The sequence below is a fragment of the Dermacentor silvarum genome, chromosome 10, assembly GCF_013339745.2.
Source record: "Dermacentor silvarum isolate Dsil-2018 chromosome 10, BIME_Dsil_1.4, whole genome shotgun sequence".
In the NCBI taxonomy this organism is placed as follows: domain Eukaryota; kingdom Metazoa; phylum Arthropoda; class Arachnida; order Ixodida; family Ixodidae; genus Dermacentor; species Dermacentor silvarum.
The window spans coordinates 42,986,164-43,058,252 of record NC_051163.1 but is presented as its reverse complement, the minus strand read 5'-3'; the positions used below and the strand labels follow the sequence as shown (position 1 = coordinate 43,058,252).

General features: G+C 47.5%; 2 protein-coding genes across 2 annotated transcripts; one reads left to right on the top strand and one right to left on the bottom strand.

The window, feature by feature from the left end:
- The first annotated feature begins 24,019 nt into the window (after positions 1 to 24,019).
- On the top strand, positions 24,020 to 25,738 carry LOC119431487 (solute carrier family 22 member 6). Its single transcript, XM_037698967.1, has one exon. It carries the CDS (start codon positions 24,020 to 24,022, stop codon positions 25,736 to 25,738), a length of 1,719 nt encoding a protein of 572 aa, XP_037554895.1.
- Positions 25,739 to 30,761: 5,023 nt separating this feature from the next.
- On the bottom strand, positions 30,762 to 54,914 carry LOC125941007 (uncharacterized). The gene is made up of 9 exons (XM_049657882.1): positions 54,787 to 54,914; positions 53,921 to 54,015; positions 50,424 to 50,576; positions 48,054 to 48,301; positions 45,343 to 45,470; positions 40,870 to 40,987; positions 35,514 to 35,681; positions 32,024 to 32,161; positions 30,762 to 31,127 (listed from the first exon to the last, which is right to left on the bottom strand). The coding sequence occupies exons 1-9, from the start codon at positions 54,912 to 54,914 to the stop codon at positions 30,969 to 30,971; spliced, it is 1,335 nt and encodes a 444-aa protein (XP_049513839.1). The 3' UTR covers positions 30,762 to 30,968.
- Positions 54,915 to 72,089: the final 17,175 nt, after the last annotated feature.

The window sequence follows — 72,089 nt, the reverse complement described above, 5'->3', positions numbered from 1 at the left end:
CTCACAAAAGTCTCACCTCAGGCACCTGTCATAACGAGCTAATAAAATATCACTGAGGGCTAGGGCCAAACACGATGCACTTCACAAGCCCTTATTTTCAATCAGCCACTTGTCCTTCGTCAAGATGAACGTCGACTGTCAAGCACTGTCATGTTTCCAAATTAGAGTGCAATGTCATGAAATCGTAGGCTAAAGGCAAAAACCCAGTTTGCAGGTGATATTTTAGCGTGACCATTACATGTACTTACAGAACGTTTGATGTAAAGTCCATGGCCACACCATATTTACGAACTGATCATGGCGTCTTCGATGAAACTGCACTCGATAAAACGACATTCCATGAAACGTCATGGACGCCACTGGTCCATGACGCTTTTCAGCATATCTCCTTTTCAAAAATGCCAAATGCCCATGTACCCTGTATTCAGCGCAAAAGCAACAAATTATACCGAGAAGCACCACTTTCGTTCACCCCAGACAGACCTGTAGAAAAAGAAACTGTTTCATGCGAGATCACGAGAATCACGTCGTCTCTTCAGCGCTCTTGTTGATTAGGCCTTCTAGTAGTTTCATAGTACTTTGGTCATCACAACTGTCACATTCTTCTATTTATGTGTTTTCTTTTGTTTGAAAATCTCAATACTCCGTATGAGCGGGTAAATTGAAGATGGTTTGCTGTAAATTCCTCTGGATCAAAACAACACTGCTTTACGCAGCGAGGCTGAGAGAACTTAAGATAATTTTTCACTGAGGCCGTTATGCCATGAAGGTTCTGGCGTTAACGACAGCGGAAGGGCCTTACCAATACAATGCCGTAATACGCGTATGCGCTACTCGGGAAAAAAAAACGCGAATAGGCCGCAAGAGAGAACATGTCACCGGCCCAGGGCAAAGATGGCTGTGCCAAAAAGAAAGATTTTTGCCTACTTTTTGTGCTTCTGCCTATTATCTAAGAGGTAGGGAGAACATGTCCTTTTTTTTGCTGGTTACTAATCCGGATATTACCAGTACGCGGATGTGAAAGCTAGCCTTCAAACAAGTTTCCATATTAGTTTGAAGATATTTCACGGCTGCGCCAGGCGTTGGGTACAGTGCAGGATGGGTTAGGGCAAAATAGCAAGCTGCCGTCCACGGAATGGGCACCCAGCTCGCCATTTACATGCACAGGCTCAGCAATGGTGCAGTCATTATAGGCAGGGTCTCTATAGTTTGGTCGCCTGGCTGCGATAATCAGACCGCAGCTGCATTTCGTGTCAATAACCAGTAGGAATAATGACGTCTTCGAATTACAGGAAACCTGGCTCAGACATAGCACAGGCCAACAAAGGGTCAAAGAAGTTCCATGCTCACCCCCAAGTGCCTTCTATTGTACGAGAATGTTTAAGAGCCTCTAAGCGGTGGCAGCATTGTGTGCTGCCACACACAAATAGCCCTTGATAGCAGGGAGACAGCTCAACCTTGACTACAGGGATCCCTACATGTTATGATAAATTACAACCTTCTGCCGCCGTTCCCACTGAAGTTCTTGGCACTACATGGTTTGTTCGTTATGTTGTTCTTAACGTACGCGTAGATCAGTGTCCTCCACCCTCGAAGGGGGTTAAAGGGGAGAATAAGCCTTGGCATGGTGTATGGTAGCTAATGTCACACTACAGAAACAAGAAAGAAGTTAAACTGCGGCCAATTCAGTGCGCCTGGTTTGCTAAGGCAGCCGCAACTATCGAAATTATCTCTCTGGGATTCCAAGGAGGGGGAGTAAGGACTGGCGACAGGAGTACTTTGAGCGTTGAACAATTGATCGTTGACAGCTGGGTGAGTTGGTATGGGCTTATCTTTTTAACAAAAATGCGTGTTTCGACGGGACACGAGGAAAGAAGTGTGCGTGTCTGTGCTCGTCTGTCTCACCTGTTTCCTCATGTCCCGACCTACCGCGCAGATTTGTTAAAAAAGCAAGCCGAGTTCTAGAAATCTGCGTTTCGTGAAGAGTCGAAATGAAAACTGGCAGTGAAGAGAATTCATCCATGTATTTCCGGGAAGTCAATAAAGCAGGGCAGGAGCATAGCATATGCTTCAGAAGTTACAAAAATATTTAAAGAACAAATAAAGGAAGGGCAAACTGGGTATGATAGCAAAGAAGACAAGACTTGTGAGAAAATACAAAGAAATATACACGTAAATAAAAATTAAGTGTCGCGGTTTAGAATAGCCCTGGCCCAACGAGGTCTAAAACCGCAAAAATGTAATACCAAAAAGTAAGAACAATATAACAAAACACAGGCGCTATGAGCCACTACCACTAGCCAAAGCGATAACTAAATTTCTGTGATTAGTTAAGCGAACGCATTCGCTATGGTAATACATAAATATACATTTAGAATATCGTTTTTTTTTTCAACGATGAAATTAAAATTTTGCATGTGACAGTCAAACTTTAGGTCTCCAGCAGATATCAAAATGCAGAAAGTCGTATCTCCCCCACAAGTCTAGTACACTCCAACCAACAGGTAGACATGCTTATAGGGGAGCTCTTGATTGTATTCGCTATACTAATCATACAAATATAACCAGTAGCCCTGGTTAATATAAACGTCTGATCTTTTGATGGGCACACACAAATTACCTTGAGATAAGTGTAAAAATGAACCATGCGTATAGTTCTACTACATGGAAGAATATGTCGCATCTTGGTGCGGTCGTTTCCACCGACGTTGATGCAGCCACGTGGTTTGTTCGTGCACCAGCGACGCCCCTGGGGTTTGTACGATGTGCCCAGGGTACATTTTACGAACTAAACGACTCATTTTTATATTTCAGACAGATATCTATCCGATAGATAGCGTATGTCCGTCTACTTCTTTCCTGGTGTTTGCGTCTTAAAGGCTGGGTTCCATCGTTTCTACAAGGTGTATAGACATAGATCAAAGCTTCTGGGTCAACCACAGCCTTATAAATTAATAATCAATTACGGATCCAAGCACTTCACAGAGTCATGAGATTCAACAGGCTCGTACAATGCACCTTTCTGCACTGCAGGAAGTAGACAATAGGCAATGAGCTAAAGCTCACTGCCGAGAACTATTTTCTTTATTCGAGTTCTCGAAATAACTATACCTTGCCAACTTTTTCAAAAGTAGGTGCTAATTACCGAGAATAGAAACACTCTCAGGAAGTGGTCGAAAGAAACAGGTACGCTGGAAATCGGGTGTGATTCTGAGCAAGGCCTCACGATTGTGCTCTCTTTTATAAACAGCCCAATTGAACACAAAACGTAGAATCCATCAAAACCATTCTTTTGTAATGAATACGAATAACTGAAAGTTATTAAAAAGACAAGCGCTGCAGCCGGTATAAGGTAGAAATTCAACCATGAGATCATTCCTGTGATAATCGAAGACGTCAGGCGTACTTAAAATGCAGTACTGAAGAGAAGGCTTAGTCCGTGAGTTTCGAGATGAGCACGCGGCATCAATTTTGTTACTGTTGAAATTGGGAAGCACCCAAGCATGCACACTTTCTATAGCTGTGGCGCTTCTTGATGGCAACAGAAGATCAGTTATTATATGACGAACACATTGTTTGAATTTCCAAATCTCGCTCGTCGATTGGGATAGCCACATGGGATATTTTTTTATGTAGGCAGCTGGTCAAAGCCCAAGCGAAGTGAAAGCAACAGGTGGTGATGTGTAACACAAGCCTGTGCTGACTTTTTTTAACGACATGAAACCTCAATGCCCATTTCCGACTTTCTTACAGGAATGCCAGCTGCTTGCAGCGTTTCCTTTTCTTTGTATTTACTCATTTAGTATAGTCTTATTGAAATAAATATGGTGCACTTAGAGAGAGTGAATAAGCAACAATTGAAAAGGGCGCAATGTCAACAGCTCCAAAATAAACAGACCAAATCATAAAGTGTTATGTCAAAGTTTCTGTGCTAAATGACAGACAATGCGCCCCAACTAATGTGTTTAAATGTTAACCAAGCCATTCAAAATCATGACTGCCGATTTTTCTTTACTAACTTCAAACCTAAGCTATCTCCCTCTTTACCACAGATGTCCATTAATCACTGCAAGTCCTCCTTGCTGTCAGCCATAAGTAGAATATCAACCGCATACATCAGTCCTGCTAATGACTGTTCAATACATTCTCCTTGCTTGAAAAAGGATAGGTTGAAGCCAAGACAGCTCCTCTCAATTTTTTTCTCTAATCCTTGTAAATGCAGCATGAACAACAAAGGTGACAGAGGGCACCCCTGCCTAAGCCCCTGCTGTGGGAGCAATCTGAGGGAGCATGGCTCAACGCCACCTTTCTGCAAACATTCAACAACTTTCAGCATGTTTCTCTTCACCCTCTCCCCGCTGGCTTTCACCACTTTTGTTAATCCTCCATTTACACACTCAGACACATGACCATTTTTGAACCACCCATCGCACGCTGTGACAGCTAAACAATGACAACGCCTGAATGCCTCATCCATCATTCCTCCTCTGCTCCCTCTTACTTGCGCTCCCAAGGTGGTTACAGAGAAAACCTTGCAGGCATAAAAGCTACCCCGACCATGTCGAAAGTAGTTCCACCACCCTGAGGTCCAAGAGATCAACTCCATTCGCTACGCTCAAATCTCGTTGGTATACCTCTTAATCACTCTGAATCGCACCGCATCTCTTCGGAGCCAAGTAGCAGCCTCTGACCTGCCGAGACCAGAGAGTGAAAGGCATCGCAACCACATCGACGTTCAACCATAAGCCTTGTCATGGTACCATCAAAGTCAACGCGCCACCATGACAAGGTCGTCCTTGAAAGTGAAAACAAGCCCGCGACTTCAGAAGGCGACGTCTCCCCGAGCCACGACCAGGCTACACACGGCGACGTGGTCCTCCCAGGTAAAAGCCTAGAGATAACAGAAGAACTGGCGTCTCGAGGTGCATCGATGAACAGTTCTGCACGATGCGCCGAAAAGAAAATTGCTGGGGACAACGACGACAACCGTCGCGCAATCGAACCTTGGCAGCCTTTCAAGCTTCGCTACCCCCGCAACCCGTATCCCTGCCCGATCACATATGTCCTGAGAGGATTCGAGTCCCCGTTCCTGGACATGCGACGCATCTCCTTCGTGGAGCCTCTGCCGACCACTCGCGTCTGCGTCATATGCTGGGCCCTTCCTGCAATGATCATGCCGCTTCCTTGCTGCCACGCCGTGTGCTTCGTGTGCAGGTACGACGCCTACGCCGACCACCCACAGCGCCACGACAAGGACCACAAAGCGCTAACCATGTTTCGCAGCGGCGTGTGCCCCAAGGATGGCGTCCCGTTCGGCGATCCCCACCTGGAGGTTGTGACCTGCTTGAAGGGCGTCTACAGCAGTCTGGTATTCTGCGTTAACGGAGTACTCGGCTGCCGGTCCAAGGTCGAGCTCGGACACCTGGAAGCGCACTGCTTTAACGAATGTCTCTTCAACCCCACGACTTGTCGTCGCTGCGGAAGCAGCGACATCCCGGCGTGCAAGATCGAACACCATTCTCTGCTCTGCGCTGGGCCGTCAACTGGTTCATCGGACAGAAGACGGGCACAGCGACGGCGGCTGCAGCTACTCGGAGTCTTTTCGGCTGCCGCCAACGCCTCTGCAGCGGCTTTGCGAGTCCTTGCATCAAGTCGTCAGTAAAGGAACAGGTTCTTTTCCATTTACTCGGCTTGAGTTATGATTGCCCGCATGTTCCGGTCGCCGGCGACTGCTTGCACTCGTGTATGACGTGAGGTTGCGGCGTTTATCGGAATTATATATTGCAATGAACAATCCGCGTCGTGTGTTTTTCACACTGTGAAGAGAGTATATTTAAATTATGAAATTTTGTCTTCGAACTGAAGTTGAGAAAACGCGGAAATAGTGCTACAAGTAAACAGGCTGCTTGATGGGAGATTGGGAACGAAGGATGGCCAAAGGAGGGAAGGGTGGACGTAACAACAGCTTCCATTGACCTGTCAGTTTTATTATTTTTTACCACCTCGATATTCGCTACCATCACGTTTATCTAGATATTTATTTCTTTTTCTTTGATTGCCAACACTCGGCTTTATTAGCGAGTAAATTTAATGCGCCTCATCGAAAAAACTTGTTCATCAATACAATGCTGTCTTACGTACGCAGCCATCGCATAGACTTGTGATAAGTTTTGTGCGAGGATGTTAGGCTTCAAACATTATGCCAGTAACGACATCATTAATCCTTTGCCGAACAACTGGGGCATATACTCTAAAATGGAAAGAACGAAAATGTGACCGGTCAGAAAGTGGCATCGCCAGACAGCAAACCTTGCTATTCATATAAAACTTAACCCGACGCTGCAACTTTGGATAGTTTGCGCCAATCTACTGAATATTCACACGTTTGGAGCGCATCGCGTCTTTCTTTCCTTTCTGGTTACTTATCACGTAATTTAAGGGATATCAGGAAAAATCCTGTATTTTTTCCATATGCAACACCATGGGCCAGGATTTCGCTCCTCCAATTGCGACTACCATTATTAGAAATATGAAATTCAACTTAAGGTAAGCAAGGGAGCCCTTGAATATCCAAGATGGTAAAGCTCCGCCGTTTATTTAGCAACTGCTTAAATTACTCCGTGGGCTTGTATTACCACGTTGTTGTCGGGATGACTGATAAGCCTAATGGTAAAGAAGCCGAAATAATTTAAATCAACTGTTTAGAGACAGTTTGTCTAGGTACGTCTTATATTCATGTCACAAAGTCCCTCCTGGTGGCAGTGGCCAGCTAGCTATCTTCCGTTTGGTTGTTTTTTTTGTGCTAACCAAAAAGAAATATCATAAGAAAAAAGGAATTGACGCCGAGCAAGAAGTTTTCTTAATAATATTAGGCGTTAATGAGTGCAAACGCTGTGTAAAGAATAGCAGGTGCTACCTGCGTTGCGTATCTTTATGTCGCTGAAAACAGGCATTTCGAAAATCGTCTAAGGTAGCATGCTTGCAGAATCAAAATGCAGAATACCGCTTGTAATGGAATTGCGACAAAATTGTTTTGTCCAGTCGAGGTAGTATTCACTTGTACAAGGCTTTCGAGATCGCAAAAAAAATATTTCCATGCCGTATCTAATGTTCTCTCTATCCAGAGTATGGAAATTGCAATATGTACCGTATTGTGGGCAACTGTGTGGGCGTAGGTCAGCCAGACGCACAAGAAGGCACCCAGAGACACAAAGAGACGTCTTTATGACACGAAACGGCACATGGGACGAATACGGGAACAGATAAACTGGGGTAACTGTCACGCTCGAGCACTCACAATGCTAATCAGGAGTCCGGCCTCGTGGCGACGGCTCGGCGGACTTGGCTCTGACGGCGGTGAGTACGGGCGGTGGTTGGAGTTCAGGGTAGCACCAGGACGTAGCCCGGTTCCGGAGCGTTAGCTCTGGGTCGTAGCCCGAGCTCGGCAACACAGCGCTGGGTTACAAGCCAGGACGAAGCCCAGCACAGCAGTGGGGGGAAAGCCGGGACGACGCCCGGTTTGGAGAACAGGACCAGGGCTCTGGGACGTAGCCCGAGCACGGCAGCGGTCGTGCGAGCGGGGACGAGGCCCAGCTCAGCAGGACCCACGACGATGGTAGAAGCCGGGGCGGCGCCCGGTTTGCAGTACAGGACCGGGATGCCGGGACGTGGGCCGGCGTTCGGTACGCTCCATATCGCTGCACTGCCCGTTCTGTCAGCCTGGATGCCCCGTCGTTCCAGATCGTATCTCCCGGCACGCGCACCAGCCACGCTCACTGCCGCGCTTCTCGGCCCCGCACGCCGAACACAAGCACTAAAAAGCCCGCGCATTTCACCTCTCGGCCCCGCACACCGAGCAGAAACATTAAATTGCCGTCCTCCTACCACGGTATGGATTGAGAACATACTCAATTGTACTAGTAACGAAGAATCTTTATTTTATTCTTTGGCGTGAATTCTTTTCTGCCTAACGATTCCAGTATGAGAGGCCATACAGTCCTTCTGTTGAGAGCTCCCGTGCAACGATAGAGACGCACCTTATTCAGATATTGCCTACAATGTGTTTGGCAGCGAAGCGTTTATTTCTGTTGAATGTTTGTCAAGGGGTTGTCAAACTCGTTATGTTTTGCAGCAGCGGAATACGAGTGCGGCGTCGAATAAGAATGGGACAAAGTGGGGATTTCTCGGGCGTAAGCAAAAAGTATTCAAATATTAGTGTTCTGCACATTTCAACATCACGTAAAACAGCGACTTTGGAGGCTTACGAGGTTCCCAAGCAATGTGCTTTGATGCGTTGTTCTGGTCAGGAAACAGCGGAAGACTGTCACCGACCACATACTGAAGGGATATAGTCGGTGACGAATAGTACAGGTAAAATGCCATAGGGAATCGTTTTACAAAAAAAAAATATGAGTTATCTTTTAAATACTGAGGAATACACAGAAAACGAACACATTTGACAGGGACGACAGAGACGACTCACCGAATGCGAGAGGCCTAAGTGTCGGAATTTATGGCAGTGGCAATGCCCAGAAGTTCGGTATAGACATCTTGTAACGATGTTGCTTAAAATGCGGAAGAAAGGATCTACATGCTTGTAGAACAAGCGATTCTTCCCGTTCAAACGCTACGTCACCGGCACGCGCTCCCCCTTCCCCCCCCCCCCCTAAAAAAAAGAGAAAATAACCCCTACCTTGCACGAGTTCTGCGCCGACAAAGGTTATTGAAGGACAACAGTACATTCCATCCTGTCGGGCCGCTGTTGGGTACGAAGAGACTCGGAGATCAGGAAATAATCGCAAAATGCAGCTCGCCCTCTTCATAGGAATGTCCTGTGCCTCATGAAGGGGACAGACCTGATTTTGCACCCTTCATAACAATAATTTCTTGGACCTCGTGAAATAACTCGTCCCTTCACACAACGTTTTTTCCTGGTGCTCAGTTTTTTTTTTTTCAGTGATCCGACAAATCTAGTCAGCGGCTCGTCACTATTACAAGTATATGTGACAGTGCCTCGACTGATATCTTTTTAATATTTTAGCAGCTTGACCTTCATTGCGTGCACATTTTCTATTTATTTTTTATTTTGTTCGAAAATCTCGACACCCTTTATGAACGAGTAAATTAAAGAAGGCTTGCCGAAAAATTTTCGTCATCCAAGCAACACTGCTTTACGCAGTTAGACGGAGATACGCCTAGCTTTTCATATAACGCTGTTAGGCGACAAAGGTTCTTGCGCTAACAATAGCAAAAATTCTTGGCAATAAAACGCGGTGGCATTCGCTAATATAGAAAAAAAATCGAAAACGGCCACGCGTCAAATTATGGCACCGGCCTACGTCAAATAGTGCAGTGGAAAGAAAAAAAAGATACATTTTGCACATCATTATTTAGGACGTTTGAAGAACATGCCCTTTATCGTTCTTCGCTTATGAGAAAATTACCTATGTCCGGAACTGAAAGGTAAGCCGGAAACGGGTTTGCTAAAGGTCTATGGGACGGCTGCGCTAGGCATCGTGTAGTGTGCAGGATGCGTTAGGACGAAGAAATAAGTTACAGTCGACTGAATGCGCGCCCAGCTCGCCATTTCCTTTGACAGGCACAAAATACCACAGTCATTCCAGGACGGATTTCCATGGTGTGGTCGGCCCGGATGTGATCATGACCGGTCAGCAGTATACCGAGTGAATAGGCAGCAGCACGCATGGCCTCCTCGCATTCCAAGAAACCTGGCTGACAAACAATGGGTCAAAGAAGTCCCAGGCTCACCTCCAAGTACATTCTATTACCGAGAATATTTAGGCGCGTATAAGAAGTGGTAGCGGTGCGAGCTCCTTTGTTGGTCAGACACAAAGAGACGCTGAGAGCAAGGCGAAAATTGAACCGTGACTATGGCTTCCCTACATGTAAGGATAAATCGCACCCTTCTGCGGAAGTCCCCACTGACTTGATGCCACCACGTGGTTTGCTCGTGAACCAGGCTCCAAACCCCGCCCTGAGGCTTACCCGATTCCGATGCATATTTCATTTTAAGGAAAATGTTAGTGATAATGCTTATAGAAAATTGAAAGTGCCTTGGTCAAATATGGCCTATGCAATAACTTATTAGTGCACGCGCTCCACAGAGTAATTAGGGGTTTTAAGAGAGCCGTATAATTTAGCTGTCGGAAGTGGAAGAAGCTTACAACGACCACTGAGGACAAATTCCCTGACATGTACCAAATTCCTTTGTCGTGCTATCGAAAGAAGTATACGTTCACAACGTTTTCAAGCCTGTGGTTTATTTACAATAACCTGGCGGTCTTTCTGCAACTGGTCAAAAGGAGCCGGTTCGGTGGCAATTCGGCTGTGATTGTGTGCAAAGCCACACCACAACAATCCCTTCATAACCGGAAACATTTCTATGGTACCGAAGAAGAAAGCTGTCCGTCCTCCGGCAGCGTAAGAGGATTGCTTTCAAGACAGAACAAGCAGCAATGTTTTCGCCACCTGTGGCAGAAGAGGACGACGAACGCGCGAGCAGTGGCACGAGCGCATCTCTGTGACCACGTGACATGTGTAATCAGGCGCGCGCAAGGCACACCTTTAGTATAGTGTTCTAGAATAGGGGTAGTGGGCTCAGATGACGGCTCCGCTTGAGGCCCTTGATGTCGCCTCCGAGGGATGGCGCTACAAACTTTCTCACCTGAAACGTTTTGCAGTCTGGCGCGTACGCTGTGCTGGTTATTTCACTGCATAGCGTAAATCTAAATAAGTTCTTGCTATCTGTATTACCGGAAAGGCGTCAATTCGCATTATGTGCTATATAATATATATATATATATTACCATTGTGACTGCGACGGCTCGGGAGGCGTTATCGATGACCTCGCGAGTGCATGAATTTGGGCGCTGGTTCGCCACTAAAGTGGGCAGCTTGCGGTAGTTTGTAGCAGTTACTGTGACGATAATGTGAGCGCGATGATTCGTTTAACGATGATTCGTTTATAGTACTAGTTATCACCGTGTAATCGTCCACTGCGGTCCACTAAGGCCAGCGTCGAGCTAGCGCCGCTCTCATTAGCAGTGGACCGTTGCCCAAGCTGACCGCACTTGGTCAAGTTGCGGACAGTTTTCTTGCATCATAAATGCATATACACGACGTGGGGGTACACATCGCCGGACAGAAAAACACGGCGCATATATTTATGAAAAATTGTTTTCCTTAAAATATCAAACAAGCTTATTTCTAATTGTATACAATAATTCGAGCAATGATTTCAGCGAGCAGGCGGCATTGCTCATTGGGCGCATAAAATTGCTTTTATTTTCGAAGGCACTTTCAAGTTCGTACATTTTATTAGGAACAGCATCGAAACAAAAACGATGTAAAATATTGTTGCAGCAGTGAAAAATAGGCAAAAAGGAGTTCAACCGAAGAATACTCGAAGAACTGCACAGATTCCAAAAATATTACAAAGCTCCCTGTTAGTGCATGCAGGAAATATTTCTGTTTACAACAATAACAATGTTTACAAAAAAAAACATTTTTTTTCTCACAGAGCACACACTAGATCACTTTAAGAGCATGCTTAAGAATATGCAGATAACTGGCCCTTGCGCCATAAAACACCACACATCATCATCAAGAATATGCAGTACGGCGAAATGAAAAAAAAAAAAAAACTCTTTGCCGTGAACGACGTGAACGAAGTCCCTGATTATGTAACGCGGTTCAACGTGCAATTCGCACACGGCACACGTTTGGTCAAGCTTCTTTTCTTCACGGTGTAAGTTCCTTTCCCACTGTTGTCTCCTTTCTTCGTCTTGTGGGACGCTGAAAAGAGACGCCTTCGGCGAGCCTGTCCGGCACCCTGGTGCAAAACAGTAATTGCGCCGGCGACTAGGCATAGTTTCTTAGCGCACCGTAGAACGAGCACAAAGGATGTCCGAGGACGTTGCAGAGACAAGTCGACGAACGTTGCACTTTACAAAAACAATCAAAATCAAGTCGATTCGCATCCTCGTGTGCAGACTGCAGCAAGCGAATGCCAGTGACAGGAGCGCACGCGCTGGCACGGGTCTTCAGCCATTATTTTCATCCATGTTCCTGAGCCTTTCTTCAAAACTAATTTTGCTTTGTGCTTCTCTGACTTCAAAAGAGGCCCAACCCATGTCTCCATGCACTGCCTCATTTGTCGTATTACCGTGTGCTCCCAAAGCCAACCGGCCTACTGATCTTTGGTTAACTTCCAAACCCGCCAATATATCCGATTTTAAGCATATAATGGCATTTGCGAATGTTAGCGCTGGCACCATTACTCCTTTCCAGATTCCACGCACCACCTCATACTTATTGTGGCCCCACAGTGCTCTGTGTTTCATTAATGCTGCATTCCGCTTCCCCTTTATTTTCAGATTATCTTGGTGGTTGCTTGAGTAATTCTTTCCTTCGTTTATGTGTACGCCGAGGTACTTATATTGCTCACTATGGGTATTACTTGCTGTTGAATTGACACCACGAAGTTACTCGTGTGCTCATTAAAGATCATAATCCCTGATTTCTCTGTGCTAAACCTTAAGGCCTAGATTTGTCGCTGCGTTCCAACAGATATTCGCAAGTATCTGTAAATCTTTTTATTGTCCGCTAGTAGCACAATGTCGTCTGCGTACATCAGTCCAGGGATCTTCTGTTGCACCATTTGTCCATTACGCATGTAGGATAAATCAAAACCTAATTCGCTGTTTTCCAGTCGTCTTTCTATGCCCTTGACGTAAAGCGTGAACAACAATGGTGACAGAGGGCATCCTTGCTTCAATCCTTGGTGAATTCCCACCATTTCATTTCCTTTTCGGCCTTCCCATGCCACTTGTACTTGGTTGTCTCGATATATCTCCCTCAGCAGCTCCACGAAATCGTCATCTATGGGAACTAGCTCCAGCGCCCCTAGCGGCCTCCGGCTCCGGCGACATACGCGGCTTCTGCTGGAAGCGTGCGCCGCATAGGGCAGAGAGCACACTACCCGATATTCTAGTACACTGTACCTTTAGTAATCCAGAACTGCGGCGCAGCCGTGGCTTCAGATCGGAAAGTCGCCAGCACACCTGGCGTCGCTACCTGCAGTAGTTTACTTGTCTCATCAGTTCAGGGTCTGCCGACTTTCGGAGCAGTTCCTGTCAATGCAGCGCTGTCGCATTTCCCGCAATAGCGCCAAGACGACCGCAGCTGCTGAGCAGTGCTAGGATTACCAGCAATCAACAGCACGCCGTTACTACGAAATGCTTAATCATGCATTCAGATAACTACAATGATTACGTAGAAATTCCCTGAGGAGATTCTACGTTTTACAGCGTAAGCTGTTATGGGCTCATTCCAATAGCCGTTTCGGTTCGCGATGGTGCTGCCGTCGTAACCGCTATCGCCACAAACGCGAAAAAAAGTACCTGATTCCCGCTGGGATCGAAGCCAGATACTCTACCACTGAGCCACGCAAGCGCTCGCTATCGGGCAGCGCGAAAATACCCTAAAACGCTCCCAAGCGCGCAGGCGCAGACGACCTGAGCCTCCACCAGTATGGTGTTGCGAACCGGGGTGACGATTTATCCCGCCGCTGTTACCAGTTTGTTGCGGGTCGGAGATTAATCCCGCCCCTGTTACCCGTTTGTTGGGAACGGGTTGTTGAGACTCGGGTAGCGTTTAGGCCGGTGATCCTTCAGCCAAAGGGATGAGTACGTCCGGGAGTAACAGCGATAGAAAAAAAGGGTTTATTCTACATATTTACAGTGGCTCCAAATATGGAAGCCCACTCCATGGGGGGAGCAGTTTGAAAGTCTCAGCTCAGCACATATCAGAACAGGTCAGGACGCCCCACTGCACGCAAGGTGTCTCCTTATAAAACATTCGGTCTTCCCTAGTTGGCCCGACTAGGGAATCAGATGACCTTGATGCGGCCAATCAGAAAGGCCGTCTTGTTCGCTGAACTCCGCCTGTAATATTGCACCTTCGCAGCGAGGACGAGGCAATCCGGAAACAGGGGGTTGACACTCCTTCCACGAAAGTCGGTGACCTGTTTCTTGCCCTCCGACGGTCATCTTGCCAGGGCAAGAAGAATGGCCTTCTACTCTGCCAACAAATACGCTTGCACTGGCTGTGGTGACGGTCGCCCGCACCGTCTCTTATCTCCACACGGCTCTGACCTTCTATGCGCTGTGCATTCGCCGCTCAGTTTCCGTTGAAGCGATAGACCGCACGATTCTTCGCCCGCTGCAGCGGCTGCGCCAGCGTTTTGACAGTCGTTGTCTGCGGTCATTCAGTGTGATCTATTCATGTTTGCTTGTGCGCGATGACACCACTCTTGCCAATTCAGTTAGAAAGCGAATGTGTCCAAGTTTATGCAGCCGATAAAAGTACTATTCCTACTCCGAATAGCTCTCTACCAATTTGCTATCGCAATTGATGCTTCGCCTTTCGGGCGAAACTGCGACTTTTTTTTATACTTCTACCTACTGGTTTCCTAGAAATGGACAATGAATAAACAGAAGGAGCGGACACCTCGGAAGCGGCGGTGGTGGGTTCGCCCGGCTTTGCAAAAGCGCGATAAGTTGGGTCACGCCAAGGCTTCGTTGCCGCACATCCGGTCGCGCGACGTTGAATACTATCGCGAGTATTGCTGACAGTACGTTTTGTCGTAGAGCAAGTAGTGGATCTAGATCGCGTCGATCACCATCACAGCCTACACTTTTGGTGCCATGTACAATTTTACGACCGGATGTTTACATGCTAGTGGAGCTTCCGGTCGAGCGGAACGACTTTCCGCCGCGTTTCCGCTTCGCCATGGCGAAAAAATCGGTCCGAGACCGATTTGGCTTCGCCGCCTGGTTTTCCGCCCGCTTTTTTTTTTTCGAAGTTTTTGCCGCTTCCGCCTGCTTCGAGACCAAGTGTCTCGGTGAAGAATTTGACGGTCACGGGCATGTACCACGCCGCGTTCTACGGGTGCGGAAGGTCGAACTACACACTGCTTCAAATATGAAATGAGGCGCTGGTGTCACTCGAAAGCAATATTCGATCATTATTTACTTCGCATATTGTTTACTGCTAAGCGTCCTGTGTATAGTTAGATAAAAGACTTACTATTTGCACCAAATCCTTGCAGGTATACATTTAATTCGTGAGTCTGCAACGCATTCTGAACGCTACATTGAAAAACATCATCCAGGAATGTAGTTCGAGGACGGTGTTCGCTTTAGATAACACACATGCATAAGACGTGACACATCGGCTCCATGGCAGTACGTCGGCTTGGTTCTTTCTAATTAACCGGGATAATGATGTAACCTATTAAAATTGTATAAAACAGGATCATGAGGCCATGTTGGCGTCGGCTACACCTTTTCACAATGAACTACTCAGGATTTAAAAAAAAACACCGCATATCCACGGGGTGAATGATGATGAGTGGGCGAAGCTCCGGAGGGAATCATCGGTAAACCGTGAATCTTCCGTGTAATTCGCCCAATCTCGCCGCACTAAATCAAACGATTGACTTCCACCAATGACACGCGCCATATGTGACGTCATTCATATTTTATAACAGCGCCCTTCATTATAATTGCACCATCTCCCGCTTAAGGGGACGCTAGCACAAACGCGTTAGAAACGTGCAGTACTCTCTAGTAAGGGGGAGAGGCCACAGCGTCTTACGCAGCCGTTTACACATGCCGGAACGTGCACCGCGTTTGCCGACGCCATCAGCGTTTATGAATACGGGGGTAAGGCGGAGAGGCCACAGCGTCTTACACCAGCTTCTTACACGGGCCGTAACGCGCTAGCACAAACGCGTTAGAAACGCGCAGTCTTTCGTCAATGTTGGGTATTTATTGTCATCGTGGTGCGTGTGTCCATGTGCGCTTCGTGGCGTAGTGGTTAGCGCCGCGCGTTCGGAAGCGAGGGGACCCTGGTTCGATTCCGCGCTACGGACACAACTTTCGGAATTTTGTAGCGTTAGCTCATAGCCTCCTCTATAACTTATAGAGGAGGCTATGGTTAGCTACACTGGCCTAGCCAAGCCCGTTTCGCGCGGCACATCAAGAGCCGTGCTGCGCATGCGCAAGGATCAGTGATGTCACACGGCTTGCGCACCGGAGCCACCTGAGCCGGCACTAGAGTGTACTAGATAATGGTCGAGTGGGCCGAACGGCGCTCTTCCGCTGAGGCGCCGCGTGTGGAAAAATTATGCGAGGGCGCTGCGAGCGAACTGGATTGGGGCGGAGACGCGCTCCGCGGCATATTCAACGTACTTTCGCTGCGGGCGCCGAGGCCGATTGCGCATAGTACGCTCTTAAAATAGTGCTTCATTTCAACTGCAAATTTTGTTTACACCATCTTGCCAAACATATATATTTGAGGCATGGATTATACAACGCGTCGTCTTCAGTTTTGCTGTCGTTGTCAAGCGCGTCGTCTGCTAGCGAGCGCGCGTTCGCTACGCGGATGCTGGCGGCGCCCAGTTTCTCTCGCAGAACGTCTGTGTAGTGCATTTTTTCCTTTTGTTTTAGTTGCTTTGGTGCGCCCATGACTCTTGACGGCGGTTACCAAAGGTAGTTTTAGCCAAGTGAACCATTGTTTTTAACACTGTCTTCTAAAAGCAACTGGCATCTCTGCAACATGAAGCTACGTAGGAAAATTTTATTACTGATAGCGTGTCATTTTACGCGCGCTTCTTGTCGGTGGATATTGATCAGGAACAATGATCGAAGAAAACAATATTAAAGTGAAATAAACCAGGTTTATCAGCTGCGTGGCGCGAAGAATGACCGATGTACTTCTACGTAATTAAATCAAAGGGTACATTGAGAATGGTACAAATGGTACAGTGAGAACTCCCGACCGTGCACGTTTGCATACGAAACACACGTATTAGTGAATACTGCACATAAAACTCGCATTCGCAGAAATAATATTCATAGCAGGCAATTAAAACATATATATATATATATATATATATATATATATATATATATATATATATATATATATATATATGCAAGTGTTATTGATATGCTGTACGACGCCGAACAGTCGTTTCCGTACGAATGTAACGCATAACAGCACTATTGCAGTCTCAAAGGTGAGTTACCGATGCAAGTGCGGACTGTTATTCCGAATGATTGTGCTGCCGGAGAGTTGTGGCTGTTGCGCAGAGGCGCATTTCCTGAGAGAATTAACGCAGGGGTGTTAATAAGTTCGGCTAATAAGCTGCTAATAAGCTGCTAATAAACCCTGCTAATAAGTGTAATAAGCTGTCATTCAATATAAATATGCCCCGTTTTTGGGCAGCCCGTAAATCTGCTAACTTGATTCAGGCAGGGAAAAGTTGTTTTTTTTTTTTTTTTTTTTTTTTTTTTTTTTACAGTCTCACCATTTTTTCTACCCATTAAAACTGGATGCCCCATGTGGTACCACACTTATCTTCTTGAACGAACGCAGCAGATCTACACATATCTGTACGTGTATGTGAGGTATGCCGTTTCTCTAATTGCTTCATTATTGTCGTTATGATAGTGTGTTGAAAAAGTTGTCGCAGTTTCGCCTGAAAGGCGAAGCATCAATTGCGATAGCAAACTTGTAGAGAGCTATACGGAGTAATATTAGCTTTATCAGCTGTATAAACTTGGACATGCAGCAGCATCGGCAACACGCAGAACTGTTGTCGACGCCATCGGCGTTTTGCCCGCGTTCACTCAAAATGCGTGCGGCGTTGGTGACTGTTGCCGGAGCCTTTGATATAAATAGGCACTTCGTGCCGCAGCTAAACGTCGCCTCCCTTCCCTCCCCCACGGCCTCTCGCGCGTCGGAAGAAGGCGCGTTTGCTCTACATATATGGTGATTGTAAAGGAGGAAAGAGACGCCTACTTCTGCAGCCCTTAAGCGAGCACGGCGCAGAACGCGCGTTTGTTCTCCGCCGTGCGTTCACTCCCCGTGAAAGACGCGCCCCTCGTGCCCTTTCACTCGCACATACAGCGTTCGGCGCGCGACGACGATTTCTTCTCCAAATGACGTCATACGGAACCTCACGGCGACGGCGACGGCGACGCCGACGGCAGAAATCTGCTTTTGAGTGTCCATATAATTGCTATCGCAATAATAACTGAAAGCAGCCGTTTATAATATACAAGCTGCTTAGTTGAGCGGACAGACATTTGGGAATGGCATTACATTTATGTATGAAATATAGGATAAGCGTAACATGTTTTTCTCGGAAATGAGACTCGAGAATAATTTAGTTTGTTTACACTACTAGAAAAAAGACGAAGAACGCAGCCACCTTTCTTTTTATTTTATAGTTCAAACAAATTTGTGGGTTTTATGTGGCAAAACCACGATATGAGTATGAGGCACCCGGTTTAGATTTCCCCACCTGGGGCTTTTTAACGTGCACCTAAATAGAAGTACACGAGTGTTTTCCATTTGTTCCCATCGAATTCCACGACGGACTGAACCCGCGAGCTCCAGTTTAGCAGCGCAACGCCGTATCCACTATACCGGGTGTTCGAAATTAAGGTTTAGGGAATTTTTAAAAATCTCCTGTGGCAGTTAGCACAATTCTCATTGATGAGCTGGGTTATTCGAAGAGGCGGACATTAGTAGCACGAGAAATCGAAACACCTATTCAACTTATTAACAAAATTGATTAATGAGCTTCTTAGTTAATTACTTTAGGACACATATTGCAATTTACGAATTGTAGCCGCTGAGGTTGCAAAACGCATCCACTTGAAATGAATTTCCAGAATAACACCGACCGCGATAAAGGACCCCGTACCAATTACTCCGCATTCTGTTACGCGAGTAAGGCGGAAATTTGAATAAAATGTTGCGCTGCAGTTTTTTTTTTTTTTTCAATAACAATGCTTCCCGTAAATCTGAGTACCAGCCGCGGGGGCTCAGTTAGCTAAGGCGTTGCGCTGCTGAGGACGAGGTCGCGGAATCGAATCCCGGCCGGTGGAATCGGTGGAGGCGAAATGCAAGAAGCCCGTGTGCTTGCGTTGTAGTGGACGTTAATGAACCCCAGGTGGTCAAAATTAATCCGGAGCCCTCCACTATGGCGTACCTTATAATCAGAACTGGTTTTGGCACGTAAAAAAACCAAAAGAAGAAAGAAATCTGAGTACAAGGTACCGGATGGGGCAGATATGCTTTACTTGTTTGAAGCGGCAAGCAGGAAGGTTACATATGTTTCTCCGTTTGCGTTTCGCAAGACCTACTGATGGAAAACTATATGCGGAACAATACACACGAGAGATACATGCTGCTTGAAGAACGAGAAAAATATTTGTTCTCCAAAGGGAACCGTACAATAACATAGTAGAATGAAAGCCGACACTGCGGCCACAATGCACGCGCATCACCGAGCGGCATTAAAAAATAAAATGAAGAGAAAGAAAGGCATTTATTCTTAAGACATATATACATGTCATATTCGATTATGAATACCATTTGAGAGGTCTTAACGCAAATACCGGCGCGCGAAGTAGTGCGAATGACCCTGCCGAGCAGTATCGCCAGCAGTTTCCAACGGCGCGACCTTGATGTGGCCCAATCCAGTTCGATCGCAGCGCCGCCACAGTATTTATCCACGTCGGGCGCCTCACTGCAAAGCATGCGCCGCCCCAGCCGCTCGTCCCACTCGACCATATTCTAGTACACTCTAGCCGGTACCTCTCGCGCACTCCGCCGCCGCCGCGCGCGACTCACCGCCGCCGGTCTGCGCATTCCAGAGGAGTGACGTCGTAGCCGTGGTAGACGCACTGGCGCCGGCGCGCGCTCGCTGTGCAGTCACCGTCTGACACTGCGCTGGAGCCGCTGCGCTTCTGACTGGCGTTTGCCCGTGTGGTATAGCCATGGAGAAGGAGAGCGCAAATGCTGCTCAACAGCGCAGAAGAACGGAGAAGCTTGGCTCATCGGATCCCGAAGTAGTTGCCTGGCAATTAGCGGTTGAGCGTAGGAGGAATGAACAGAAGAAGGCTATATACATGTGCCACATAATACGTATACCGCGTGTGTGTCATTGGAGCAGCAGTAAGCATTACAATCAAGCTAATCCTTGACAATCTAGACAACCAGGAAAGCTAAGAATAATCAGCTGAACCTTTGCTAACGCTACGTATATCCTGGCATAGCCGAGCTAAGCCACTGCAACTTTTTTTTTTCATAAAAGCAGAAGTGGCTGCCTACTACTACTACGACGACGACTACTACTACTACATACTACAGAGGAGGGACAGACCCACACCCTAAGGAGCTTCGTCCCTAAAAAATTACACAATCTTCCCGTAGGGGAACCCTGAGTAGCTATGCGAAGCAGCCATGTGGTCGACTCAAGGTAGTTTTATTAGCTTTATAAGCTTGGACATGCAGCAGCACCAGCAACGCGCAGAACTGTTGTCGACGCCGTCGGCGTTTTGCCCGCGTTCGCACCGAACGCGCGCGGCGTTGGTGACTGTTGCCAGTGCCTCTGGGGCAATCTCGCGGATTATCAAACGAATAACAAGAAGCCGCAAGGGCATGCGAGAAGAGGACACGCTCCGCCTCGTCCAGGCTCTGGTGATTAGCAGAATAACGTACAGCATGCCGTATCACTACGACTCGCAAACCAAACGCGACCAAGAACAAGTCGATGCCATCATCAGAGGCGAGTACAAAACGGCCCTGGGGGTCCCTGTTACCACCTCAAACGAGAAGTTAGCGGCTCTCGGGATCCACAACATCTTCTCTGAGCTGTCGGACGTGGTTATGGCTTCACAAGAAGCCAGACTACAGAACACGGCGGTGGGCAGAGCCATCCTCCACCGGACCGGAACGGCAACGGAGCTTCGTGCCCTCGATAGGCAACGATCACTCCCGCCTGAGGTCAGAAGCAAGATCAAGGCGAACCCCATACCAAAGCACATGAGTCATGAACTCCACGAAGGACGACGCAAGGCGCGGGTTAGGGAGCCTACATGCAATGGCGTTGCATGTAGGCTCCCTAGCGCGGGTCGACAGACAGCGCCGACAATTCAAGGGTGACCCGTACGTAACGTATGTACGTGGACGTGGCGGCGTACCCTGCAGGGGGGCTCTTCGCGGTAGCCGCAGTGAACGGGAGAGACAACTCCTTGACCCTCGCGGCCTCCGTCAGGGCAGAGACCCCAGCTGCGGCTGAGACCATAGCCGCGGCGCTAGTAATAAAGCAACATGACAGGGTGGGCAGGGAAGTTCATGTCGTTACTGACTCGCAACAGGCCTGCCGTAACTTTACCAACGGGCAAACACTGGTGCTGGTGGCTCAGATTCTAGGCCCGAGGCTGCAAGAATCCCATCAAATCACGGTCACGCCGGGCCACGCGGGACTGGAGGGGAACGAAAGGGCGAACGCATTAGCTCAAGCGCTAATCAACCGAGCGGGGCAAAACCAATCGTCTCATCAATCCCCACCCTTTACCTTCGTGCCCCTGCCATCAAATTACTGCGACCGACTCGAGATCTAGCGACTCAACTGCAGGGTTTATCCTCCCCCTCACAAAAAGCTCAGCACTGAAGACGCAATAGCCCTCAGACTTATCCAAACAAACACATTCCCAAACCTACACAAATACAGCAAAATATACCCACAAACATATCGCGGCATATGCCCCTGGTGCGGCGACACACGCCCTACACTCTTTCACATCTCGTGGGGGTGCAGGGGCAAACCTGAACATTTAAATACGCCTAACACGTCATTTGAGCGGTGGGAGGTACAGCTGACCGGCGATACCCTGGCGGGACAAGAAGCTCTCGTCCAGCGAGTACGTCGAGCAGCCATGGCCAGTGGAGTCCTGGAATGAGGACACCACCCACTCGTCCTCAAGATCAACGACCTCGATGGTCTAAATAAATGTTTTCTCTCTCTCTCTCTCTCTCTCTCTCTCTCTCTCTGGGGCGCCGACCGTCGCGCCTCTAACCTAAGCTGCTTCGCATTATCGCGCGCGGAGCCGCAGGTGTTGGCATTCGTTGCGCAATCCGGAGAGGAGAGGAGGAATGCCGAGAGGAGATGAGACAAGGAGAGTAGGGGGAGGAGGATGCGCATGCGCAGTAGGGGTGTGGACAACGCACGGCGGAGGGAGGGAGGGAGTGAAATAGCCCCGACCATAAGATGCTTCGCATCTAAAAATATCATGAGACATTCCACTCTGTGTAGGTGGTGGACCAGCGAAACTGTTTAGCGCACCAATCAGAGGTAACACAGGAATATGAACAAAGGTACGAACATGCAGGTATTTATTGTCTTGATCGGTGGTCATCGTTACCATAAGTATCCATACACATTCGCCTAATACCTCTGTCATTAAATCTGTCCGGCACGTAAGACGGACATACCCCTGTAAACGCGACCTCCCCATTATGGCGGCAGTAGTGAAATTCTACGCTGGTGATGAGCGACAACGCAGCCAGATGTGGAAGACAACGAGCGCGTGAGCAGTGGCACGAGCGTGTTCGCGCGATTGCGCTGAGGAGCGCCAACTCTTTCCATTGATCGCCTTATCAGACGCACATACGTCGCGCACTACGTCATACATTCACAGAGACACATCGTTTTACACACAGGTGGCCGTTAAACCGAGCGCGGACGCGAGTGGCGATATGCGTTCGCTTTTGTTGTTGACACTTTCACTCTCGCTTTAAGGGAAGAGTTTTAGGCGAGAGTTTTTCTGCGCGGACGCCATAAAATCCCGGATCTTAGCCAAAGACAGCTTCGCTGTAAAATGAACGGGCGGCCTGCCGCGTCAGACGGGCTGCAATGGAAGCGAACGTTAGAGCCGTAGTAGCATTGCCGGCCGCTTGGCTGGGCCGAATGGTGCTAGCTGACGGGGATGGGACGTGTCGGCTTCCACGGGCGACGGCGTTCCAAGCGCTTTTCTGACGCATTTTTTATGGCGATCTCAGAGAACAGTCCCCGACTGGTGGCGCCGCGGCAGATGACACTGTTTTCGATGAGCTGGGCAGGCCATGTTATACACAGGATGGATAACTGGTCGATCATTAGAGTTACAGAATGAATACAAAGAGAAGGGGAGCGCAGTCGAGGACGGCAGAAAACTAGGTGGGGTGATTAAGTTAGGAAATTTGCAGGCACAAGTTGGAATCAGCTACCCGAAGACAGGGGTAATTGGAGATCGCAGGGAGAGGCAATCGTCCTGCAGTAGACATAAATACAGGCTGATGATGATGATGATGAAAGACACCACTCTGGAGGAATGATGCCAAGCCTTCTTCTGTATGAAGGCTCTTTTACGTTAATTATGATGATGATGATCCACTTCTTGACACATACCCAATTCGGTGGTATTAATACGGGCACACACCCACATACTCGCAATTCCAAGCGCGCCCAGAAAACACTGCTCTGCCCGTGGAGTTTAATTGCGAATCTGACGTCATAAAGCAAGTCTCAGACGAACCCTCATGGGCCTCTCACCCCCTTCTTTCTTCCAATAACACCCCGCTTCTCACTTAGGCCGCAGGCCAGCCGTATTCTTCCTTAATCCAGACTTTTCATTTAGTCTCACTCACCATGCTTCCTACCATAGTTTGTCTTCAGACCACTAAGGGCCACTACTACCAGCGAGCGCTGCGCCAGCAGTGCCTAGTTCAAATTTGTGAAATCGGTCTATTGCCAGTCAGTAACAACTCTGGTCAGTGCATGCCACAGCTGTCGTTCTTAAGACTTTACACACTAGTAGGCGCAAAAGCAAATAAAAAAAGTGTTTTACGAAGGTGCATCCCAGTTTCCCGTCATTGAGGGAAAAAATGTGCTCTGATTGCGACTTGAACCGCCTTTTCCACTGTTTGAACCTCAATGCTTTCCGCGAGCTGTTCCAGGAAAAAACAGAAGAAGCTTATGCCGCGAGCCGTTCGCACCGCAATACCTTGAGATTCTTGTTCTGGGCCCCTTTCTCCAAAATAATATTGTTACGCGAACGACTGTGATTGCATATCGGCCGCAGGTTTCCCTGGTACCATGCCTACCGTTGTGGGACATACGGAGATGACCTTCACCCGATATTCCACCGTAGCTACCCGACCGCAAGACACGCAGCACTCTAACAGTGAAGAGCGCCTCCAGAATCCCTGCCATGCGCCGTACGGTCACGGCAACTATCAGCGGGGCACTCTGTTCTTCTGCATCGCCACGTTGGCGGCGTTGCACTGCCACTCTAGCGCTCTCGTGCTGATCACGGGCCCCGTGGACCACTGGTGCAAGCCCCCGGCCGCGTTCGTCAATCTTTCCGTCGAGGAATGGAAGAGCCTCGGCATACCTACCGATGCGGAGGGCCGCTACAGCCACTGCTTCTTCTACTCTCTCACACGCGTCACTGCCAACGAGACGACCGTCGAAGAGGTCCGCTGCACAGCCTGGGACTACGACCAGGAGACAGCCGGGACTACGGCGCGTAGCTTCTGGGACATTGTGTGCCACCGTCGCTGGCTCCTGGTCCTGGGCAACACTGTCTACATGAGCGGAGCTCTGGTCGTGGTTCCCGTGGCTGGGTACGTTGCGGACACCGTCGGCCGCCAGCCTGTCATCGCCGCGGCCGTTACCGCGTTGGTCGCCACAACGGTGGGGAGCTGCTGCGCCGACTCATACCCTGCGTACCTGGCCACGTGCTTCGGCAACTCCGCCTGCGTCAGCAGCCTCTTCGTGGTCACCCTCATACTGTTGTTCGAGGTGACGCCGCTCAGCTATCGAGCCCTGTACATTAGCCTGATGGCCTTTGTTGGCGACGTCCCCACGGACCTGTTTTTCCTCGTGCTCCCCATGCTCCGCCTGCCGTGGTCCGTGGCACGCACGGTTGCTGTGTCGCCCACATTTCTGCTGATCCCCGCTTTCTACTTCGTATTCGAGTCGCCGGTGTGGCTCCTCTCCCACTCCCGACTGCAGAAAGCCGAGGCTGTCATGATGCGGGCCGCGGCTATCAACGGCGTCGAGCAGGAGAGGGCGCTAGACTCTGTGCGCCAACTGCTCGCCCAGCTTGGCAATCGCCAGCAGAGCGACGCGCGGATATCGCTGATGAGCCTCGTCACTCCCGGAATCGTGCGCACCAGGGCGGCCATTGTGTTCTGCACCTCCTTCTCCATCATGCTCGCCTTCTACATCACCTCGTGGGTGAGCATTCACCACAAATCACCCGAAATGAAGGTGACCTTCCTGTGCCTGTCGCTGCCCTGCTACGGAATAATGTACCTCGCTATGAGAACATTTGGACGAAAGCAGGTGCTAATGTTCCTGCTACCGCTCTTGGGCGGCATCTGCACTGCGCGGAGCGTGGCGATTGACGCGGGTCCTACTCTCCTCTCCGACGTCCTCTTGATCATCGCGAGGGACTGCGCTCTTGTGGCCGTCCAAGCCATCTACATTTGCATTGCCGAGATATTCCCTACGACCGTCCGCTGCGTAATAATGTGCGTCGCGTACGCGTTTGGCCGCCTGGGCGCCATGATGGCTTCAGTGTTAGATCTCTTGCGATACTCTGGCCGCGAAGATTTGACCTACTTCATACTTGGCTTCTTGATGTTCGCTAGCCTCATCCTCGTCCATTGGCTACCAGAGACGAGCTACGGCATGTACACGCCGCGTGGTGCTCCACTGACGGAAGAAGCGCCTTTCCCGATGCAGCGGCCCCAAGCTGCTGACAGAATCCAAGGCTGCGTTGCCGGAAGCCGAGAAAAACCGTCCTAGTCCAACGGATGTACATAGTAATGACGGTAGCAGCCATGAGGCGGCTGACAAGTCGTTTGTGAAAGATACCAAGACCAGAACACGCCATCATATCTCCCGCTCGCGCAGGAAACACAGCACCAAGAAAAAACTCCATGCTGGGATGAAGAGGGATGTGGCGCCCCAACGCGCGCCAGACACGTAAACAGTGACAATAGACAAATGTCTGCCTGCAGCTGTTAACGTCGCCGACCTGTTCTGTTGCTAGTAAATGTGCGAAATATTTGTGGGGGCCTTGCTTATGGGCCGCCTCCTAACGTGCCACAAATATTGATTTACTAACTTCGCCCTTGCTTCTTACGTTGCCGCTCTCTATGAAGTGTCGTGACGACTTATCAACACGATATCTTTACGTTGAATGAACTGGCTATAATTTTAAACATTAATTTTCATGATCTCGCAACTTATCGTACTAGAAGTGCAAACTGCAGATAGCGGTGCGAGATGCCGATGAAATTCAATTAAAGTAATCCTGCTGCAGGAGAAGTTTTTAGTGTATAGGTCTGTTATATAGTGCGCCAAATAGACAAACATTATTCATTGATTTTCGTAACCACTGCTCGTTCATATGATTGCACACATTCTCAAAAAAGTATTGGCTAGACTGCAGGCAGCCGCGGTGGGGTACGTGAAACTTCTTGTGCGCAGCCGATGGTCTATGGACACTAGAGTACAAACACGAAGTAGCCAAATGCATAAGTTACATTTACTCAGGCGTTAGACAGCTCACATTCTTAACCTCTTACAGCTAGTTGGGGTCGTATGGTCTAATTTTCCAATCCTGCTCGCTCCCGTATGGGCCCGTTTGTTGTCCATACGGTATTTGGACATCAGGGTAAAGAAATGCGCTTGACTCCTGCGCTTGCTCTCCCTATGAAAACGGACACGTTACACCGTGGGCAAGGGGGTTGGCTATACCTTTAACCTGCTGTTCAAGTCTCTTCGCGCCATATCTGGACCGTCCATGTCCAACGTCGTGCGCATAGCCGGGTGAGCATGAAATTTCGGCAACAAATTGCGCACTTGTAGGCCTTATAACTCCTATAGTCAGCACCAGAATGAGTTCGATAAGTTTTACCTCCTAAGACATTATAAGCTCTGTCAAACACTACCACTCATGCTAGGATAGACAAACGTACTACCGAGCGACGTCTCTGTAAAAGCCGCAAACCAGGCTGGATTTAGCTTCGATTGCGTCATTCGTGGTGCTACAACGGCACCATCTGCACACGCAACACATTCATGATCGAGTAGTGGCTTCTTCCGTCTACATAACGATACCAAATTATCGGATAACCCGCCGCGATGGCTCAGTCAGCTAAGGCGTTGCACTGCTGAGCACGAGATCGCGGGATCGAATCCCGGCCGCGGCGGCCGCATTTCGATGGAGGCGAATTGTAAAAAAAAACGCCCGTGTGCTTGCGTTTTAGTGCATGTTAAAGAAACCCCGGTGGTCAAAATTAATCCGGGGCCCTCCAATACGGCGTGCCTCATAATCAGAACTGGTTTTGGCACGTAAAACCCCAGAAAGAAGAAGAAGAATTATCGGATGAGACCTATTCACGCATTAGAAAGCTTATCTTACATGCTTATGCTTATCTTACAATACAGATAGTTGGAGTCCTATACGGCGTAAACGTGCAATCTTTCTCGCTCCCTATTCGTAGTAGACCCACCGTGGTCAAAGTTGGCAACCGCGATTTGGTGTTCCTCTGTTTTGCTGGCCGAGCTAACATGTTTTGCGAACATGTCTCCTCACGCCATTTCCGGACCCTGCGTGTCGAACGCGGGGGTGACGTAGCCGCACAAGCGTGAAACTTCTGCAAGAAATAGAGCACTGATTATAGTTTGATGCATTATACCTACTATGGCCATAGTGTTGCATTTCGCATCATTAAACTTCTCTCTGTCAAGTGCAACAGCTCCATCTCGGATCAACAGTACTGCCGAAGTATTGAAAAAGCGTTTTTAATTTAAAGCGAGACGCAGTTAGATTCATTCAACGAAAATAAAATTCCTAATTCATTTTATATATGCATGGCGAGAAAAGATACAACTGTATTTTACTAGATCATTATCAATATATACCTTTTTTCAGGGCCCACCGTGAGAGCGCCCATCGATAGCGGTGGGCGTTGACGCCGCTATCACTTGCAATGCCATGCAACTCTTGGAGTGCGTGGAAAGGCGCGCTCGTAAAGTTCACCTGTTACAATACGCCCCCCTCACATGTGTTGTGTTGCATGTCGACGTTTGCCTGAATTAGGTGACGCGGGTAGTTTTATTGTTTCTTAACCTGTGCAGTCAAAAGTAATAGTAGCGACCGTCAGATACTTGTTTACTTAGTTGTTTTCGCGCAACAGCGCTGGCCGACGGGCTTGGCGTCCGACGAAAGGACGAGCACTCAACGCAATCTACGCCCAAAGTGTACGTCGGCCTCCTAAGAAAGTATGTTCTGTGCAGCCTCTCTGAACACCGACAAAAATGCTAAATTTAGCTTTGATTGGGCCATGCGTGCTGCTGCAGCGGTGCAATCTCTGTACGCGATACATGCATGATCGAGTAATGGCTTCTTTCCTCTACAGAATACCAAAATAAGGCGTGTGTGTAATACAGTAAAAAAAAACATTACCTGATAATGCTTAACATGATTTCGTTACATACGGTTTTACCGAGCGACATACTCTGGCCGATTTTGAGGACGCTCTACGTTAAAAAGAGAAGGCTGACTTCTGGAAGCAGTGGAGGCCGTATTTCAACACGTACTTGAAGTGGAGCGGTCCATACACTATCGGCTCAGAACATGCTGCAAACAGAATCCCCTTCACATGAATGGACTTCTTAGCGGGCTAAATGTTTATGAAGTGGCAAAAAAATGTTAGATATCCTTCCTGCGCCCGTAATCGTGTCTATATTTACTGTCGATAGGTTTTTTCTTCTTCTTTTGTTGCTGTTGATAGACGATGTTCAACACCACGGTAAGACCAATATCACAAACACTTTAGATAGGAACGTTAGGGGTAGTGTGTTGAATAATGTTTACTCCTAGCTACTTGACATAACAGTTCTTCTGTACACGTACTTGACGTACCAGTCGTACCGTAACATTATCATCATTCTCTGTAGCACTTGTGAAGTCAGGCCTGTCACGCCTATGGCGAACCAATTCAGCAAGAGGTAAAAGTTTGATAACTACATGAAAGTGTGCGGGGATCCCAACGCTGTTGTGCGCGACAACGATAATCTTGACAGAAGAACTCAGACTGTAGTAGTCATTATTGGATCCTTTGACGGGCATGGAAAATAGAAAATCATTCTTTTTCTCTCGGGTAGATTTACTGTCTATCGGTAGAGGAGTACCTAATACACTACGTACAAAACTAAGACTACATTTAGCAAAACGCAAGCACAAGGTCCGTTGTACACCATCCGCGCTGCCTGGTAGTACTAAGCCGGATTAAACTGGCCAAAGCGTGATGGCACGCTGCTAAAAGATCCAGCAGCCCTCTTTGCTCACTGCCCATCTTCCGATCGAAGTGCAGCTTGACAAATTTCGCCCGCGCCAGCTATTTCGTCGCGATGACCATGGCACGCACCATTCACGCAGCATTCAGGCGCGCAATTGTGCAGTTAGCCGCGTCGCGATTGACGTTCATCGCATGGCATTGTCTGAAGGTCATGAGCATACACATATGAGTCCATTAACCCTTTTTAACAGAGACATTTTCATAACGCAAGGCAACCAAGAGAGACAGAGAGAGAGAGAGAGAAGTTTAATGATGGGAAATGCAGAGAGGTCGGCCTAAGGTAACTTCCTCTAGCCAGCTACTCGGCGTTGGGGGAAGGGGAAGAGGGAAAGAAAGAGGGAAGAAAGAGGCACATGATGGGTGACGATGACGAGAGAAGGCAACCAAATAACAGGCTTCATGGTTTGGAGCTAGTAGTTGCACCTTCGCCAATAGGCACCGTGCACTGTTCAGAGGGCCCTACGACGTTTTCCTTTTTTGTCCCAATATCGCCGACACCGCCCACGAGAGAGGTGATGGGAATGATACGCTATTCAAAACGACAGTGGCTCACTTGTCCTCACTCGTCTCAGTGTTATGAACTGCGCTTTGGCGAAATCAAGCTCACAATCTTCTGATATCGATCGGGAACGTGTGCAGTCATGTGCAGACCATGCGCGCTTCGACAATGTCACAACTCAGACAGTCTTGCCTCGTGATAAGCGATCGAAAGTGTCATCGGAAATGTATACAGCATATCTCCCGTTTCGCTTGCGCCATTCATTAAGCTGCTTGTTCCGGCGCCGCTGTCAACTTTGAAAAGCTTCAGCGCAAAGTACCTATTGACAAATGGCCGCGCTGGCCGCCCAGAGTTTCTCTTGCAGATGGTGCAGAAGTCGCGCGTAAGCTGCACTGCAGGTTCCCTGTACCAGCGCTGCTTAAACGACAGTGTGCCAGCAAGCCTCCTTCCGGCACGAATCAAATGCAATATACATTGACGGTGCATGGTCTAAATGTGTTCTTTCGTTAACGGTTCACATTATACTTTGGTGGGAAGTGCCGCAGGTCTGACTAATCCAAAAAGAAGGCGTTAGGGGCTAGAAAAAGCGCGTCCCATTGTACACGTAATTGAATAGAGAACTCTGTCGAGAATACCATTAAACTTAATTCTGGCTGATCAACGTAAAGCAGAAAAAAACTAATTCTGGGGTTTTATGTGCCAAACCTGAGATATGGTTGAGGCATGCAGCATTAGGGGGACTAGAATAACGTTGATCACTTGAGGCTCTTTTATGTGCATCCTATACACGGAACACTATCGTTTTTGCATACCACCTTCATCGGAAGAAGGCTGTCATGGCGGGGATCGAACAAGCGACCTGGCGCAGCGAAATAAGTGAATGCATCTCTTGGGGTTTTATTGGCGCGTGCCTTGGTGCTTGTGTACTGACGCTAAAGTATTGAGATATAAACGTCGAACCAAGGACCTAAAACAACAAGTCATCTGCTCTTCGCAGGAGATGGGGTGTTTTTTTAGGAGCAGCTTTAGGCTCAAAGCAAGTTGCCAGTCACGACAGTCTAGGAAGACAGCTTTTGGAACTGTCCCTCGTTGATAATCCATGAACAGCAGCGACATTCTCAAGCACAAAATCCCAAAGCAGACCCACGAAATCCCCGGGCGCCGATTATTTGTTGTCGTCGATCACTTTGCGGATTTGATTGATCCGGTTGTTGGTTCCGTTGCACGACTGAGGCGCCATTCCGTGAGTGACATTGTAGACGCTCCAGCCTATGATGTACTGGCTGGTCTTCCCGTAGCCCAAGTGACGATAGGCGGCGACCACCTGCGCAGAGTGAAATGCACGCACTATAGTCGTGACAACTGCTTGTTCAAATAACTGATGTCGTAGTCTTTTGCTTTAGGAAAACAATGGCCTCAAGACTCGAGTGTTCGCCCAGCGATAGCCTTTACCTAACACCAAGGAAGGTATTAAATTTTGTTGGGTACACGTACCACAAGGTTCAATCCGAAATAAAGCTCGGCATCAAAATATGCACTCTATTCAAGTAACGCTGTGTCTAGAAAGAACTTTTAAATGGCACAGACTACGCGGAAAGAAAGTACGGGAATGTCCACATTTAGAACTTAGTAAGGAAGCGGTTTGGTGCCAACCATGGAAATTGAAAGGATTACAATACCGCAGGAGGGTGCGTGGCAAAAAAAAAAGGATCCTTCCCATCACTTGTGATTCACGCTTCACGCACATGTGTAAACCGGGACAAAATTTAGCAACGGCAGAATGTACGAGGTATTATTTTTTTTTATTGTTAACATAATTTTTTGTAGATCCTTGGTGACGTATGGAACAATTCTACTTCTCGAGCTGGTTAACTCCGAGGGGTGGTCATTATTCGCACGAGAAATCAAAATAAATGCTCAAATAATAACAAACTGTCGTTTGATTCACTTTTAAACAAATTACTCTATAGTGAAAATTTCAAGTTACGAATTTTAGCCGGTGACTTCGAAAGCAACATCCACTTGGAACGCATTCTGAGGATGACAGCAGTTTCGAGAGATGCATTCGCAAAGTTTGCTGTGAAGTACGTTAAGGAGACCTTTTATCTTTTTTTAAGAATGTTGAGTACAGAGCGATGTTTCAGTCGCAGTCCATGCTACCTGAGTTAAGCCGTTTTAAAAGCGCAGCGAATGCCGGTGCGAATGCGAATGCCTGCCTACCTTGTGTCGTACGGTCTCGGGCGTTTCGAAAGACACCACGCTGTCGCTGCCGTGCTTCGGGGCAAACATGCAGTCGCCTTCACCAAAGTACACTGGGGATGTACCTCTTGAGTCGTGCTGGAAAAAGTCTTCGCATTCCTGAAAGACCGAAGGCAGTCACAGATGCTATGCAGGACCAGAATTCATTACCAATACAGTAAGCCCATTCGGGCGGTTACAGATTAAGAAAGAAATGCGCTACCACCGGGCAAAAAGTTTATAGACCAGGGATTACGCGACAAAGCTGATTTTCTTCTCCGCACAAAAATGCGAATCGAGATTGAGGAGTGCAGTCCAAAATTGGTATTGCAAACTTTCCACACCCGCCGTGGGGGCTTAGCGGCTACTGTGTTGGGCTGCTAAGGACGTGGTCGAGGCATGAAATCCCGGCCGCCGCGATTACATTTCGATGCGTGCGTAATGCAAAGACGCCCGTGTCCCATGCGTTGGGGGCACGTTAAAGATCCTCTGGTGGTCTAAATTAATCCGGAGTCCCCCACTATTGTGTGCCTCATAATCATATCTTGGTTTTGGAACGTAAGACCCCACAATTCAGTTCAGTTCAATGCAAAGTCTCCAGCGCACTCGTCAACTTCAGCTTGTACGGCTTAACTACAAATAAATGCCAATTTTTCGGCACAGCGGCGTTCCGCACACTTTTCTCCACAGATTTACAACACAATACCATACCATAAAAAAGCAAAATATATTTGCCCAAACCGCAACAAGTCACATATTCAAGTGTTTTCAAACACGCCAACAAAATCTACGCGAAAAATGCCTCCGGTATCATATCGTTCTAGTCTACGATCGTTTTCGCAAGAAAAGAATATTTAAAGAGCAATTCTAGGTGAGTAAGGCATAAAAACTGTTAGAACTATTTCGACGGAGCGAGAATCCACGGGGATGGTACAATCCCATCTTCGCCTCATAATTTATTATACCATTGCACAATTGATATAAACATTATTCTGGCTGTTTTTCTTCCTGTACCAAGTTCCAGGATTTCTGTCTTTATGAGTAAGTCAGCGACAGACTCCCCCCCAGTTTTGTCATACATTGAAATAATGAACTTTAGGGCCACAGGCTTTATTTTCTGCACACTATCGCTTGTTTGGCTTACGCGTCAAAGTAACAAATTATTATTAAAGACACCGTGGTAGACGGTATGGACGCTTCATTTTTAACCGTCTCGATTACTTTAACGTGAAGCCAAGGCTACACACACACACAAACATTCTTGCCTTCTGCCCCCTTCCGAATGCGGTTAATTAGGCATGCAGGGAACTCCTGACCTAGCGCGATCGGCACCAGAGCGTCATAATCACTGCGTAGGCCATAATGACCAGCCCCGCTTACTTGTAAGAGCGGATATAGGATTTCAGTTTTCGTCAAATTGCTAGTATGGGTATTCATTTGGTGACGAAACGTTTAGAGCATCGTAAGGACCGTTCGCAAAACTACCTTGCGCGAGTGAGAGAAAGTTATTTTTCAACCGAAGGTGCTATTCTGGACATTTCACCATTGTTTAAGAAACGAAAAAAAAGTCATGATAGATTGCCGCCAATGCGCTTCTTTTTAACCTTGATGCGGCATAAACGAGTGACCACTGGTGAATACCACGCGTTCAAGGCTATGTTATTGTAATGTCGTGAAACACAAGCAACTCAACCCAACTCAGCTGACCGAGAAGTGGTCAAATGTCACTGGCAGGGATAGCACGGATATACCTTGTTTCCAACCAAATTCGGCCGAAAGAAACAGGGCGCGCACCAATTTTCACGTCGTCTATTATCCCATTACTATGTTGGTCGAGTTGGTGCATAGTTAATGCGACGTACTTTGGTGCAGAGTATAATACCCATTGAAAAATGGAGGCAGAAAGAACGCCGTTTGTCTCCTTTTTCCAGCCAGATTGTGCGACATTGTGTGTTACGAATGTAACTTTTTATTCGGCGAACTTTTGCCCAGAAAGGCAAGCTACACTGGACTAAAAATAAGCGTGCAGGCCTCATGCAATATTTGTTTCCCCAACACAAAGTTCACAAGCGTAACCTTATGAAATGTTTACGTTTATGCACTGCACCGCCCACAAGCTATGACGAAATAGAAACAGCCGATCAGGCGCTGCCGAAGTGTGCAAACAATCTTATCCTTTATTGAGCAAGCTTGTGCTTCTCAAGGAGCAGCAACACTGTAATCAACGCATGCCGCAAGCATGGTCGATCGTCGTCGAATCTGAACTCGTATTCACAAAAATATACTTACGCTACAATTGTTGTTAAGAGAAAAGTTCCACCAATCCTGATTCACGAAGGTGACCAGCGAATGGCAAATAGCACTTACGATGAAAAATCTTTGTCAAATCGGTACATGATCTCACGGGTACAGTCCATCCACTATTTTCCCGTGCTTCACGGTACATTCCTGAATGAGTTCTCATGCTCGCTTACACTCCGGAATGTACAACAGCTTTAGCATCGCGCGCGCAATCTGATGAGACGATAAAGACTGTTGCGCTGTTGCGCAAGAGGATCCAGTGATAACATTCAAGCATTTTTCCATAGAATAGGCGCTTCTCCGCCGAGCGACAATTCGACAACAGTGACAATTTGGTGAAAAGTGGTCACCGTGAAAATGCAAGACAATTGCGTGTGATAATATGTTAAGGGAACTTCTAGCGAAGTCGCATCCTCTTTTGTCGGGGTGAACTGTTTTGGCCCCTCATATGAACGCGCACGGAGTAGTGTTAGGTCTCCAACTCATTAACGGCCCTCGAGCACGCAGGTGACTTTAAAGCTATCGCTACAAGCAGGAGAGCAGAGATGTTGCAATGAAACTTTGCAGGAACCGAGTAGATCTGGCGTTCTTCGGGTACGAGCCCTTAAAGGGGTGTCGTCAAATTATTAGTTCCATAATGATTAAATTTTAATAAGCCTTGGTAGAGCAAACGCAATCCGCTGCTATACGGTCTTGTCGAAGTTTTTAACAGCCTTTGTGTACACTTCTGCTCATGTCAGTCGTCAACAAAAGATTGTCTTTCATGTCTTAGCAGGCATTCCGGCGGTATTTTTCATACATGCCATGTACACTATAACGTATCTGCTGATATTGACAGCGCAGGATGTACTAATATTTTGGCCATGCTCCTCTTTGTGTTTTGCGCAGTAAATATAACCAATTGATGCTTATTTTCAGCCTCGTGAGCCTTATAGCATTCTGCAATTTGGACGGTGTCCCCAATCCCGCTCACACTTTATGGTCACATTCGTTGAAGCGCACGGCATGGATACTAATCGCGCCAATTCACCGGCGTAGATTTTAGCAATGAAACTTGGAAGTTTAGGGATCGAAACAAGAAAGCCGCAAGATAGGCAAGCTTCTGGCTGCCACAGACTTGCAATTTGCGTAGACATCGGAAATATGATTCTTGTTTTCTACATGCACTTACCCTGTCGTAATAGCCAGTCGAGTGATCGTGGGAGAGGACGAGTCCGACGTCATTGGTGCCTATATCAGACATGCGGACGTGAGTGAACGTGTCAATGCGTAGACTAAGTGTCAAGGTGAAGATTACGTTAGGCGCCGAGACGCTGGCTATGAGATCAACGGCGTCCATCTAAGAAGAAACAAGAGAAAAATTATAACCAAAGTTCCGTCCTGCAAACTCCTCTTGATTGTATACACCACAGCTTTCGCACTTACGCTAAATCCAAAAAAAAGAGACCTTCGGTGATTTGTGGCAGCATCTGTCCACATTATGGAAACACGTCATCGGCGCGACATTGTTCACATTGCGACATTAAACAGCTTGAGCTTTGCGTGATACGGTATACGTTACAGTAATACGTGACACATTAGGTCTACTGCGCATTTGTATCTCATACCGCTCTCTACAGTGGCAGACTGATATGTATGCTCGTGTAGCGACATGGCAGCACCCATAGCATACCTAGACCACCCGCATCAATTCTAATTCGCCCCTGTTGCTCATTTTCCTTGTAATAGCAAAAAATTAATGGTCAAATCAGCTATTCATTTGTCTTATCTCAATCTGAGGATGACGGATTAGCGATGTTTTTTTTTTGGGGGGGGGGGGGGGGGCGCTTGTACCCAGGTAGCAACTGCGTAGTTTGCGCAGTGGCCCGTGCCGTATCTTGAAAGCGATCAGCATAAGCGATGACTTCGGGGTCAGTCAACTCGCAGTTGGTCTACCGGCGCTTGCATTGCTGCTACATCCTTTTTTGCACGGCGCTCGGCAAGTCGATCACGAAAAGAACCCGATACCGCCATAGCGCACACACAACCCGTAGCAACTGCCAACCCAGTGCGCTTCATTTACCATCGTACTCTGAAAAGCTTCGCCTATTTTATCTTTCTCCGCTTCGCTCAACGCTACCTAGACTTTCCTCTAAGTGGCGGTGGTTGAAAGATGCCGTTTGAAAGTTTAATCCAACCACTTCGTGGCGCACTTGTTGGATATTTGCACATTACTGACGCGCCTAGTTCACTTAGGAAGGAGTTTCGCCTGGATCTTAGTCGAGGAGGGTACACCTATTGCAACTTAACTAAACTGCGCGCTCGAAGCCGTGGAATAGGTTTTGCTTATTAGTGGTAGGGCACTGAACAACGTGTACGACATGGTACGCGCACTTGCTTGGCTACGTCTGTGTTCTGGAGGAGGGCTCGCTCGAAGCAGTGCCCACAATTAGCGAAACTTAGTTGCAGAATAAGTAAAATCAAGGATACGGGCGTAATTAGCGCCAATATAATGGAGAATTTGATCGTGCTGCGGTAATGGCTGAGTTAATTGATATGCGTATCTAAAAGGCAAACACAACAAAGGAATTTTTTACATTGCACAATACCCCTGTAAAAGGTGCACCGCTGTAGATATAGACATGTTCAGGCAAAGCCGCCGTACGACACACTTTCCGGAAATGGAGCGAGTTCGCTTGGACTAAGCAGGGCTCGATCGAGGCAGTGCCCACGATGAGCGAAAATTGGTTGCAGAATAGGTAAAATAAAAATACGGGCGTAATTAGCGCCAATACATCGAAGCATTTATTCGTTCGGCGGTAACGGCTGAGTTCATTGATATGCATATCTAAAAGGCAAACACAAGAAAGGAATTTTTTACGTTGCAAGATACCCCTGTAAAGAGTGCACTGCCGTAGATATAGACATGTTGAGGCAAAGCCGCCGTACGGCACACTTTCGGGAAATGGAACTAGTTCGCCTGGACTAAGCAGGGCTCCCGCAAGGCAATGGTGTCTGGAAGGCGCCTTCGGTGGTGCCAACTACTAGCTAAATTTAGTCGCATAGTAGGTAAATAATAAAGATACGGGAATAATTAGCGCCGTTATGATCGAGCATTCAACACATTGCCCAATACCCCTGTAAAGGATGCACCGCCGTAGATATAGGCATGTTGAGGCAAAGCCGCCGTACAGCAAACTTGGGAAATGGAACGAATACGCCTGGAATAAGCAGGGCTACATTATCAGGCATGACACCGGCAAAAAAAGAAAAAAAGATCGCCGAGAGCTAGTGGGGCTCTACTAGTCCAAGTGCAACCAAATTAGGAAGGCCCACTAAGCTTCAACAAGGTCACTCCCTCACCAGAACAGGAATTGGCCTCCCTGGTGCAGTATTCGGCCACTACCTCCCTCATGACTCCTACAATTAACCCATGGTCCTCAGTTCCGAGCGGGGGCGGAGCACCTGACCAAGGTGGCGGTCAGACCTGCGACGCGGCAGAGGGTACTAAGAATCTCTGGGTCCGGACAGGCCGCTACTGTGGACTGAACCTGGCAACGTTCAACGCGCACACCCTTTCGAGTGAGGCTAGCTTAGCAGGGCTATTTGAATAATTATCCGGTATTTCCTGGGATATTATTGGCCTTAGGGAGGTTAGAAGGACTGGTGAGGCTTATACAGTGCTAACGGCCACGTCCTCTGTTACAGAGGTCTTCCAGACAAAAGAGAATTCGGAGTAATATTTCTAGTCAATAAGGACATAGCGGGTAACATTGATGAATTCTACAGCATTAATCAGAAGGTAGCAGTCGTCGCAATAAAGCTGAATAGGAGGTATAGAATGACGGTATAGTGCAAGCCTACACCCCAAACTCTAGTCACGTTGATAAAGAAATAGACCAGCTTTATCAAGATGTTGAATTAGCAATGAGAAAGGTTCAAACTCAGTATACTCTAGTGGTGGGTGACCTCAATGCAAAGGTGGGGAAAAAGCAGGCTGGTGAGCGAGCAATTGGCAACTACGGCATCGATTCTAGCAACAGGAAGTGGACCTGGAAAAGCCCTAATGAAAAAACAAGGAATTAAATAGATTTCATACTCTCTGCCGATCCCAGCATAGTGCAGGATGTAGAAGTGTTAGGTAGGGTAAAGTGCAGTGACCATAGGTTAGTGAGGTCTAGGAATTCGCTAAATTTGAAGAGAGAAAGAATAAAATTAGTGAAAAAGAAACAGGCCAACCTAGATGCAGTAAGGGTAAAAGCAGACCAATTCAGGTTGGTGCTCGCAAACAAATATGCAACTTTAGAAGAGAAAGAGGAAGTTAACATAGAGGTAATTAGTGAAGCCGTAACTAGGCTGATCTCAGAAGCAGCAATTGAAGTGGGAGGTAAGGCACCAAGGCCACCACTAGGTAAGCTCTCCCAAGTAACAAAGAACCTAATAAGGAAACAGCAGAACATGAAAGTGTCAAACTCGAGATACCACATAGAATTTGCTGAACTGTCAAAACTGATAAACAAGAAGAAAGTAAGGGATATTCCAAATTATAACGTAGACAAGATTGAGGAAGCAGTAAAATATGGACGCAGCATGAAATCGGTGAGAATAAAACTTGCCGTAGGACAAGGCAAAATGTATGCACTCAAAGATAAGCAGGGTAATATCATCAGCAATTTGATGACGTAGTAAAAGCAGCGGAATAATTCTATACTGATCTGTACAGTTCCCAGAGCAGCCAAGCTGCTTTCATTCAAAACAGTGATGAACAGGATACAGTGGCTGCTTCTATACCCACCGATGAAGTTAGAAGGGCCTTGAAAGACATGACCAGGGGAAAAGCTGCTGGAGAAGATGCAATAACAGTCGATTTAATCAAAGATGGCGGAGATATCATGATTAAAAACTTGCGGCCCTTTATACGCAATGCCTCACGACGTCAAGTGTACTAGATAGCTGGAAGAACGCCAACATTTTACTAATCCATAAGAAGTCAGACGTTAAACATTTGAAAAATTATAGACCCATTAGCTTGCTTTCAGTATTGTATAAGATATTCACCAAGATAATTTTCAATAGAATCAGGGCAACACTTGATATCAGCCAACCAAGAGAACAGGCTGGCTTCAGCAAGGGATATTCTATGATCGATCATATCTATGTCATCAGTCAGGTAATCGAGAAGTCTGCGGAGTACAATCAACCTCTCTATGTGGCTTTCAATGATGATGAAAAGTATTTGATGCAGCAGAGATACCAGCAGTCATAGAGGCATCGCGTATCTTCCGTGAACTTGGTCTGCCTAATTTTCTTTCTTTGCTCGTTGAAACAGTTGTCATAAAACACTTTTGGACTTCCGCTTTCAAACAAAAAATACCTCCACAAGGGAACTTCTTAAACACGTCCGCTATATGGTTCCTCGTTCATCCACAAAGTATGGCGCGGCCAGACGCTGTGCATATGTGCCGGACATGTTTAACAAGTTACCGAATGAAATTTTTAACGCTACTTCAAAAAGCATGCTGAAAGAACTATTGAAGGAGTTATGGTGAAACTAACTTCCACAACACTTTGGCATCATAATTTTCACTGCTTCAGCTTCTGTTTCAAGTAGAATAACCAAATGTTATCTTATTTTTTTTCTGGTCATTTTTTTTCTTTGTCTTTCTGTCTCATCAACATCTTTTTATTTACCGTTTGTATCATGTTCATGGCATGGTCCTACAAGCCAATTGAGGCTTATACCGGCCTGTTTGTGTTGCTCTGTATTTTTTGGTGAATTATTATTATTATTATTATTATTATTATTATTATTATTATTATTATTATTATTATTATGTCCAATACCAGCATCAAAGTCGATAATCTAGCCAGTATTTCTTGGTCTCGTCAAGAACAGTGAGCTTTCCTGGTTTAGCGGTACTATGACTAAAGCCGCAGTGAGTCTCGATTCCTATACCTTAAAATGCAGCAACTCCTCACCGAGGTACACTGAACAGGTAGTTTCTTATTTCTACCATACACATGACCAATACGGTTGAGAAAGCTGACAAAGATAAAAAAAGCAAGAAAGATCTAAACATCTCAGACTTTTTCAACGCTTGGTAGAAGAAAACAACACGTTAGAACACAAAACAGAACATGATGGACGCTCGTCTTCCTTTCACGATGCAGCGTCTTATTTCTCCTGTCACCTTTTCATTGGCTTTCGCCCAAACGCTGTAAATGTCTCAGATGCCGAAGCTAGGAATTTTGCATTGCTCATTTCGTCACGTTTGGCTACTTCCTTGTCTTACCAATAGATGCTGCAGATCCAGCTGGTTCATAATTTTAGTTTAGGAATAGCGTAATGGGCACATTCACGAGAAGGAGAGGACAAGCGCAGACTTACAACTTCTGAGCAGATTTGCGGCAGTTTGAAGTTAGCTCCTGTCCTGTCCTTCTAGCTCATGTCCTGTTTTGCGCTATTTTAACCTTACATTTGTTCTCTTAGTTTTGTTATACGGGGTCTAGACTGTATACACGACCAGGCACTTGGCGCAGTGACCCACCATTTTGACTTCGTTCGACATCGGCCAGCAGGCGTCGCCCCAGGCCGACGATGGCAAGACGTACTTCGTTTGTTCCTCAGTCACCGTTACGATAAAAACAAGGCTGATGGAGGAGATGCTGCGAGAGCACAAACGATTGACGATCCAAGGCATTGACACAAAAAGTAGTTGACGTGTCTTTTGAGCAATCACAGTTTCGACGCCACTTTATTAAGTGCATTTGTCAATCACACACAACTTTTCGTGGCAATATAGCAATATACAAGCAGAGCACTGCCCATAAAACAAACTTTATGTTCGTACATTACCTTTTGGAGAATAAAACGACACTTCTGAAAGTTACATGGCTTTTTGTGGCAAAATTAAATCTACTACTAAGTATACCAGGTTCGCTCTTACTACAACCTACAATTGACCCGTTTGTGCACCGCAACAAGCAGTGGTTGAGAACAAGGTCGCTCGTTCGATTACCGCTGCGGCACTCGTATTACAATGGAGGCAGAATAAAAACAAAAATCCTGTGCTTGTGTAGTTCAAATACAGCGCTAATGCAGCTCCACTAACGTGAAACCTGGGGAAGGGAGAAGCAGTGATGCGCCAGCGTTGTCGCTCGATGCGCGCCTGCAGCTCGACGTCATAGTACAAATCAAATTCCGGCGCGCGCAAACTGCTTATAAAGCCCTGTTCCTTCTCGCTTGCCAGACGGCGCGCGTTGATCAGGTGCTGGAGTAGCGCTGGAGTGAGCAGCAATCGAGCGCTTGTGGGGTGGTGGCGCCCTCTCGTGCGCTGTGCTGGTACCAGACTCGAATTTGGTAAACCATTTTCAACAGTTTCCGCTAATTAATGCGCTCAATGCTTGATTATTCCTCTCTCTTACATTATTCTGAAAAATTTTATTTTTATTTTGAACCGGTTTTGATCAATTCTGCACTTGTTTTGGGCCTGTTTTGAGAACTTGTTTTTGCGCGTGACCACAACGACATGAGATCACATTACAAGGTTTTCACGATTTTCACGAGTTTCTGCTAATTAATCCGCCTAATGCTTGATTATTCCTATTTTTACATTATTCTGAATCATGCTTACTTTGAACCGGTTTTTATCATTTCTGTACTGGTTCTGATGGTGTTCTTGCGCATGACCACGACGACATGAGATCCCATTATACGCCGTGAGCCCGGGCCCCTAAAGTGCTTCGCACTTAAAAAGCTTGGGCAGCAAGCCTTGGTTGACTGATAAAGAACCGCAGGTGGTCACACATTATTTTCGAGGACTCCACTACACGGTGACACTTCGCAGTTGTGAAGCTTTGGGACGGTAAAATTTACAGCTGTCATATGAATTACCCTACCATTCGCATGGCTTTAGTTGGTGACAAACAAAAAATTAAAAGGCGATAGGTACGCTATTCAACTCAAACCCAATTTGCATAAATGAACCATTCAACTAGATTTGCTTATTTGCCTGACGTCAAGCCGTTTCGCGTGATTAAAACAATTTCTTTTCTCCGTACAGGTGGGCCTTTAAGTTACTAGTTTCAATATGAAACCTGAACATGCACGGCAAATTTTATTGGTCATCCTGGTATCACTGTTCAACCAAACTTAACATTCTGGTTTTAAACAACTAGCTTTCATTATCCCATTAGCCTAGCGTTTACACTAGCAGAGTCAAGTCATTATTAGTCTTTGAACAGATTCCAGCAGGCTCGGCTCTCTTTCAGAAGGGAAGGGAAGGTCCACTACATTTTGCGGGTAGAACTAGTTTGTAATTTGTAGGTTGTCACCGACTATAGATATGACCACACTAGCGGAAACACACGTGTTGTCGTCTCGAGAATCGCGGGTCTCTCTGCCTCGGTGGCAGTCTGAAGTGAAGAATTGAAGCTCTGAAATGAATTCACGCTAGCTAGAATCCGCGACGATTCCTGGCAGAGTTGGAAGACGGCATCAGTTCCTCGCTCCGCTTACCGCTCCTGTATTAGCGATGCGAACGACGCAAACTCAGTATACTGTAGTCATGAGCGACTTCATTGCAAAATTGGGGGAAAAGTAGGCTGTGGAACAAGCAAATTTCTTACCCAAACATTACTATGTTGGCCATTTCTAGCGTTGCAACCTTTATTTGTGTTAAAATCTGGGCGGGAAAATTGTTATTCAGTATCCCGCTAAACCTCGGCACGTATCATGCTTAACATCAGGGTGCGTATTCAAGCTCTTACACTTCAATTCCCCGTAAGAGAAAGTTCCAGGCAAACCTGAAGCGGCAGATATTGTAGCGCCCACCGACGCTGCTATGCGGGGACGCTAAGGTCGGCGTTCTCGGCCGGCGCTTTGGGGCCGGCCACGGATGGCGACGAGAATAAAGTTGGGCAGCGCTTGCTAGAGGCGCCAGCACGGCACGCGCTAGTCCGTTCTAAAAGTCTGCTGAGCTGGTCCTCTTGGTCGTGCGCTCCGCGTCGACCCCTCGGTTTCTTACATTGGTGACTTCGGACGTGATCCTCAGAGTATCAACAAGGACCGATTCAGCATCGCCTGCTACCGAGCCCTGCCCGCGGCCATGGACCAGCTGGAAGAAGAGTGGCGCCCACCGGCGCTCGACGACCCTTGGCGTTTGCAACTGTGGCCCTACCGTCCGCACAGCCCTATCGTGTGGTTCGCGCAGGTAGACGCACAGCTATACGTAAATGGGGTGTCGTCACAGCTCTGGCGGTACCTACTCCTCAAGCGAGAAATTCCCACCGACGTCTTCTCTCGTCTTGACCTTCCGTCATCAGACCAGAACATGTACGAGGGCCTCAAGACCGCCTTCTTTCGTCACTTTGGCGTACCAGTTCCCGATCACTTACGCAGCACGACACAGTTTCCTTCAACGGCTGACGCTTCTGAAAGAATGGCTCAAACTACGTCGTCCTCTTCACCATCGGCTCCGGGTGAACGCTGCGCCACTGCTCGCGAATCTTGCGCCGCACGTACACCACAGGAGGCACTGTGCGGAGACAACAAGACAACTGCGCCTCCCGCGTCTTGTTCGTTCCCCGACGACGAACAACCTCCCGCCACACTGCCCGCACCATCAACTACACAACTGGTGAGCCCGCTAGTCCTCAGCAACGACCACCTTGCATCCACGCCCGAGCATACCAAAGAGTCGGCATGCACTCCACCCCCACCCGAGTTAGATGACGTCCCCAGTCCAAGCCGTGGAGATGACTCAGCAGCGAGCCATGCCTTGCCGGCTGTCGAGACGCATATCAGTCCACCTGTTCCGAGTGAAATCCTGCGGCAACACTGCGGTGAGACTGGTCCGCCAGCTATCACGTGCACAGCACTTCCCAGCTACGCCAGCGTATTTCCCGTGGAGCCCTTGTCGCCTGCCCCCTCTCGCAGCACACGTTCAGTATCTCGGCTTCAACGCCCGAACGACACCGCTTTGACGTTAGGCCACAAGGACGCCTCCCCGGCTTGCGGTGCTCGGCGTCGGAAAACTCGTGCCCAGCGCGGCCGGCAGCCCCTCTGCTTCGCTGGTTTTCGTCGCTGCGTCCACCCGATTTTACACAAGTGCCAGGCCGGACGCTGCTACCGCGCACTTCGAAAGCGCCCGCCCTCAACACCAAGCCTATGTTCACGGGTCCGACTGACATTCACACGTTGGCACCACGCTAACTTCGATAGAGCGAACCGGGTCCCGTCGTTGCGGGTTTGTCACCACGGTCGCAGCATCAGCGGGGGCCGGATTCGATGTTGCTGTCGGCGCCGACGCACCCCACCACCGGCTTCACCGCTTGACCAGCTCAAACTTGGACGATGTCATCGTGGCTGCCGCGTTCCCCGCACCGTTCTGCGATCGACCGTCCATGCTCACCGACCATACAACATCTGCATCTGCAGCTTAGAGCGCCAATGGCGTCGCCCCTGCGCCCTCCTAGATGCAGGGATCATCGGGGCCACGTTCCTCAAGCTGCCGCCACCAAATCCTCGTCCGCTGCTGCACTCGCAGGCCAGACCACCCCAGTGAATCGCGCACATTTCGCCGTTCCGTCTGGGCGGGGGGCCCTGTAGCGCCCACCGACGCTGCTATGCGGGGACGCTAAGGTCGGCGTTCTCGGCCGGCGCTTTGGGGCCGGCCGCGGATGGCGAGGAGAATAAAGTTGGGCAGCGCTTGCTAGAGGCGCCAGCACGGCACGCGCTAGTCCGTTCTAAAAGTCTGCTGAGCTGGTCCTCTTGGTCGTGCGCTCCGCGGCGACCCCTCGGTTTCTTACAATATCATTAGTGGTGGCGAGCGGCCAATGGCACAGAACACTCACGGACTAAAATACTTGTGAACACGGGCCCAGACTCTCGTGCACCGCATTCTCAAATCCGGCATGACCAGGCATTCCTGCATGTCGCAATCTAGTAGATCTGCACAAGGTGTGTGCCGAATACGGCTGACGTCATAACATAGCTGCTCGAACATGCGCCGCCGTCTTACTGGTTAATGACGCTCAAGAGGCCCTCGTAGACACCCCGTCGTATGGTGAGACTGGATGGCTTGAAGGCTACGAAGTTGCAGACATCGCTGGGACGCACGCCCTCAGTTCTCAGAACGTTGCTCAACACCTGCGAGACACGAGATCAAAACACGGGTGCTTTATCCATCGGTGAATGAACTACTCCCGTGCGCCACGCAATGACGAAAGCGGAAAGAGAACTTCATCTTATCGTTCGTTTTCTTGAGCTCGCGTTTCGTTCTGGTGTGACAGTACGTCGTGACCCAGAAGTGTGTGAAACTGCTAAAGGACGAAACAAATTCGGGTAGGCTGTATCAGGGACGAAGCCGCAGTCGGACATGTGAAACGTCTTGTGCATGCTGCAGAGGATCTATGGGCACTAGAGTACAGAAATGACGTGATGAAACACACAAGTTCCACTTATTCACGCATTAGAAAGCATACATGCCTAACTTATGTTGCCGCTAGTGGGGATCTGACGGTCTAATTTTGCAATCATGCTCACGACCTATTCGTAGTGGGCCCATTTTTTTTTTTTCAAGAAGGTATTTGGGCACTAAGATAATGCCCCCGCCCCCTCGCTCTACAGGTTGCGCCCGGGCCTGCCATGCGCCGCTCGAGCCCGCCGCACTCGTAGATGGTTGGAGCTCAAACGCTTGCCTCTAGCTTCTGCGCTGCACTTCCTACAGAGAAGGACCCGTTCCTCTTTGCGAAAGAGTTTGGATATCCCACCGTCTTGCTGCCCGAATCTCTTCACGCCATTTCTGGACCCTAAGTGTTCTACGCACAGGGCCGTAGCCAAGCAAGCGTCAGATTTGTGTAAACCATCGCGCCCTTGCAGGCCTTATGACTACTGATGAGCACATGTTTCAGCTTCACGAATTGTACCTCTCTATGCCTGAGTCAGCTGGCTCAAACGTGACCACTCCTTCACGGATTGACAAACGTACTGCCGATCTATGCCTCTCTTAACGGCGAGCGAAAGGACTAAGTTTCACTCCGATTGCGTCATGCTTGGCGCAACAATGCAGAAAATGCGCCATCTGTGCATGCAACACCAACATGAGCGAGTAATGGCTACTTTCGTCTACACAGCAATACTAAATTGAGGCGCGTGGGTAGTACGGTTGCTACTAAAAATATAAGTGATAATACTAGTAAAACCTTGTTATACGTACCCGCTCAATAAGTAATTCCGGTATAACAATAGTCGCGATGAATTCCCCACCGTGCCGGCATTGAGCCTAATGTACTGCCTCACGGCTTAAGTTGTCGCTGACCGCATGCGAAACGGTGAGTGCGTAGTACTTCATTTTACGGTGCGTGCTAAGACGGAATCGGTGAAATGCCGTACGCGCCGACCATAGATGGTGAAATTGCAGGCGCACGATCCTTTCACAGACTTTGACTAACCTTTCACCACCGAAAGTCACGTCAAAACATGGTGGCCATGACGTGTTTCCCGCTTCCACGCCTTGTGGCGCTTCCACGTCATCCACAATGACGACGTGGACGTGGATAATGGCCCCTCCGTATCCGACGCGGCGCATGCGTTGACAGTTATGAGAGCGTTCGCAGAGAAATGGTGCCTGATGGAGGCTGGCGGACTTACAGCCTTTGAGGATGCCATCTTCGCTGCAAGGCCGCCACAGCGGAAATTGCAAATCGGATAATCTTTGCGGCCTGCTCGCAAATAAAACTTGCCTGCGTGTGTGTCTGAGTGAGAATTAAGACGTAGTTCTTTTCTAGCCTGTCGGTCTAAAGCCGCCCATATGACAATGTCGCTTAATTAGTACATCACTTAGTGCGTACTTGATCCACGTTCCCCGCCAACTACACGTTAACGAGGTTTTATTTATGACATGTTTTCGTTACATGCGGTTTTAGCAATTGACCCCCTCTGACGGATTTGAAAGAAGCGCGTAAAAATATTGGGGCTGAACTCATCTACAATTACTGTCTAGGTAATGCTTATACCGGAGAGCGCAATGTGCCTTCTGGGATCAAGGCGAGCAGAGCAGGACCTTATTCGAGCAGTCCTTCGCAATTCTTCTCGACAAGTGCTTTATTAAAGTTTCTTTTTTTTTACGAGAAACGTCTTTAAAAATGGGTCAAAAGGGGTCCCTTTCTGACACCGATGTAAAGAAAACCAGTTATAGCATTATCGTTTATATCATTGCAACCATACTATCCATGCACCTATCTTCGTTATCGTTATGTACAGTAAGGAAGCCATTACTCGATGATGCACGTGTCCGCGACCTACTTCGTTGTTTTCTAATACAACTCCGCCTTCAGGGCTATTAGTAGATCATTTATTTATATGCTGTTCCCACCTGAAATATCCTGTAATGGCCAAGTACAGTTCTACACAAAGAAAGAAATAGAAGCAACTAGTTCACCTTTATTTCCTGCTATAGAGATAACATTAGCACAATCAGAATGAAATACAATTTGCGTAAGAGCTTCTTTCGCATAGTCAATATTTTTTTTTTTGTAATCGACGTGCTTAACTATCGACAACTGCATGAAAACTCGCTCCAGCGTATCGGAAATGTAACTGTAAGCTGTGCCTTAGGTTCCCAGTTAAACATTTTCTAATACTCTCCCCGCCCATGCGGTCTCTCTCAGGAACACCGATCCGCGTGGCCCCTTCAACCTCCCTATTGTAACAGCCTCCCAGAAAGCCCACCTGATAGATTCCGCTAAGTGGTCCCATCGTTCTCGTTGCGAGCGCCATACTGCTCGGTATCGGCAGATCCCTGAGGAAACCGAAGCCGTACAGCGGCAGCGTTCGGTGTTGACGGATGGTGCGCACGGTGTGCTTGAAGAGCTGGGAGCTCAGTATGCCTTGGGTCGCAATGAAGTCACCCTGAACTAGGCTGATGGTGAAGAGGAACTTGTATCCCGTTCCATTTGGCAGGAACTCGTACGAGTCGGCTGCGAGGCGTAAGACCACACGTCAGACAGATCCGAGCGTATGCAGTACGTTTTAAAGACAACGTTCTCGTTGGTGACTTCATACGTTTTTTAGCGAATCTCCAATCTGACTACTTATGTGCGTAACCCTAAAAAAGAAGCAATTTTGATACTTTAAGATGTTGTAGCGAGTCGCAAAAGGTATTAAAATGTAGGTCTCAATGACACTAGAAGCGTGAGAGTCGGAAAGTTGATAACATTAATGGCCCCGGCTTAACTAGCGCCAATATAGTAAAAAAAAATTAGGCACGTTCTACCATAAAGCATATTCTGTCCGAGATCAGCCCACCTGGCGCCTTGGTAAAAAAAAAAGTGTCGCAGTTTCACCCGAAAGGCGAAGCATCGATTGTGACAGCAAATTATTAGACTGATATACGAAGTAAGGATAATAGTTTTATCGGCCGCATCAACTTGTAAACATTCGCTTACTAACGAAGCTACCAAGCACGCTATCACGCTTGCACGGGCATACATGAACACATCTTACTCGATGACCGCGGACACTCAAATGTCGATACGCTGACGTCAAGAAGAGCAGCAGCAGCAGCGAAGGAACCGCCCTTCGTGTTGCCTCTCACATCAACGCGAACTAAGGGGCAAGAACAGAGTGCACCCAGAACCATCAGTCATCGGCGCGTCTTGAATGTGTACCCAACGTGAATCGCTTTGAAAATAGGGCCCACGTGGGCGCGCTCAGCCTCGTCATCCGCAGCCCCCGCCGGAGTTGACCCCCCCCCCCCCCCCTGCTTCCTCGTGCGTGATGTAAGACGGCGCGCTTCCTCCCCGCCTTCCCCCCTTGTCTTAATAATTCTCGTTTCACATAGACCCACCCTAGGGAAATGAAGCATATTTGGAAAAAATATTGCACAATGTCGTTCGGCGTCGGTTCTCTCTCCGGTCGACTTTCTTGCTACTGTTACTCTCTGTCACTCTTAATATTGTTGTACCTACGTTGTCAATAAGTGAAACACTGTAATCTAATTTCACAAAGGTTTTAGCGTACTAAACGTAACGTATTTGCTAATATACCCCACTTACTTAGTCACATTTATGAAAAGAGGGATGAAGAGTGCAGCCTGCGCTTTAAAGGTGTACGGCTGTATGTCGTTGGGTTGAAGCCCCTGGCCCTCCCCCATTGAAGAGACATGCAGAGCAATTTTCCTTAGCCGACAGTGCCTGATTACGTATACGCAATAACTATTTCAAGTGGATCCCTTCACAATGAGTATCTAGGTAACGCTGTACCATCTGATCGTTAGCGTGAACGATGACAAGTTGGTAGAGCTCCTGTACATGTGCACTAGTGTGAGCACTTATGGGAACAGGTCACATCTAAATGTTTGTGGAGAAGAAACAAAATATAGAAACTTCACGCTATTTGGTGAACTTTAAACATATTCGTATGCTTTTTTCGGGATACACTTAGAAGATGGCACTTGCAGTGAATATTTTGTGCATCTTCGTGACGTCATCGTTTTCACATGATTCCATCTCAAGCGTACGTTCCTACTTTGAGTCACTCAATCTGGCGCTTTTTGCCCCCTTCAAAAATCAACTTGCCCTGTCAAGAAAGTGACACTTGGTCTTTTGTTACATGGTTAGAGCGACAGGGAAGCCGAAGACATACAGTCGCTGAACAACAAATGTCTTCACTGCACGGCTGCTTGCATGCGTGAAAGGCATGATCATGATAGAAGGTGTATAGAACTTGGCTGCAAACGAAATAAGGAATAATTGCGACTGAACTGACCGCGTTTTTCTTCCGCACTGCAAATCACCCGCGTTCGAACAGACTTTGATGCGTAGCTGCACCGTCTCTCTCGGAAGCCACGTGCTGTCGAGTGCTGCTGCCTGTTTGAGTCAGACGTGCTCGCACATCGGAGGCGCTATAGTTGCCTAAATAACACCGACATTTTGGTGGGAACATGTGGCAACACTGAGTTCTTCCGTAGGTAACCAAATAGTAATTCGACCTAGAAGGCGTTACACTGTGGAAAGAAATACTTAGACATTTCAAATTGGTAAACTGTCACTTTTTTTTTCAAAGCAAACGCCACTTACGAGAACGTCGAACAATACATACGGGGGTAGGTTCCGTTCGACAAGAGTGGGAGGTCTAGGACAACGTAGTCGCACACTCCCGGATTCGGAAGTGCTTGAGACAGCAGGAAAAAGTGGTCGGATATGTTGGTGGCGTAGACTGGCGACAACAAGTGGCACACGAGTGGGGGTTTCGCTGCATACAACACGAGGAGAGGAGAAGAGAGCAGAATGATTTTAAGCAGCTCTACAGCTTCCTGGCATGTAAGTGCTTTTTTAATGAGCAGATTTATTAAAGTTACAGCAGAATACACTACAAGTGTAACTTCGAAAGGTGAACCTTATTTATGTAGTTATATATTACCTAGTTAAAGTTAATTGTCTAATTAAATAAGATCACGTCCTAGTGGCGGAACTGACGCGCTGAGATACTCAAAGTTTATTAAGCGAAAATTCCGAGAAACTGCGCCACTGTTTGAGATGCCCTGTCCCAAATACGGTCTATGAAGTACATCTAGTTTATTATTGTCGAGAAGCGTTTCTTTCGCGTACCGCAACACAACACTATGTGGGACACCAATACATCTCGTGAGAAATTCAGGGGGGTACTGTTAAAAGCTTGCATTGACCTCAAGATTGCTGCTAATGAACATGACTTCAGCATTGATAGTCGCACTGAGGTGAGTCATCTTATACCTCCGCACCAGCAGGCAGACAAGGAAGCAATCTTTTGAAATTATACTAAAGTGAAATATAAGTCCGGGTGTATTTGTAAATTACTCTTCTATAATAATGCACACAAGCCACTCTTACCGTGAGAGAAGGCACAGTAAGCCAGAAAAAACAAATTCCGGTGAAAATGATCTCTGGTCGACTGTTGACGCTATTGGGATTAGCGTTGAAGTAATCCAGCAACACGGTGTGCTGCCACCGCCGAAGTACGTCATGTATGAAGCAGTTACAATAGCCTGGCTCCTCTCTCACGCTTTATGATGATGATTTATGGGCATCCTTTATAAAACGATGCGGTGACAAACAGTCACCTAGCCTACTTGATCTTTTTAAGCATACTGTACATGCCATTCATTCTAGCAATTTTGTATACCCCTCTATATTTTTTTTTCTCAGCGCCTCTGTATCTACATTGTATCACTGCCTGTGTCTGTAACGAATCCGGCCGTATCACTCTCTACCCTGCTCTTTTTCCATCAATGCTATGAACGACTCTTGATTATCTCGACTGCTGACTGGTTGATGCTTCCGTCCACTTTAAATTCAAGCCCTTCTGGAAGGTCCACGTAACCTCCAGGTCTCCCTGGGTGAATCCCTTCGCATTCCAATAGGATGCACTGAGTGTTCTCCGAAATTTCGGTGCAGCCCACACATGCCTCATCTTGTTGCGCATATTTTCTCCGTTATGACTTTGTCCTAAAGAGCCGGCTCGACCCTCAAATAACGAGGCACTGCCCTTTGTAATAGTGTACAGATTTTCCGTTCTAATTTCTTTCTTCTCATTCTTGCAAATCTCCATGGTCTTTTTTGCTTCCATTCTTTGCATCGAATTCGCTGCCTCTGTTTCTCTAACTTTCTTTCTGATGACTCCTGGTTACCTATGTACACTTGTAATTACCCTGTACTTGGTTGGCAACTTTCTTCACGTCTTTCTCCATTCTGTATCCACCCTTCTAAGGTACATATGCTTGTGCTCTTTAGCCACGCATTTATTTTCATCATGTCCTGAGTCTTTCTTCAAAACAAATTATGCTCCGCGCTTCTCTGACTTCGAAACAGGCCCAACCCATGTCAACCCTGCGCTGCCACATTTCTGATTTTACCGTGGGCTCCCAAAGCCAACCGGTCTACCGATTTTCGGTTAACTTCCAACTCCCACAAGACATCGGATTTGAAGCACAGAATGGCATTTGCAAACGCTAGCGCTTGCGTCATCATTTTTTTTTTCAGATTCCACGCACCATCTTGTATTTATTATGGCCCCAAAGTGCTCTATGTTTCATTATTGTTGCATTCCGCTTCCCCTTTATTTTCACATTATCTTGGTGTGTGCTTGAGTAAGTGTTTCCTTCGTTTGTGTATACGCCGAGTCGCACTTATATTGCTCGACTATGGATACCACTTGCTGCTGAATTGACACCACGTACTTACTCGTCTCTTCCATTTAGACACGCTTCGCCATCTGGCGGCACCACCGCAAAGTACGCGCATAGCACTTGTCCGAATATCCATTCAGGCAAGATTGTCCGAATATATATATATACAGAGTTTTCGCATGTCCGGTGTCCCGCTCAACGCAGGCAGACCGGGCGTTTTGCCGGATAGGCGAAGGCGTAAACGTGAGCGATCGTAGCGGTGGCGGCACCGGGTTGCTGCACCGCGCAGTTCGGTTCCGCTCGCGCCTCCGCCCATCCGGCAGAACGTCAAGTGCGCCTACGTTTGGCGGAATACTGGACGTGCTAAATGTCTCTTACGATGCTAAATGTCTCTGATGACGATTCCGCCCAGTACCGGGGAAATATTAAGGTATACGTTTTATCATCGAACAGCGCGGCCCAAGTGAACGTGAAATAACTTTATTTAGGAGCGATACATATTGAGTGTCACATTCCCAGTGACCCGTGTTGGCCAGACGGTTGGTTTCGAACACGGTTGTCCAAGTACAGCAGCACGATGGTCTACCATTTGGACCATGGGCTAATTATTGACGTAAGTTGACATGAAAGACGCTAGATATGGACAGACAGACAAATACGCAATACATTCAAGGGGCACTTAGTTAACCCTGCGTGGATGAATGCGAAAGGCATTGCGACCACCACGCGATGCCGATGCTCGGTCAGCACAGCTCTGTCAGATGCCATGCTCTTTCAGATGCCTATGCCTATGCTCGTCATTGTAGAGCGACACATTCCTATAGTGGCACATACCTATAGTTACCCAAGTTTGCGTCAAACACTTTCGTTGAAGAGCGACACGCAGCACCCGCACACGCCCAGTGCCCAAATTGGCACCAAAGATGATCATTGGAGACCATCACAGACCAAGTGGAACATACTCGGCGCCAGAGAGTTTCATCGAATAGCGATGCCTAGCCTGTCTCGCATCTACAGTGACCCATGTCGGCGTGAAAGAGGTCGTGGGTTAGAGTGCCCTAATTAATTACAGCTTAAGGAACTGTGCCTTAATTGCTTTTGCCCCAATTAACACCAAACGTCGAGGCTTCGACTCGCCCCAAAGGACGACGATTTGACAAGCGGTGTTCGTCACAAGCTGCACACAACGTAAGGTCGTGGGTCCGACTCCCACCAAAGGTCGTGGGTCCGATGGCCTTAATTAACGCTATCCTAATTTACCGTGCCTTAACTAACTTTGCCTTATTCAACACCAAAGGTGGCTTGTTTGACTCCCGTCAAAGTTCGAGCGTTCACAGCCTTCTAGGACCAGCTTGTGGTCACGCCAGCGACGGATTTTCCGCCTCATGAGCCCTATAATGCTGCCCTGTAGCACACACCCTCTGGCACATACCGGGAGACACATAGCCAGTGAGCCAACTTGGCATGAAAGGAAAACCGCTAGATTCGGACATAGATGGGGTGCGTGAAGTATCCCAAGAATATTGACTGCAATAAAACACGGAAAAAAAACATAAGACCGGTGGATGCCGCCGCCTTGAAGCACATGCACCAGTCTGCCACGACGTCTGCTTGTGCCTAATTATCTATCAGTAAAAATGGATTACGTTTCCTTCTAAACAGCCAAACTGAACTTAGCCAAGGTTCGATACCCTTTTGTGCACCGCAGCCGCTTAAATGCGGAATAATAGTTTAATACCCGTGACGTTACGATGACGTATCGGCGCTGGGGTTGAAAATTCAATATACGGGAGTATCGCCCTCATTTTCTCCTAAAATAGCAGGTTCCTTTAAGCGATGTTCACGGAAATGGAATTAGGTGGGAATAATTTATAGGTATGAATCAGTCTAGTATCGGCACGTGGAAATGAATGCTTCGCATTGACGTCATCGCGGCCGCCATTTTGGCGTACTAGCACGTAAATAAGCTCAGAAAACGAGAAACGGGAAAGCACCACACGCGCGCCTTGCACTGAGCAACAAAATGATGACTGAACCTCCGTTAACCCTGAAACTCCGGTGAAAAACAGTCACCGACAAAAGAGCCGAGCGATGTTGTACTTGTGATGATAAAATGCGCTGACGTCATTGCGTGGCCGCCATGTTGGGGTACTAGCACGGTGAGTAGCTGCATGCGTGATGTCACGTGCAAACTATCTCATAGAAGTTACGTGGAATGAGACTCACTCATGAAAAGAGGCATTCCCGCTGGTTTGTTCGTGCTTGTCGTCGTGGTTGTGCTTGTAGTCGTTGTTTTACTCGTCGTAGTCGTTGTTGGACTTGTCGTGGTCGTTGTTGGACTCGTCGTAGTCGTTGTTGGACTTGTCGTAGTCGTTGTTGAACTTGTCGTATTCCATATTGTACTTGTAGTAGTAGTTGTTGAACATGTCGTTGTCGTACTTGTCGAGGTCATCGTACTGCTAGAGGCTGTCGCAGCGCTCGCGGTCGTCCTATTACTGGCAGTCGTCGCAGGGCTCGTAGTCGTTGATGTATTAGTCATTGCCCTTCTTGCCCCCGTAAGTAGAGTCGTGGGCGGTGGTGTATTTACACTTATCGACGAACCTGATCAGACAGAAAAGTACAGAAGCGCACTGACAACGATTATCACTAGCGAAAGCCATTTTAATGCGCACTGATAAATACCTCTTTCTACATCCTTCTGTGTACTTGCTCCCCCCATCCGGCCTCCATTCGCATCTTTTCCCAGCTCTTTTTTGTTCTCGGCATTGAATACCTGATCAGTGGCAGTTAGCAGTCTTATACAATAAAAAAAAACGTTTTCCTTAACGTGGTTTGTATCTGCATTTGAGTCAATCACTACTTCAAAAACATTACAGCTGCCGCTGAGTCCTTCGGGATCCCGGCCGACGGATAGAAGCGCTGCGGAGGAAGACCATCTTTTACGGCGTTAATTGACTGGTGGAAATAAATGTTATTTCTCTCTCTCTCTCTCTCTCTCTCTCTCCTTTATCCTACAGCTTGGCACAGGTGGCTCGTAGCACGCGATGGAACGGGGATTCAGTAGCTTGAACCGAGACGTTACAGTGGTTATCGTGTGGCCTATAGACTTTTTGACATGAAGAGCTGCACAGATTATCGAATGACACCGTTTGCGTCCTTTGTAGAGACCTAGTTGCGAAACTTTTTGTTCTTGTCTTTTTTACTCTAGGATGCACATTCTAAATGCGCCGGGTAGGTACATCCTGGTTGAATAGATTATTACTCTGTCATCGCGACATTGCTTGACTAATTTGATGTAAACTACGGGACGTCATCTTTCCCTGACTATAGCGAGCAGAGCTCCCATAGTGCATACCTGCCAACTCTCCCGATATGTGTGGGAGACTCCGAGACGCTTACCAATCCTCTCGATTGTAATGGTACGGCTATAAATCACCCAAAAAGCTTCACCAACCCCACCGCAAAAAATCACACAGAAAACTGCGTCATGCAGCACAAGCGCATCGTATTTGCCAATATGAGCTAGCTGGCTAGCCGAAGTCAGATTTTGAACAAGCGATTTGGGTGTAGGCAGAAAAGGCCTAACTCGGTGCGCTTCAGGTCGAGACATACTTTGAGGAGTGAAGGTGTAATATGCATTGCATAATGGCCAGCTTCCTAAATTAGATTCGCCACAATACAAAATTGTTATGCAGTGAAACAAAAAAAAATAAGAGCGGGAAAGCATATTAAGAGTAGGAAGCGGCCAGTGTCGTGGAACATACTACGTGTTCCTTGCTATATTGCAATATAGCTTTAAAGAAGCTATGTTGTCCGTGCCTTGTCGAGCAACCACGGCGGGTCCAGGACGCTCGATGCCAACGTTATTTCTTTCTTTCGTTTCCTGTTCTTTCTTTTTTTATCTTTTTTTGATGATGACTACTTATTATAATCGTTGTCTGAAATATAACACGCAAGGTAAACGCCGCCGGTTGCCCTCGAACGCATCTGCTATTTTTTTTTTTCCATCGAGGTTTTATAAAACATTGCTGTGGTGATAAAAAAAAACATCGGAATAAACATATTGCGAATAATCGCATCAGTTGAGTTCTGAGTAAAGCGCGATTGTTTAGCTTACGTGCAATGTAAACTTGCGCTGTAAGGAGAGAGAGATAATGAGTTTGCAAGTATAATATTGGCGTGAGAGCATCATCAGACTAGCGCTGGTGATAGACACAGCGTGCAACACGTGACACAACATTCCAGGTGTCAGTATAATACGCACAGCCGTTAATTTGCTCCTTACATATACATGCATGGAACAGGCAAGCTTTAATTGTGCAATGCGAATGCAGCATCATACTACTTAATGCGATTCTCTACGCATGCCAAACGTATTGACATGCTGCGAGACCTCGCTGAAAATAAAATGTGGCCAGCTAACACTGTGTCGACTAGTAAAATAGAAAAAAAAACGAAGTGGGAGACGGAGACGCGAAAATAAATACGTTCATATCTAGCCAGAAAGGTTGACGCTAGATACCTCGACCTATTTCAGCAGAAATGACAGAAAACACACTGGTCGGACAAAGACGCACCAGGAGACTGCACAGAGTCACGAGCAGAAAGGTCACGCATGTTGATCGATATTTCTATTGCAAGCTGCGGGGCGTAAACTTGTGCAGATGCCGCGGTGCTCTCACCAGTTCCTGCGAAGACAAGAAAGATTTGCAAAATAAACTGGCGTTTTGTTTTCAGGTACACAGAACTCCTATTCAAATGCGTTTCTTTTTCTGAACAGAACATCGACACCAAGAATGACAGCACCATTCCACTCCGAAATTGATGCCGCCTGATGCTATTAGGTGCTCATAAACCTTGACAGCCGGCTGGACCAAACCACGCGACGTGGATGCGTAGCATCAGGTAGCCACCGACGTAGTGGCCACCTGCATTACAGCAAGAAAAGCACAACAAAACTAGAACGCACATGTAAGGTTCTCGCACTGCACAGAGGCCACGTCGTCCATATTTATTCCGCAAACTGTCTAAGATCCAAAATGGTCATTTTGCAGCGTTCGCCTTTGAGTTTATTAAACGCGGTTAGCTTGGCCAACGCGTTAATAGCACTGCCCCTTGGCGCTTTGGGGCATAGTGAATGGTGATGCTTCGACCATCTCGTGCACGGATGCCACTTAAGCAGCGATTTCCAGCCTCGTCTGTAGCTTCATGGGCTTTCTTTCTTTGTGCATCCCGTTGTACAGCAACCTTAGCTCTCAAGTGCTTTGATTTCGGCAATCAACTCACGCCTATATGTTCGTAGCCCTTCCAAGCTGCCATTCCAAAAAGAGCTCTGTGGTCAGCTCCGCGAAAGGGTGTGCGGGCGGAATTCCATTTGAACAATTCGCGACAAAATATCGCACGCACCGTTCGCCGCCAAGCAACAACGGAAATACCTCACCCACCGCCCCCAGGGTGTGCCATGCGGGAACCGCGGCAGTGGCGGCAGGGCCAAGACATTTTCGGTGAGGTTCTGTACAAGCCGTTGGATCAGGGATGCTGCATCAGTAAAAATGACAGCTGTCACCAGATCCTTTCTGTAATGAATAAAGCAGCTGACCCGAAGTTACTGAGCTTGTTTAACCTTGATTATGACACTTACCTACTAAGAAAAATAGACGAGAAATATTGCTGGCTTCAATCTCCAGAAGTGGTATACTTGCGTAGAACTTCGCAACCAAGTAAAGATCAGACAGATAATTTATCCAGGTTGTCGGATTAGTAAAGAAAATGTGTAAAACGTACCTTCTGACGACCTGGTGATCACCGTAGATGTAGATGGAGAGCCTTGGTGTTAGTGGTACATACCCACTCGGGGGGATTGGCCAAGAACCACCGTGTCCTCACATTTCGTTTTTCTTCTCCGATTGCGCATACCCACTGCACGGGAAAACGTCAATGCAAAATGTTCTTTTTCAGAATTTTCATGTGCTGCTGAAGATAATGCTTTCAAAATATTGCACCCCTGCTTTATATGATCCTGTGAGATAGATGAAGTTTTTAAAGATAATATTAAACTAGCCACTCCCCTAGAAAAATATGTAACGCGGTGTTACAGATTGTACCTGTTAGAGTTCCTGTTTATGAAAGCGCGAGTTTTTGATGACTTTCGTATATCTGATGTAAGTGATGCAATTATTTCCATTAGGCTACAAATCTACGTGTTCACCCGCTATAAAGCTTTTATCTGGTGTATTGTAGGAGTTGCCGAGGCATATATCTGTCCCGGAGTTGTACACATGACTCCTCATTTTTGCTAGTCGCTGAACTACTCGAACATTGTTTTAAAAATTGACGGCTCCGATAAAAATTCAGGCTTCACAAGTTTCAGTTCATTTTTTTTTCTTCAAATAGAGTAAATATATTATTCAAATCAATGCAGCGGGTGTCTAACCAGCACATTGCATTTCCTTACATACCTTCGATATTAAGAGCCAGAAATGGACCGACGAGTTTTGTTTGTGTGCGTATGTGTGAATGTGGTGGAGGGGGGGGGGGGGGTGTTCATGTCCTTTATTTATTTTTTTACAAGAGGAGAGGCTGTTTGGCCTAGATGAGTTTTATTCGTCCCTCGCCATGCCACATACGAAACTTCGGTTATGTGGTGAAGGGGCGTGCAGGGAGCATTTACGGTTGGAATTTACGAAAAGAGAATATTAAGCAGTTGATATAGCAGCCCAAAAATATCAGAAGCAGTGATGTGCATGAGGAGGCGAACTACCCTCTCCGAAAAAGAGGCTATATCTATCCCGTTGTCTCAGCCAGCGCGCGAAAGCGACATTTCTCTCCTTCCTTCCCCTAAATTTGAGACGAGTGCCCACCTCCCCCTATTTGGTCACTGACCTCCGAGGACTTTTTTTGTACACATACGAAAATGCCAAAAAAAAAAGTCGATGGCAAGATGGCCGCCGTGGTAAGGGATGTTCAAAACATAGCGGCTATGACGTAATTTTGCCCTTCGAGATTTGTGTGTGTGACTTCGCGGAAGCGGTCGCAGAGCACTAGATTTTGGCACTGTGGAAAATGTATGAATCAGAGCTGGTTATGGTACGTAAAACCCCAGAGAGAAGAAGAAGTACCTCAAGGCGGAAGCGACGGCGCAACTTCCCCTCATATATCCATATATTTGCTATCGCAATAAAGGAATTAAAACTGACCTAACAGAGATTGCTGTCTCGTCAAAGATGACAAAAAGCATTCTCGAAATGCATTTCGAATACCTCGATGTGGCAATAAACTCCTTCAGACGACCATGCAATCGCACATCCTCATTAACATGATGGAATGGCGAAACGTAATTTTTACTAAACTGAGCCCGAGGAGACGGTTACTTTTACCGCGTGCATGGATATATTGTTTTCAGCATACTGTCCTGACATTTTAGGAAAATGAGTGGATTTCTCACGTTTGCAAGATAGCAATAATCAATAAAACCGATTTGAAAAGCGACTGTTTTTATCAGCTACTTGAGGGTCTTAGGAGCAGTCGCGTAGGCAGGCATTTCTTGCGGAAGGAAGTGCGGGGAGGAGGGGGGGGGGCAGTCCAGCAACGTCATCACAGCAAAGAAAGTACCTCTGAAGACACCTCTGGTCATTTGTTATACCAGTCTACTGCTCAAGAAACAAAAGCCTGTTTTCAAGTCAGTTCACAGCATAAGACATACCTTATTTACGTTTTAAAACAAAAATATAACAAATCACAAGAGCAGTGGGAATGCGTGTATGTATGTATTGGTGATACGGGCAGGGACGAAACGGTGCGGGACGATAAGGTATGCGCAGTGGATTGAGGAGGCGAAAGCGTCCCGATGCCGCAAACATGCCACAATCATCCTCAGCCTCAATGGCACACATTACATAACATTTCAGTCCATTCAATTTATTTCCACAAGAATGGAGCAAGGCCTGAACAAAAAGTTGAACTTCACAAGGCACACAGCAAGTCGACAAATTTCACATTCAAACCTAATTGTTTTTTAAAGAAAATAGAAAAAAAATGAGTCTGATAGTGGCAAATGCACCTTATTTGTATCGTTCCCAGTTAAAAGCAGCACAAACAGCAAAAAAAGCCCAAAATCCACACAGGTATACATAGATAGTACATAAACATAAAGTGTGGTACTTAGGAATAATGAAACCAGGAGTGTTTCATCGTGTGTATTCCTGCAAGAGTAAAACATTCTATTATATTCCGAACGGACTTTCAGTTCTACTCCCGCAAGTTTAAGTCCCGCAAGTAGCGGGATTCTTCCTTAATTTTAACACTATAGTTATTCTTTTTCTTGCGAGAGCTCATATGTATTAAGAATACTGTTGCGTCCGCGCGACCTTTCTAGCTATTCACGTTTTCCTTTATTGAGGTTTTCAACAATTTTATATACGTAAACAGATCCTTTGACAGTACTCCCAATATCTTTAGCGTATTCTAGCGGATTTTTCGGCCATATTGGGCGGAATTCTTGAGAGTCGATGTGGCAAAACTGAACACGAGTAACGAGCGCCGCTGCATTACAAGCCTGATAAATTATATGTATCGGCATTTCGCATTCTTGGACAGTAATCGTGGAGGAGTTTGCTGAATCGTTTTGTTTATTTTGCGTGTACGATTCGATAGCACTGTCACAAATGAGTAACGGAGTCACCGCCACAAATTCTAGAAATTGAGAGATTATTCATATCATTATGCTCTTTCGGGCACGGGATCACGTTTAATTTCGAACTGGCATTGTTACTTGTACATTTGTACGCCTGGAGACTCGCAGGATCTACGCGACAACATTGGTGGAGGTGCTGGGCAACCTCAACTTATGCAGAATACCCCACTGGGCTGCACGAACAGCGCCCCAGAACTGAACCTGAATCCTGTTCCCACACGCACGTTGTTTTACAGACCAAGGTCTCGCTAGCAGAATGCGCAGAGGCCCCGCTTGCACCTTGCTTCCGTAAACGCTTCACCGGTTGATCCACTGCCTAGTCTTTGTGAGTACACCGGTCGTGACAACAAGAAGAAAGAAAATTGTCGCGTAGACCCTATTGTGTAGTAAACGCGGAGTGAGTCTCCAGGTGTTAGCTATTTACGAAGTGCAAGCGCCGACGCGCGACGCCAGGACGAACCTCGTTCTCCTCTTCTTCAGTCCCTTGCTGTGCCACACCATGTGGCATTATAATCAGCCACGGCTGTTGTCGACGTCTCGGTCTTACAAAATCACTGAAGGCGCACATAACAAGTGCGACCTCTGAAATATGCATCTAGTGGCGGCAATTACCACTAACTGTACAAACTAGTGGAGCAATAGGTGCCAGAACGACGTCCTAATTATGCGGCGCGACGCCACGTCCGACAGTGAAATAATTTTGACCACCTGTGGTTCAGTAACGTACACCCAATCCACGATCGTTTTCTGCATTTCGCCCCCAATTAAGTGCATCCGCCGAGTCTAGGAGTCGTACTCACGACCTCGTGCTTAGCCGCGCAACGTTATGGGCAAAAATTGCAGAAACTTCCTGGTGGTATTTGTCAGATAGTGCGCAAGCATTCGTTGTACTCGTTGAACTTGCACACATGCCTCTGACGAATTTGAACGCGCCTGGTCCTGTGACGGCGACGTTCACTTGGTTTGTTTTGTTGAAATATTGTAAATAATAATTGATGTAATAAATCTGATATATTAGAATTAAAAATTATTAAAATAAAACTAATACAGTTTCTGTCATCTTAATTACTCTTAATTATTACTAACTAGCCTACATCAATTTATAGTTGTACAGTCCAAATTAGGCCTAAATAATCTTAAGTACCTTGAAATAATCTTGATTAGCCCTAATTAAAATAACCCTATTTATTTCTGGTTAGGCTATTCACCTAGCCAAATTAATTTTATTTGTCTCACCATTCTTAACAATCTATTATTTGTCACGTTAAAAACCCTTAAAACCCACTGTATGGTAAAGCCGACTGTATGGTGTTCTTGTTGCGGCAAGTGCAATGACTTACTTTCGTTCCGCACGGACTGCATGGTACACTTCTCGTGGCATCTGTAGTGGCCTCTTTTCTTTCTGCAAGGACTGTATGGTTGGCAGACTGTATGACAAACTTGTTGCGGCAACTGTAGTGGCCTGCCGAGGTCTTTCCGCACGGCATGTATGGCACACTTTTTGCGGCAACTGTAGTGGCCCGTTTTCTTTTTGCAAGGACTGTATAGTATGGCCGACTGTATGGCATACTTGTTGCGGTAACTTTAGTGGCCTGCTTTCTTTCCGCACGGACTGTATTGTACACTTTTCGCGGCAACCGTAGTGGCCTGTTTTCTTTCTGCGAGGACTGTATGGTATGGCCGACTGTATGACATACTTGTTGCGGCAACAGTAGTGGCCTTCTTCCTTTCCGCACGGACTGTGTGGTATGGCCGACTGTATGACATACTTGTTGCGGCAACTCTAGTGGCCTGCTTTCTTTCTGCACGGACTGTATGGTATGGCCGACTGCATGGTGTACATGTGGCAACTGTAGTGACCTGTTTTATTTCTGCAAGAACTGTATGATATGGCCGACTGTATGGCATACTTGCTGGTGCAACTGTAGTGACCTACTTTCTTTCTGCGCGGACGGTATGGTATGGCCGACTGCATGTTGTGCTTGTGGCAACTGTAGAGACCGACTATCTTTCTACATCAAAGGGGCCCTGAACCACTTTTTATCGAAGTGGAGAAAGACATATGAGGTCAAAATAGGCTATTTCAGAAATACTTTGGCGCAAAAAGTGTTTCGATGAGTTCAGCAGAAGCGGAGTTATTGGCCATCAAACACTGCCTCCGCTGCGCTCCCCCTTCCTTCTTCAATGCCTTGCACTACGAAGGCTAAGGCGGAGATGGGCGGGGCCACAACGCTCCGCCTTCGAAAAGTCACCACGGCACGCGGCTCAAATGTCATTTTGGATGTTAACGTAGACGCAACGCCTTCCGATTTTGGCGCCTACGACGCGCTAAACGTAAGCCAAACGCTGTTCTCCTCAATGAGCCGCAGTGCACTTAGCCAGTGGACTCGTGGCGGCACCCCGCGGCGGCCGCGGTGTAACCGTGCGCAGCGACCAATAGCAGCCGCGTATTAAAATGTGCTTTATTACGTATTAAAGCACACAGAAGAGAGTGAGAATTATAGCTTCTGTTGAAACGAGAGTGTCTGAGAGAAAGGTGACCGCGTTCCGCTTACGAGCTCCGTGGATCGCGTACGACATCAAAACTTCGCTGAGACGTTCGCAGCAGCGTATGTGCTACCCGGGGATTGTGTTATTTCAGCAAGCCCGAGGGGTGGTTCAGGGTAGAGCACTGCACGGGCTCGGGCTTACCCGAAAGCCCGGGCCCGGCCCGGCCCGTGGGCCGGGCCGGGCCGGGTAGAGCAGTTTTTTCACGGGCTCGGGCCGGGCTCGGGCACGGCGTGTGCTTTTTGACCCGGGCCCGGGCCGGGCTCGGGCTTTCTGCGAGTTATTCTCGGGCTTCTCAACTCTGAAAAACATGTATTTTTCGGTCAAGGGCCGGGTTCGGGCCGGTTTCGAGTCGGGCTCGGGCCGGGCTCGGGCTTAAGGTAAAGGGGTGGCGGGCCGGGCCGGGCGGGTAACGTAGATTATTTCCGGGTCCGGGCCGGGCCCGGGTCTCGCCATAAAAGCTTTGATCGGGCTCGGGCGGGCCGCCCAATGTAAAAAAGAAAAATCACAGCATATCCACGGGGTGAATGATGATGAGTGGGCGAAGCTCCGGAGGGAATCATCGGATCTCCCGCTTAAGGGGACGCTAGCACAAACGCGTTAGAAACGTGCAGTACTCTCTAGTAAGGGGGAGCGGCCACAGCGTCTTACGCAGCCATTTACACATGTCGGAACGTGCACCGCGTTTGCCGACGCCATCACATGACTGCTGAGAGAGTATACCCCCCGTATTCATAAACGCTCTTCGACTTGAACTTGACTTGCCACCGCTTTGGGCAGCGCGTTCGAAACTCGTTGAAGGTAAGGCGGAGAGGCCACAGCGTCTTACACCAGGTTCTTACACGGGCCGTAACGCGCTAGCACAAACGCGTTAGAAACGCGCTAGAAACGTGGTCTTTCGTTAATGTTGGGTATTTATTGCCATCGTGGTGCGTGTGTCTATGTGCGCTTCGTGGCGTAGTGGTTAGCGCCGCGCGTTCGGAAGCGAGGGGTCCGTGGTTCGATTCCGCGCTACGGACACAACTTCGATATTTTTTTTTCTCATTTTCTCAGACTGGTTACACACTACTACTACGACGACGACGACGGGGACGAACGGGTGCCGCTATAAGGAGCTTCGCCCCTAAAACGGGCCCGGGCCGGGCCCGGGCCGCAAAAATCGGCCCGTGCAGTGCTCTAGTTCAGGGCCCCTTTAACTGTAGTGAAAGCTTGTAATCTGCTCTTACATAGTCTTTCTTTCTTTCTTGTTTGTGGCGGAAACACGGCATAGTTACTTGTTACGCTGACTGGAGTGGCCTGCTTTCTTTCTATAATGTCGCCTGGGACTGTAGGTTTTTATAGTCATAATCATAAAACTCAGTAGGCATACGTATTCATAAGGCGGTCTCTCATATAGGGTGTCCCAACTATCATGCAGCAAGATTTTTAAAAATGCAAGTGCCACGTAGTTGGGCAGAAGCAAGGTAATGTTGTTTGCTGGGGTTTCGACATGCTCAGATTATTTTTTTTTTGCATTCCTCCTAATTCCATATTATGTATTAATAATTTGGTCAACTTCACAAATACTATAAATAAATTCAACGTGTCAATGAGAGAATTCGAGAGCAACACAGTTTTACCTGCGAGAGACCCTCTCCCAGTCAGCTGCAGTAAATCAGCCAGCCGGCATTCGCTTATTCTTCGTTCGCCATTTTCTAGTAGGATTCATCGACACAGCGGTAACAACAATCATTCTCAAAGAAATACGTGCCGCACAGTTAACATGAGACAGCAGCCATTTTCGCGCGAGAACCTAGTCATTATGCAGAGACGTGCACACAGCACAAGTGGCTACAAACCTTTTAGCAAAGCTACAAGACTTCACATCAAAAAATTTTTTTCTTTGGGCCCGAATTTAACACGATTTCCACCATGCACAAATGTGTATAAACAAAGAAAGCAGGGTAAAAATAAAAAGTTGTCGCAGTTTCACCTGAAAGGCGAAGCATCAATTGCGATAGCAAATTTGTAGAGAGCTATACGGAGTAATGATATTAGCTTTATCAGCTGTATAAACTTGGACATGCAGCAGCACCGGCAACGCGCTGAACTGTTGTCGACGCCGTCGGCGTTTTGCCCGCGTTCGCTCAAAATGCCTGCGGCGTTGGTGACTGTTGCCGGAGCCTCTGATATAAATAGGCACTGGTAAGTGGTTCTTGAGGGAAAGGGAAAGGTTGGCGCTATCTTCTGCAGCCCTTGAGGGAGCACGGCTCAGCGCCAATATAAATAGGCACTTGGTGCCGCAGCTAAACGTCGCCTCCCTTCCCTCCCCCCCCCTCCCCCGCGGCCTTTCGTGCGTGAGAAGAAGGCGCGTTTGCTCTACATATATGGTGATTGTAAAGGAGGAAAGAGACGCCTACTTCTGCAGCCCTTAAGGAAGCACGGCGCAGAACGCGCGTTTGTTCTCCGCCGTGCGTTCACTCCCCGTGAAAGACCGCGTCCCTCGCTCCCTTTCACTCGCACATACAGCGTTCGGCGGCGCGCGGCGACGATTTCATCTCCATTGACGTCATACGGAACCTCACGGCGACGGCGACGGCGACGGCAACGGCGACGGCGACGCCGACGGCAGAAATCCGCTTTTGAGTGTCCATATAATTGCTATCGCAATAAAAAGTTGTCGCAGTTTCACCTGAAAGGCGAAGCATCAATTGCGATAGCAAATTTGTAGAGAGCTATACGGAGTAATGATATTAGCTTTATCAGCTGTATAAACTTGGACATGCAGCAGCACCGGCAACGCGCTGAACTGTTGTCGACGCCGTCGGCGTTTTGCCCGCGTTCGCTCAAAATGCCTGCGGCGTTGGTGACTGTTGCCGGAGCCTCTGATATAAATAGGCACTTGGTGCCACAGCTAAACGTCGCCTCCCTTCCCTCCCCCCCCTCCCCCGCGGCCTTTCGTGCGTGAGAAGAAGGCGCGTTTGCTCTACATATATGGTGATTGTAAAGGAGGAAAGAGACGCCTACTTCTGCAGCCCTTAAGGAAGCACGGCGCAGAACGCGCGTTTGTTCTCCGCCGTGCGTTCACTCCCCGTGAAAGAGCGCGTCCCTCGCTCCCTTTCACTCGCACATACAGCGTTCGGCGGCGCGCGGCGACGATTTCATCTCCATTGACGTCATACGGAACCTCACGGCGATGGCGACGGCAACGGCGACGGTGACGCCGACGGCAGAAATCTGCTTTTGAGTGTCCATATAATTGCTATCGCAATAATATAATAGGACTAGACTGCTTAGCACACAATTTAAACATGCTATCTGAATATTTGGCGGTGCATACGCAGTGAGATTTGCGATTACCGCGGCACCTGTACGCAGCACGGAACATTAAAAGCGAAGGTGCATGTCCTCTGAAATTACTGATGCTGGCAGCAGAACCTTGCAGCGCCCGCTATCTTGGAGGCCATGAAAGGTTCCGACAAGGGCTTCTTTGTCGGTAGTGGTAAATTTTCTGGGGCGTCCCGTCTGCTCCTCGGTTCTTTCACACTGTGCTCTGTTTGTTTCCCCCGTTTTCCCAACCCAAATGTTTCCACAGAGAAAATCAGGGAAACGGAAATAATAATAATAGCGGCGTCGTGAGCTAAACTTTCACACTAGTTTCACACAATTTTCGTACAGGTCAGGTGCACTTCACGCTGTCAGTCACTGAGTTTGCACAGATAGAAATCTGTTTAATGGAGTTGAAAGCTAAAATAGATTGAATTTTTCTCGTAATTTCGGCGTACCGCTAGAGCAGGGAAAACGAAGCTTCAGACAACGTTATTGATACGTTGCGGAGGTCACATATACATAGGGTTGTTCGTTCTCGGGTTTTATACATTTTTTTAAATGCGGGGCGTAAATTCGGATGCTATTTTATAAGCTGATAATCGGGGAGAAAGCGGACGTTTTGTGAAACCATTCCGAAATTCGGGTTCTTTCAGGTTAAATTTACAAATGTACCAAGTTAAACATTACGTTCGTTTTTTTTTTCCTTTCATTGCAGGGTATCACGAGATCCTTAACGCTAACGCGTTAAAACTAGGGATCTGTTTCAAGCTGGTAATCGGAGGGTCATCAGAGTTTTATAGCAAGTACTCCAAAGTTCGGTGTTTATTTGGAAATAATAAGTAACCATGCCAGTAAAGAGCATTGATAACTTCAAGGAAATGAAACATCTCATTCAAGAAGAGCTGGTCATCAATTTGTTACACATCCATAGTAACATAGATTATAAATTGCATGCGCAACAGGTCGGTCTCCATCCGAGACCCGTCCGATCTTTGAACGTATCTCAGCCGAGAGAAAGTTCTCTCGGCATCACAGATTCCATTAGCTAGACACAACAATGTCAGTGCAACAATCTGAGTCAGTTACTAACTCAGATTTAGGCGGGCTCGTTGGGCGGTTGGTTGAGAGCCGTGTAGTGAGCAGACTGGCAGCACGCAGCTTGTGAAATGAAGTCGACAGGTCACTGGAGCTCACTTAAGCCGACAGGATCCAGCTTCGTTGTCCCGAGGCAGGGCAGCTAGCGCGCGTACGCCGAAAACACCGTGTAGCGTAAAAAAAAAAGAAAAAAGCAGATTGGTATGTGGTTTTGGAATTCGGGACGACATCGGGTTCAGAGTTTACATAGTATAGGTGACTTGTGTAGCCGTAGGGTGGGGTTCTTTAAAGTACACCTAATGCACGTCACAAACCTGTTTTTAAATTTCTCTTTCTTTTACATTTTGCCTTCAGTTAGGTGCGGCCGCCCTCTTGCTTCGCAGTGCCATGCCATGGCCACTAATTGATTGATTAAAAACTTTGTTATTCCACCGAGCTGGGGTGCCCGCCTCTTAAATTACACGTAGGTTAATCACGTTAAGTCACCGCGTTACTTCATAACCGTCTATAAGGTGTTAGTCGCAGCCGTTCTCTTTGTACCATCTGTAGCTTTGTAGACCACCGAATGTGCCTTCGATTAAGGGCCTATATATATTTCTGCGGTGAATGTCCATCTTAGGGTACTGCTCCGCCAGCTATACCTGATAGGCCACGGCGGCTAACCTTTTGATGGAGGCGAAATGCAAAAACGCCGTGTGCTTGCTTTGTAGTGCGTGGTAAAGAACCCCACGTGGTAAAAATTAATCCGGAGCCCTCCACTACGGCTGCCTCATAATCATAACTGGTTTTGGCACGTAAAACCCCAGAAAGAAGAGAGAAGCTATACCTGATAACACTTTTCGACCTGTTACAGCTTTTGCAGTGACTTGCGTGTACAATTCTTTATGACTAAAACATTTACATGTCTTTAGAGTTTGTGCTTTGGTTAATTCTAGGCACATTATACTCTTGCCGGGAAGTCTCATCTTTAAACAGAGACGGACACAAGGCACAAGTCATCGCAGTAACCTTTCACAAATCTAGAAGAGTTATCATTACAAAAAAAAATGATTTCTTGGCAAACGTTTTGTTTACATGTGTTTGTATAAGTAAAGCGTGACAAAGCTTATTAGTGAAAACTATACGGCTTGTTGTATCTAAGAATGTTAGCTGAAATTGACCGAGCCGTATTTTATTTACGTGTTTTCGTTGCACGCTGTATACTGGAGTGTGCGCTTTGAATACTCAACTGTTGGCGACGTCCTGAGTGTCTTTTGTGTCCCACTGATGAGTGCGAATGCCTGTAGCCGTCAGATATATTCGTGATACAAGCGAGAACTAGCGCGAAATTGTGCAGTACCCTTTGGCTGATACCGCCGGTGTTTCTTGTCCACTTATCGCCCGAAGAGTGGACCACATCGAGCGTGGAATACGCTTCTCGCTCGCCGCTGGTAAGCAATGTGACGAAGGAAAGGGTGGCCAGTCACATGAGCTTTTGCGCAGGTACGCAAAAGCTCGCGCCAGTGCGCCTTGCGTTAGCCGCGCATCAAAAGAGAGAGAGAATAAAACATTTATTATTGAAAATTAATAGACGTTTTGTGGTCGGACCTCCTAGTCCGGAAGACCATTGGCTTTTGCCGCCGTCCGGGCTCGGTTGACCAGGGCTTGTTGCTGTTCTGGGTCCGAGCTGGACAGGGTCGCCTCCCACTCGACTGTCGTCGGATTATGCTCGGCCGATATTTGCGGATTCTGTTGGCACGCCCAGACCATGTGGTATAACGTGGCCGTCTGGGGACAGAATTTGCATTGAGGATTGTATGTCATAGAATCTATCTTTGATAATACATAACGATTTGGAAAGGACAATGTTTGTAAGCGTCTCCATGCTACCTGCGTTGCCTTATCTAATTTGGGATCAGGCGGGGGTAAAGTGCGTCTACTCAGCCGGAGGTGTTGTAGGATTTCATAATATGAAAGAAGGAAGGAAAGGCGGTTTGAACTTTCAAGACGCGCGCCAGCGCGCGTCCATGCACTTGGCTTATTATTTTCGCCTCGGTAGGCATCGTTTCGTATTTACAGACGACCACTCACGACCGTGAGTGGTCGTGTGTTCTAGGAGGGGTGCAACCTGATAACAGTTCGAAAAGCGAACCATTACCCTGCCCTCTCGTGATTGGTCAGAATCGGGCTTTCGTCTGGAAAATGGCCATTGTGACCAATCACTCGTAGGCAAGGGAACGGTTCGCTGAAGCCAGTAGGAGTTCAATGAAAGCCACGTGCAAAGCACGTTATCGCAGACGCGTGTTCACAATATACGGCTACGTCGGCAAGTCTATAGGAAGCCTCCCTCGAATGCCGACATCGTTGAGCTTGTTTCTTGATCTTCTAGGACAAGCGCCCGGACACCATGCACTGATAATGTGTCCTGATACGCAATGCATGCTCGGAGCACCATTAACACATTTAGGCAACTTTCATACCTGCACCACGAAGCTCACTTTATTGAACGTTCGCACAGCACATTCAGTAATACATTTAACAAAAGCTTTTTCTTGAAAAGGGGGAACCACACGCGATAAAACATGAAGCCTTTGCGCAGCAACAACGGGCCGAGCATGTGATCGTCTCCTGCGGAGCAGCCATAAATATGGCGAACAACGCCGAGGAACGGCAGCGCCACGCCGCGGCCGAGCTGCAGTACGTACACCATATGGCGGACAAGCTAAAACTCCCTAAGATTTAAATCGCACCCGACGCACCGACTCGCCAGACTGCGATGCGTGCAATGTAGCTGAGACCAACCTTGCTGGACTAGGTTCAGTTTTCGAACTTGTGTGACTGCGTGGGACCCACCACCGATTCTCGCATCTCGTGGCGCTGCTGTCACACTTTGCTCGGTTAGCACGGCGCGGACTATAGGCGCCGAAGCACTGTTCGAGGCTGTTCACGTGCTTTGGCGGTGTGTATACGTCCGTGTTTTGCCGCAGTCTCGGTGCTATTTGCGACACTCTTGGGCGTGTTGGATGCCGTGTGCATTTTGAGCAGTTTACGGCCCCTGTCAAAAACATTTTACTTTTACGCGCGCTTCCCGCAGCGGGAACGTGCCATGAATCTGCAAGTAAAGTCTGCTTGTAAGCGAGCAAAGCTCATATAGGCTTGAACATTGCACTTGTAAAGCGCGAGCTTCATTTTTTTTTCTTCATCCCGGAATGAAGTGCTGAGACTGTGCACATATCGAGAGAAGGTGTCTTGGAATAATGCCTACTATTTTAAAGGAACTGCACCGATGGGCCTGCTGACCGCTACAACTGCTTGTTTGTAGCATGTAGTAGTACTAATTAACCCAATGGCCTGCTGATAGCTACAAGTGCTGATTAGTAGCAACGATTAGGGTGAATTAATGAAAAACTCAAGGGGCACTTATCCCTACGTGGATGTCGAAAGCATTGCGACCACCAAAGGTCGGCTCCGACCAAAAGTCGTGTGTTCGATTCCCTTAACTAACTATATCTTAGTTAACTGGGCCTTAATTAACTTCGCCTTAACACTAGCAGTCGTGGGTTTATGCACCAGGCGTTGCGCTAGTGAGCACGAAGTCGCGGGATCGAATCCCGGCTGGGGCGGCCGCATTTCGATGGCGGCGAAATGCAAAAACGCCCGTGCACTTGCGTTGTAGTGCACGTTAAAGAACCCCAGGTGGTCAAAATTATTCCGAAGCCCTCCACTACGGCGTGCCTCATATTCAGAACTGGTTTTGGCACGTAAAAGGCCAGAAAGAAGAAAGAACAGTCTTAGCTTAGACTTCCACTAATTATAGCAAGTTCGAGTGCCTTAACTGTGTCTTAACTAGATCCGCCTTAATCCACTGCTTTACTTGACTTTTCCTTACTAACTTTACCTTAATGATGTCAACTGCCTCGATTGGCTCACTTCGGCTGCCTTGACTTTTTTGGACCATCGTGTGGTCACACCAACGCCA

Bases quoted from the DNA above. Each gene is read 5' to 3' on its own strand.
- LOC119431487 (XM_037698967.1), top strand. From the start codon at position 24,020: ATGCCTACCGTTGTGGGACATACGGAGATGACCTTCACCCGATATTCC.
- LOC125941007 (XM_049657882.1), bottom strand. From the start codon at position 54,914: ATGTTCAACAACTACTACTACAAGTACAATATGGAATACGACAAGTTC. The intron at 35,682-40,869 runs GTGGGTCACTGC...GTTTCTTCTTAG, and splicing joins TGTCGAACGAAGTCAAAATG to ATGGACGCCGTTGATCTCAT. The intron at 31,128-32,023 runs GTAGGCAGGCAT...CACTCTGCGCAG, and splicing joins CCGAGACCGTACGACACAAG to GTGGTCGCCGCCTATCGTCA.